Source organism: Aulonocara stuartgranti (assembly GCF_965226115.1).
Source record: "Aulonocara stuartgranti genome assembly, chromosome: 7".
Classification (NCBI taxonomy): Eukaryota; Metazoa; Chordata; class Actinopteri; order Cichliformes; family Cichlidae; genus Aulonocara; species Aulonocara stuartgranti.
In genome coordinates, this window is record NC_138945.1 from 2,568,830 (window position 1) to 2,622,920 (window position 54,091).

At 41.5% G+C, this 54,091-nt stretch overlaps 2 protein-coding genes and 3 long non-coding RNA genes across 6 annotated transcripts; all 5 read right to left on the reverse strand.

Annotated features, from left to right (window-relative positions):
- Window positions 1-1,939: 1,939 nt before the first annotated feature.
- Window positions 1,940-4,910, reverse strand: LOC309712049. The gene is made up of 3 exons (XR_014278165.1): window positions 4,698-4,910; window positions 4,549-4,604; window positions 1,940-3,823 (listed from the first exon to the last, which is right to left on the reverse strand). It is a non-coding gene; the product is annotated as an uncharacterized lncRNA (long non-coding RNA).
- Window positions 4,911-7,596: 2,686 nt separating this feature from the next.
- Window positions 7,597-11,141, reverse strand: LOC309711472 (uncharacterized protein). The gene is made up of 4 exons (XM_082541825.1): window positions 10,973-11,141; window positions 10,819-10,874; window positions 7,735-8,553; window positions 7,597-7,651 (listed from the first exon to the last, which is right to left on the reverse strand). Exons 1-3 carry the CDS (start codon window positions 10,996-10,998, stop codon window positions 7,739-7,741), a joined length of 897 nt encoding a protein of 298 aa, XP_082397951.1. The 5' UTR covers window positions 10,999-11,141; the 3' UTR covers window positions 7,597-7,651; window positions 7,735-7,738.
- A 4,265-nt stretch (window positions 11,142-15,406) lies between these two features.
- LOC309712069 lies at window positions 15,407-20,796 on the reverse strand. Its single transcript, XR_014278176.1, has 3 exons — window positions 20,539-20,796; window positions 20,374-20,429; window positions 15,407-17,263 (listed from the first exon to the last, which is right to left on the reverse strand). It is a non-coding gene; the product is annotated as an uncharacterized lncRNA (long non-coding RNA).
- Window positions 20,797-24,788: 3,992 nt separating this feature from the next.
- LOC309710852 (uncharacterized protein) lies at window positions 24,789-42,728 on the reverse strand. Of its 2 annotated transcripts, XM_082540672.1 has the most exons (4): window positions 42,570-42,728; window positions 42,416-42,471; window positions 24,934-25,779; window positions 24,789-24,850 (listed from the first exon to the last, which is right to left on the reverse strand). In XM_082540672.1, the coding sequence occupies exons 1-3, from the start codon at window positions 42,647-42,649 to the stop codon at window positions 24,938-24,940; spliced, it is 978 nt and encodes a 325-aa protein (XP_082396798.1). In that variant the 5' UTR covers window positions 42,650-42,728; the 3' UTR covers window positions 24,789-24,850; window positions 24,934-24,937. The 2 variants fall into 2 exon arrangements, 1 of the variants encoding a protein (XP_082396798.1); XR_014277814.1 differs by lacking the exons at window positions 24,789-24,850; window positions 24,934-25,779 and adding an exon at window positions 41,739-42,184 and having other exon boundaries at window positions 42,570-42,727.
- A 5,215-nt stretch (window positions 42,729-47,943) lies between these two features.
- On the reverse strand, window positions 47,944-52,049 carry LOC309711465. Its single transcript, XR_014277976.1, has 3 exons — window positions 51,967-52,049; window positions 50,707-50,841; window positions 47,944-49,423 (listed from the first exon to the last, which is right to left on the reverse strand). It is a non-coding gene; the product is annotated as an uncharacterized lncRNA (long non-coding RNA).
- Window positions 52,050-54,091: the final 2,042 nt, after the last annotated feature.

Consider the following 54,091-nt stretch of genomic DNA (forward strand, 5'->3'; position numbering starts at 1 on the left):
TTTTCTCCAATTGATATTTCTGAGTTAGCTAATTATAGGCCAATCTCCAACCTTCCTTTCATATCAAAAATCCTTGAAAGAGTAGTTGTCAAGCAGCTAACTGATCATCTGCAGAGGTTTATTTGAAGAGTTTCCGTCAGGTTTCAGAGCTCATCACAGCACAGAAACAGCTTTAGTGAAGGTTACAAATGATCTTCTTATGGCCTCTGACAGTGGACTCATCTCTGTGCTTGTCCTGCTAGACCTCAGTGCAGCGTTCGATACTGTCGACCATAATATCCTATTAGAGCGATTAGAACATGCTGTAGGTATTACAGGTACTGCACTGCAGTGGTTTGTATCATATCTATCTAATAGACTCCAGTTTGTGCATGTAAATGGAGAGTCCTCTTCACACACTGAGGTTAATTATGGAGTTCCACAGGGTTCAGTGCTAGGACCAATTCTGTTTACACTATACATGCTTCCCTTAGGCAGCATCATTAGAAGACATACCATACATTTACACTGCTATGCAGATGACACCCAGCTCTATCTGTCCATGAAGCCAGATAACACACACCAATGAGTTAAACTGCAGGAATGTCTTAAAGACATAAAGACCTGGATGGCTGCTAATTTTTTGCTTCTTAATTCAGATCAAACTGAGGTTATTGTACTCTGCCCTGAAAATCTTAGAAATATGGTATCTAACCAGATTCTTACTCTGGATGGCATTACCTTGGCCTCCAGTAACACTGAGGAACCTTGGTGTCATTTTAGAAATATCCTGTCTCAGAGTGACGCTGAAAAACTAGTTCATGCATTTATTATTTCTACACTGGACGACTGTAATTCATTATTATTATGAAGTCCTAAAAACTCCCTGAAAAGCCTTCAGCTGATCCAAAATGCTGCAGCAAGAGTCCTGACAGGGACTAGAAAGAGAGCAGATTTCTCTTTTGTTGGCTTCCCTTCATTGGCTTAAATAAATAATCAGGCCCCATCTTATCTTAATGACCTTGTAATACCATATCACCCTATTAGAGCACTTCGCTCTCACACTGCAGGCCTACTTGTTGTTCCTAGAGTATTTAAAAGTAGAATGGGAGGCAGAGCCTTCAGTTTTCAGGCCCCTCTTCTGTGGAACCAGCTTCCAGTTTGGATTCAGGAGACAGACACCATCTCTACTTTCAAGATTAGGCTTCAAACTTTCCTTTTTGCTAAAGCATATAGTTAGGGCTGGACCAGGTGACCCTGAATCCTCAGTTATGCTGCAATAGATGTAGACTGCTGGGGGATTCCCATGATGCATTGGTTGATAGTTCTTCACTCACTATGTGTTAATACACCTTGAATCATACTTGTCATTAATCTCTGTCTCTCTTCCACAGCATGTCTTTATCCTGTCATCCTTCTATTCTTATCTTACCAGTTATAAAAGTAAGTGAGGGAGTTGGAAATGAGGACCCATTCCAGCTGTAATAAGGCACTCTGGCATCCACACCCAACACCAATATAGAATCACTATTTAAACACAGAAACAGCAGGCCCTGATGTAAGATCAAACACTGCATTTCTTACTACAGAGGTGACAACATTCCCGGCAAAGCAGCCTGCTTGTGGTCAAATATCTTTGTAGAAGGCAATATACAGAAGTACGATAAAATGTTAAAGATTTCTAAAACTATTATTGGACATTTTAGAAAATATAAGTGAATACCAAGTTATTTTTGCCCTAAAGGGACTCGAGATGTATGAGTAAAAGTATAAAAATATAAATGACATCAGATGCAAGAAGGAAATTGTGTATTTATTTGCATGGTGAGTTAGTCTTGGCAGAAATGCGCTCCAAAAGTAAAATAACCTTTGTGCACAGATTGAACAGAGTTGACACTGAGTTAGTTCCTGTGTAAAGCCTGTTGCAGAGTTGGTGCCATATTTAAGGTAGGCCATTCTGATCCATCCAGGGTTGAACGTGATTGAGGCTTAAGACCATCTACCTCAAAGGTTTGTTGCCGAGTCGGTGCCAAATTGAAGACAGGCCAGTCTGATCCACCAAGGGCTGGAATTGATTGTTGCTTAAGATAACCTGATTCATGAGTCTGTTGCTGAATTGGTGCTAAGTTTAAAGCAGGCCATTCTGATCCACCAAGTGTTGAACGTGATTGAGGCTTAAGACCAGCTGCCTCAAAGGTTTGTTGCCGAGTCTGTGCCAAATTGAAGACAGGCCATTCTGATCCACCAAAGGCTGGAATTGATTGTGGTTTAAGATAACCCGACTCATGAGTCTGTTGCTGTGTTGCTGAGTTTAAGGCAGGCCATTCTGATCCAGCTATTGCTGAACTGGACTGTGGCTTAACACGACCTGGCTCAAAGGTTCGTTGCCGAGGTGGTGCCAAGTTTAAGGCAGGCCATTCTGATCCACCAAGGGTTGAGCTTGATTGTTGCTTAAGATAACCTGATTCACGAGTCTGTTGCTGAATTGGTGCTAAGTTTAAAGCAGGCCATTCTGATCCACCAAGGGTTAAACTTGATTGAGGCTTTAGACCATCTGCCTCGAAGGATTGTTGCTGGGGTGGTGCTGAATCGAAGACAGGCCATTCTGATCCAGCTATTGCTGAACTTGCTTGAGGCTTAAGATGACCTGCCTCAAAGGATTGTTGCCGGGGTGGTGCCAAGTTTAAGGCAGGCCATTCCGATCCACCAAGGGTTGAGCTTGATTGAGGCTTAAGACCATCTGCCTCAAAGGATTGTTGCCGGGGTGGTGCCGAATTGAAGACAGGCCATTCTGATCCAGCTATTGCTGAACTTGCTTGAGGCTTAAGATGACCTGCCTCAAAGGATTGTTGCCGGGGAGGTGCCAAGTTCAAGGCAGGCCATTCTGATCCACCAAGGGTTGAAATTGATTGAGGTCTAAGATAACCTGGTTCATGTGTCTGTTGCTGTGTTGCTGCAGAGTTAAAGAAAGGCCATTCTGATCCAGTTATTGGTGAACTTGACTGGGGCTTAACACGACTTGGCTCAAAAGTCTGTTGTGGTGTTGTTTCAAAGTTGAAGAAAGGCCTTTCTGTTTCATGCAGAGTGGAACTTTGTGGTTTAACATGAACTGGCTCATAAGTCTGCTCCTGTGTTTGAAAATGTAGAAAAGGTCTTTCTGATCCAGTAAGAGTTGAACTTGATTGTGTTTCGATGGAATATGGTTTATAAGCCTGTTCCTGTGTTTCTGAGTAACTACTACCAGCAGAGTTTAAGAAAGGTTTCCTTGATTGTGGCATTTCCTGCTTTATGTTACCGTAATTGACAAACTCTGTGTTCTCTGGATTTTCTTGATTTACTGAACTGTCAACATAGCTGGTCATTGGGATATTGGGATATTGAGAGACAGATGAAGAGGGAACAGATAAGTCGATTTGAAAGCCTGGTTTAGAGACAGGAGCGGTATCATTTCCACCATCATGTCCTTCACTGGCCAAATCTCCCCCTTCATGTCTGACCGAAAGATCAAAATATGGAATGCTCAGACTAAATTCGTAGCTTTTGGGTTTGGGTGACAGATATTTCTTCTGTGGTGGAGGCTGGGGTAGAACAGTCTCCTTTGGCCATTTGGTGGCAACATTAGATCGTGGCTGCAAGGGGTTTGCAGGCTTGAGGTTTGAGGCTTTTTGGTACACTATGGGATGGTTTTGTTTACAGATATGGAAAGGGGCCATCATTAAACGTCCCTGCTTTTCCAATGTTTTGTCCTGGGCACTGATGTAGTAGAAAGGATGACAGTTCTCATAGTTGTAGGCTTCTTCCTCTCCTTCACTTTGCCACACTCCCGGTTGCACAAAACGTCTGGCTATGAAAGAAAACAGGTGAAGGTTAAGTTACAAATTACATTGTAAAATTTGGACATTTAGACTATATTTTCCAAACCAACACCTCTAGAACCTCAACAACATATTTCTGCAGGAATCTATCATGAGAGCATAATTCATTTGATCTATTTAGCTTCATAATTGGTGATTAGCAGCACAGAAACAGTTTGCTAATGCACAGAGCTACATTACCGTTTTTTCAAATGAGGTTTCTCTGGGAGGAACAAGAACAAAGCAGAGATGTGCCATAAAGAATAAACCGGCCTGACAGTTGGCTTAAACAAGGTTCTTGTTTAGTTCCCTGTGCGACATTTTAAGCAGCGTAACATGAAGCACAGGACAACTCATATTTAATAGTGTGGAGCATTTAGACCCTGTAACTCCATAACATTAAAATACTGCAGATATACTCTACACAGTCCTGTTTCAAGACCATGTACATTGAAACAGGACTGTGAATAAAGCTTACTTTTAATTAATTTTTTTTTTAACTTACACTGGTATTTAACTGACAATATTTAATCATTTATTAGATTCAGATTGTAAAAATTACATTTCAGGACTGAAGAAGAGTGCCACCTCGAGTCCCCTTTATAGATACTCCATTTGCTGTATAGCAAAACAATATTGCAATAAAGGAAAGAGTAAAACAGTTACATGTGGATTTTTGTATTAGTTCCCTCAGCAGGAGGTGAGTCAGGCTTACCTCTTGGAAAAGCTGAGGAGTAGTTCACCTCACTCAACAAACAGACCAGCAATAATCTGTTAAACAGTTACAAATACACAGTCAAGGTAGACTCAAGTAAATAAAATGGACCTAATAAAACCCATTTGGTTTCATATTTAATGTGTTACCTTGTAATTAGGAAGCCAGCAGCCATGACTGCTGCAGTCGCTGTGTCCTCACAGCTGCGAGCGCTGAGCTGGACTGTGCAGCACAGCTGCCCTGTCAGCCGTGGATCCAGAAAGCCCAACTTCCAGCTCCTCCAACCAAACACCCACGAGACTCAAAGTCGAGCATCCAAGCCACGCGGCTGTCTGTGTGTGTCTTTTCTATCTTCCTAATGAAAAGTTGGGCTGAAGCAAACTCTGCCTCACACAGGTGCAAACACTTGATGTGATTGGCCCGGCTGAGACGTTAGAATGATTGAATCTATGCCCCAGAGAGGATGTGGACAATAAGAACACGTTTGATTTCAACTTCTACAGTACAGTGCTGTATTGTTTTCCTTTTACAGTTTTATGCGCTTATACACATTTTGACATGAAATAAAAGACTAATAATAAAAGTCTTGCATTGAGCTCAAGCACCAACATAAAATAAATTTGCGACGTTAAAGGCAAATTTATCAGAGGTATGAAATATATGTTTTTTATGTTAAGAAAGCAAACAAAAAAAAAAGACTTGAGATACTTTAAGATTAAATAGCTGAATTGTTCTTGGGGTGAGGCAACACTACATGACTGAATGTGCTGTTTAGCCTTCAACCACAAACTGAAGCTAATTTACCTGCCTGGTCAACGACACACTACAAGAACCTGAAAGTATCACCACAACCAGATTTGGCTGTGGAAATTCATGAACAGCTGAAGGAGGATGAGTCGGTCTGTCATCTGTGGCCAAGCCAGGAAATAAACATGTAAAGGCTCCAACATACACACAGTGAACTTGGGTGCTTTTATTTTGACGTTACTGAGAAAATCATGAGAGAAATAAATGAACACTGAACAGAAAATGGTAAAGGGACAGAACACATTTACAGTGTGCGTTAATCAGCTTGACATGTTTGAATACAGCTCTAAAAGCTTTCAAGCTATGTTCAAAAGGTTGATGAAAGATGAATAAAATTTTAATATCCGATTCAAACTCTAGAGTAGACTGTTTTTCCTCTTTTTTGTACAGAGGAGGGAGAGTGGATACACTGACAAAGGATGTCAAAAATAGAGCTGCCAGGCAATAAAGAGGAAGACCTCAAAGACGATTCATGGATGTAATTAAGGAGGACAAGCAGAGGGTGGAGTGAAAGAGAAGGATGCTGGGATAGGAGGAGGCGGCAGACGATCCACTCTGGCTAAAGAATAAGATGCACTGGGATTTAACCCAGTGAGCTCAAGTTCACACAGACTCACCAAAATGTGATAACAGAAAATGTTTTATTTATTTATTTTTAAAAAAAAGCAACTTCACCCGATCTGATGATTTCCTTTGTGTGGTTGGTGTGAAAAACAAACAAACCCCCACCATGGACACAGCTGCAGGAATGTAAAACTGACCTACAAATCAGTCAAGCATAAAACAGGCATCTAACACACATGAGCCAGTGTTTATCTACACAACAGACAACTTTAAAAATAAAAGAAACTCCAACGACAGCCATAAAATTTTATTTTTCACCAATAATGGAACTCCCAAAGAGCTGGTTGCTGAAAATGTGGCATCTCTCATGGCATCTAGTGGCGGTACATCTAGCTATGAAAAATTATCATATTTGTCCATATCCAAGGGATGACTTGAAGTAAGGCTAGGGCCACATGTACACAGGTATTTTTGAAAACGCAGATTTTTCTGTGCATTTGCACCTTTCGTCCACACGTAAAACTGAAAACAGATTTTTAAAAACTCCTGCCAGGGTGGAGAATCTCAAATACTCAGTTTTTGCGTTTACGTGTGGATGAGGAAAACTGATATTTAGCCACGGAACGTCACAGGTGTGCGCTTTGTTCGACGCGACGCTGTGCGCCATGTTGTTTACATGAGATGAATTTCTACAATGGCAGATAGAGACAAAATACTGTTGCTGTTAATCTGACTATCTGCAGTTCTTACACAGTTACTGTCCGTCCGTTTAGAAAGACAGAGACATCAGAGGGAACTTCGGACGTGGCCTCTACAGTCAACACAGCTGCAAGGTTCTTGAATGATATGCTAGTAGTGGTGTGGCAGGCGTTAAAAGCTTGGGAGCCTGCAGCATTAGGTTTCAAATCAGGCACACTCAAACTTAACAGCCTCAATTTTAGGGGCTCGTCTAGAGGCAACATGTTGGTGAATACTATAATCTGAGAATTACATATTTTGCTTAAAGGGATTTAGCCAAGGCCAGCCAATCTGGACTGGGTGCAGCAGAACGTCTTCTTTCAGCAACTGCCAAACCTCAGTGCTCCACTGCATTTGATAAAGGCTCAGGAGGGGACAGGTCTCATTTAACCCTTAGAAGAATCATCTTACCTAAATCTTTGTCATTATTCACCAGGGAGAAAACGTTAAACATTCAAGTCATCCTCTGCAGCCAAGAACTGTATTGGAGAACAAGTTTAAGATGTGAGAAACTATTCAATAGTCTGCCAAAACTGACAGTTCGGGTGGCTAATCTCGTGTCTTGGCAGGCAGCGATCCCAGCTTGAGACTCCTCAGAGCAGGAATTCGACTGAAGTGTCATTCGATGGCCGAATGGAGTTTCTACATAAATTGGAGTGCTTGTAAACTTGTACAAGAGCAGGTTGTGAAAGACGGGACACTTGATTTGGTGTCAAGCCTGCGATAATTGTGAAATACTGGGCTCAGTTACATCTCTAGATGCAGTTCAAAATGTACATCACCCAAATATTTAATGAGCTGCAGAGTCAGTGGCTTTTAACATTCGGGCATAGACTTGTTGCTTGCAAACACATGAATGTCATTAGCTCTAAAGAGCAACCTCAACCCAAGTGTTCAGCTATTCTTTCAACCTGACAGAAGACGAGAGAAACTGCAGGAGAGCTTTCACACTTTATTTTAGATAAATACAGGAGATCCTTGTTGCACTGTAGAGCTGTGAAGGAGGAAGAAATATGAGGAACAGGTTTTAACCATCAAGAAATGCCATGTTGTAATAGCCAAAAACCAGTGACCCACCATGTCAGTCTGAAGCTGACCGATGGAAATTTGGCCAAGGGTCAGAAGATGGATGCTTTACATGACCCCAGTGAGGTCCATGGTAATACCACCAGTAGTCGTTCCACGTAGGATTCATGTGGGAGTTGTAGTAGCCACTGTAAGGGTCGACATATCTCTGAGGATGGCGCGGCCTTGATGGGCGTTCCAGTCCATCTGGCTCCGGAAATGCAGAGACCCGACCAGGGCGGCCTTCGTCACGATGATGATACTCACGATGATGATGCTCGTTGGGGTGCGGCCTTGTATGAACCGGCACATAAACTTGCGGTCTTTGGTGACCCAAATCAGCTTCCTCAGGCCTGTGTCGATGTCCGCTGTGATGTTCCTGGCGGCGTGGAGAACCTCGTGAAAAGGGAACAGATAAGCTGAACTGGTAGCCCAGCTTGGAAGAGTCATGGCCATGGCATCTGCTGGGATTATTAAAACTGTTGTCAATAATAAAGCTGCTTGGTCTGTACCGAGGAGGATTAGCACCATCACGAGACTGAGCAAAAGGAATCCTCAGGCTCAAGTCAAAGCTCCTGGGCTTGGCCACAAGGTGGTTTCTGTGTGCTTGAGGCTGGAGCGGATACGTTTCCATGGGTCTGTGGGCGGGAATATTGGAGCGTGGCTGATACAATCTTGGGGATTGGACTTTGACCTGATCGTGCACATTAAGGTTGATCTTTGGATCTGTCGGCCGCAGAGCCCTCATGTACTGGAAAGGACGAGGACTTCCATACACATTGTGTTCCTCTCTTCCACCCTGCCACGCTCTAGGCTGCACAGGACTTGTGGCTGAGAGAGAACATGGGTAAGAATACAGATTATACCAAGCTTAAAAAAAAAAAAAAAAACCCTACAGTTTTTCAGTATACTGATGCAGATTCATCTTAACAGGAGGAAAGTGACTTAAATTTGAGAGGTCTTCTCTGAGTGGACCAAAATTTGTGTTTCCTAATCTGTAAGGCGGCAAGAAATGCAGATGATTGCAGCTAAAGAAACTTTTGCACAGACCTACAATTACTCTTTTAGGAGCCTCTCTGGGGAATGTTGGGGTTCAGAAACTTCTTTTACACGTTTAACTACAGTCTGCTTTTAACGTCACTTTAATTGGACAAAGTATCAGAATTCGAAGAGCGAGCCCAAGCCTCCTAACACACGCTTTCTGGTCCTTATCCACATGTTCTCCCAGTTACAAGCTGTTCATTCCCTTACACATGCCCCACCCTGCCTCCCCCTTTTTAAATTCTTTATCTTCTTCACATCTATTTAGTACACAGGGGATCTGCCAGGCCTGGGAGCCGCTGCCAGTACCCTTTGAGGCCTTCCCCAAACCGCAGCTCAACTGGCCAAGCCATTCACCTTTACCTACTAAAACACTGTCAACCCTAAAATGATGACGTGGGCCCAGCAAGTGAAATTTTATTCTAGAATCAGTCATTTCAGTTTCTTCCCGAAAGTATTTACATAAACAGATATTTCCCTGTGTTTAAAACTTTACAAAGGGTTAGTTTTCAGTGCCATGAAGAGCATTTAGCCATTTGTTACCATCTTTTCATTCAGTTGCAGTTTGGACTAGTGCGATTCTCTCCACTTTTTGGTTTGGACCAGTCCTCAATTTACCATTTTCAGGTGGGCCAACATGCAGCCGTTTCTCTGCTGACAGGTATGAAACTGATGGCGCATAACCCCAGTGCTAGCCTCCCTACACTGGCTTCCTTACAGGATTCAAGTTGTGTTTTTACATCATGAAAACGACCAAACCCCTCCTTACCCATATGAGCTTCTATTCAGGCTCCTGAAAGTATGAGGTTAAGTTAAAAACCAGTGTTAATTATTCCATGGTCTAACTTAAATTTTGTTGTGACAGAGCCTTCTGTGGCAGGCCCCCCTCCCTCTAAATCAGGCGTGGGGAACTCCAGGCCTCGAGGGCTGGTGTCCTGCAGGTTCTAGATGTGTCCTTGATCCAACACAGCTGATTCAAACGGTTAAATTACCTCCTCAGCATGCCTTGAAGTTCTCCAGAGGCCTGGTAATGAACTAATCACTTGATTCAGATGTGTTGACCCAGGGTGAAATCTAAAACCTGCAGGACACTGTCCCCCCCCCCGAGGCCTGGAGTTGGACACCCCTGCCTCCAAATACTGGATCTGCACAAACAGTGGAACATCTTACGTTTCTAAAAGACACAGCTTTAATGGCCTCACTTCCAGCACATGTTGACCCAAACAATTTTTACAGCTTTGGTCACTGTTGCTGCAGATGTTTGTGTTATTGTATTTTTGTATTTATTTTATTATTCTAAAAAATTATTTTATTATTGTTGTGCATTTTACACTTTAGTCTGTAAAGCACTTTGTTGGAAATGTGCTGCATACAAAACACCAAGAACCTTAACACCAGTCACCTTCAACTGGCGTTTTAGATGTTGTCAAGCCAGTTTAGATGAAGAAAACCTGGCTTTTTGGTTTGGTCTGGAATACTTTGTCCCACCACTGGATCTAATCAGCATTTCCAGTTTAACGTTGCTCTAGCATCAGAAACATTCAATTCTTTAGAGTCTTCTGGTGACATTTCTCAGTGTCTGATACATTTTATCCACTTCAATTCTCTGCTTCCAAAGCAAACCAAATTTAACCTGCTGATTTGGACATGACAGAACTTTAGCCCATTGGCTGCGTTGTCCTTACAAAGGTAGACTGCAGACCCATTTAGTGGCACACAGTGGCATTAACAGTCAGCTTTCAAAGACTTCTAATGTATTAATTATGTGCTCTAGAATATTAGCTGTTTCCAAGGTTGTTTTGTCTCCTGTTTAGTACCCACTGAAGGACTTCATACTTTCCCCAAGAATCTTGAATCTAAAGAATGATTAAGTGTTTTCTAAAGAGATGCTCCAGGTTCTGCGTGCAGGCATGACTTTGCTGGACTCTTCAGGTAAGGCAGTAAGTTGTTATAGTTTTTTAACTGTGGAGCAGGATGTTTCAGCACAGGCTGAAAATGTTATTTGCTACAGGCTTTGGACAAAATTCATAACAACAAGATGCAAGTAAGGCTCACCTCCTGGAAAAGCTGAGGAGTAGTCCACATCACTCAAAACATAAAGCAGTAAAAACCTGTCAAACAGCACAAATACAGTAAAGATAAAACCAGACAAAGGTCCACATTTGAGTACAGGAAGTGTAGATCATGAAAGCACATTTAAACGTGGTACCTTGCAATGAGGAACCGAGCAGCCATGCCTGCTGCAGCTGCACTCGCTGTGTCCTCACAAACCCTCCAACCAGACTGTGCATGCAGTGGTGCCCTGTCAGCTACTCCAGCCAAACACCAGTGTGCTTCTGAGTCAAGTGTTCAGGACATGCTGCTGTCTTTATAGGTCCTTCCTACTGCAGGTGTTTCCAATTAGCCTGTTTTAATGAGAAGTTGAACTGAGGTACCCAACAGGTCAACTTCCCTCCCCCATACACGTGTGAGGGAGAGAGAAGAAATTAGTGGCTATATTTAGCAACCTGAGGAATTCGTTTAGGACAGCAACACAGAATTACAAAATCTTTCATTTGAATATCTTCCCATTACAGGATTGAAGGAGACAACATAGTTATTTTTTCCTGCTATTTTCCCATCCACGCTCCAGTAGGTGGCAGTAATGTGGCTTTAAGTTGGTTTACCAGCTGCCATTAGGCTTTAAAGAAGAAGAGCCTTCACGCTATGGATTTTATTATTTCTTATCCCAGTACAGTACCTTTATTTATCCAGGTAAAAACATCTAATTAAGATTAAAAATCCAATTTCAAACAGTGACGTGGCATCGTGGCAGAAAGAGTATTTATATTATATTTCTTTGTATTTATAGCATTTTCAAAAATGTTACCCCACGAGTTCAGATGGTACGAATCATTGACACTGAATCTCCCACATGGTTTTGTTTGGTCAGCATTACAAACGCCGAGCGTTCCCTCTGCACCGGGTCACAGGGTCGACCTCCTGATGCTCTCGTCCACTCAGTGCTGCTTGATGTTGTGACATAAACATAAAAAAATCACAAAGAAAGAACAATACAGTATCCTCAACTGCACCAAAGAGTAAAACAGTGAAATGTGGATTATTAAACATTAGGTCTCTCTCTTCCAAGTCCCTGTTAGTACATGAGTTAATAATTGATCAACAAATCGATTTACTCTGCCTGACAGAAACCTGGTTGCAGCAGGATGATTATGTTAGTTTAAATGAATCAACACCCCCGAGTCATTCTAACTACCAGAAACCTCGAAGCACAGGCCGAGGGGGAGGTGTGGCAGCAAATTTCCACACCAGCTTATTAATCAACCAAAGACCCAGACAGACTTTTAATTCATTTGAAAGCCTGATGCTTAGCCTCGTCCACCCCAGCTGTAAAACTCAGAAACCAATCTTACTTGTTATCATCTATCGTCCACCTGGGCCTTACACAGAGTTTTCTGTGTAGTTTCTGTGTAGCCTAAAGCAGATAACTTGTAAGTTGGAGAGGAAATGGCGCAGCACAAATTTAGAAGATCATCATTTAGCCTGGAGAAACTGTTTGTTGCTTTATGAGAAAGCCCTCTGTAAAGCCAGAACATCTTACTATTCATCACTGGTTGAAGAAAATAAGAACAACCCCAGGTTTCTCTTCAGCACTGTAGCCAGGCTGACAAAAAGTCAGAGCTCTTTTGAGCAGTGTTGGTCAAGTTTCTTGAAAAAGTAATCAGTAACTAATTACTGATTACTTCCCCCCAAAAGTAATCCCGTTACTTTACGGATTACTTATTTTCAAAAGTAATTAATTACTTAGTTACTTTTTAAAAACACGAATTACAACCTGAATAGGTGATAAAGCGAGAGAATTTTCAGCCCAATTCTACTTTTTCTGCACAATCCATCATACAAAATGTAAACAAATAGAAAAGTCTGTTTTTAAAACTTGTTTTATCAATTTTAATCTTTTAACTTTATGCATCAAGCAAAAATGAAATTATATGCTACATTCTCTGACTGGAAGAAATTTGTTTAACATTTAAACCTATTTTCTGCACATTCCAGTATTTATTTATTGTCATTGTCAAGAACAATCAATTTCATTGTTCTTGACAATGACAATAAATAAATACTACTATAAAATAAAATATTTTTTTGTGTTTACACACAAATAGATGCAAGTGAAACACAGCAGAAAATATATAAAATCAAAGACTAGCGGTCCTGTTGCTCTAGGAGTGGGTCAGGCGGAGATTTGCCCTGGTGCAGGTGTGCCGCAGCGGTCAGTTGAAGAATCCGCGAGTTTCTCTGTGAATTTCCCATTACGTCGTTGCGCACTTGGTGCTTGCTCGTAAGTTTAGGGTTTTTTTCGCTGTAGAAAGAAGTTTTCTTCCCACTCCGGACGAACGCTAATGTTTTTGTCAGTTTTTATGGAATCAAACTCAAAATAAGGTCAGTACTTCCACGCTTTAAATGCACACAGCTGTTGTCACGAACGTCACATTCGCTTACGTCACTGTCATGAGACATTCTCGCAAAAAACTCACGGTTTTAGTAATGCAGGAAAGTAACTGTAATCTAATTACCGTTTTTGCAATAGTAATCCCTTACTTTACTCGTTACTTGAAAAAAGTAATCGGATTACAGTAACGCGTTTGTTGAGCCAACTATCCCTTTAACGTTAACAAGTAATGACTTCATTAACATCTTCACAAATAAAATTTTAAGAATTAGAGAAAAAATTACCCATAATCATCTCACAGATGCAACATTTAGAGTCTTTTTCTCCAATTGATATTTCTGAGTTAGCTAATTATAGGCCAATCTCCAACCTTCCTTTCATATCAAACATCCTTGAAAGAGTAGTTGTCAAACAGCTAACAGATCATCTGCAGAGGAATGGTTTATTTGAAGAGTTTCAGTCAGGTTTCAGAGCCCATCACAGCACAGAAACAGCTTTAGTGAAGGTTACAAATGATCTTCTTATGGCCTCTGACAGTGGACTCATCTCTGTGCTTGTCCTGCTAGACCTCAGTGCAGCATTCGATACTGTCGACCATAATATCCTATTAGAGCGATTAGAACATGCTGTAGGTATTACAGGTACTGCACTGCAGTGGTTTGTATCATATCTATCTAATAGACTCCAGTTTGTTCATGTAAATGGAGAGTCCTCTTCACACACTGAGGTTAATTATGGAGTTCCACAGGGTTCAGTGCTAGGACCAATTCTGTTTACACTATACATGCTTCCCTTAGACAGTATCATTAGAAGACATAGCATACATTTACACTGCTATGCAGATGACACCCAGCTCTATCTGTCCATGAAGCCAGATAACACACACCAATGAGTTAAACTGCAGGAATGTGTTAAAGACATAAAGACCTGGATGGCTGCTAACTTTCTGCTTCTTAATTCAGATCAAACTGAGGTTATTGTACTCGGCCCTGAAAAGCTTAGAAATATGGTATCTAACCAGATTCCTACTCTGGATGGCATTACCTTGGCCTCCAGTAACACTGAGTAACCTTGGAGTCATTTTTGACCAGGACATGTCCTTCAATGCACATATTAAACAAATATGTAGGACTGCCTTCATTCATTTGTGCAACATCTCTAAAATTAGAAATATCCTGTCTCAGAGTGACGCTGAAAAACTAGTTCATGCATTTATTACTTCCAGGCTGGACTACTGTAATTCATTATTATCAGGATGTACAAAAAACTCCCTGAAAAGCCTTCAGCTGATCCAAAATGCTGCAGCAAGAGTCCTGACAGGGACTAGAAAGAGAGCAGATTTCTCCTGTTTTGGCTTCCCTTCATTGGCTTAAATAATCAGGCCCCATCTTATCTTAATGACCTTGTAGTACCATATCACCCTACTAGAGCACTTTGCTCTCACACTGCAGGCCTACTTGTTGTTCCTAGAGTATTTAAAAGTAGAATGGGAGGCAGAGCCTTCAGTTTTCAGGCCCCTCTTCTATGGAACCAGCTTCCAGTTTGGATTCAGGAGACAGACACCATCTCTACTTTCAAGATTAGGCTTCAAACTTTCTTTTGCTAAAGCATATAGTTAGGGCTGGACCAGGTGACCCTGAATCCTCAGTTATGCTGCAATAGATGTAGACTGCTGGGGGATTCCCATGATGCATTGGTTGATAGTTCTTCACTCACTATGTGTTAACACACCTCCTTGAATCATACTTGTCATTAATCTCTGTCTCTCTTCCACAGCATGTCTTTATCCTGTCATCCTTCTATTCTTATCTTACCAGTTATAAAAGTAAGTGAGGGAGTTGGACCCATTCTAGCTGTAATAAGGCAAGACTACTCACTCTGGCATCCACACCCAACACCAATATAGAATCACTATTTAAACACAGAAACAGCAGGCCCTGATGTAAGATCAAACACAGCATTTCTTACTACACAGGTAACAACATTTCTGGCAAAGCAACCTGCTGGTGGTCAAATATCTTTGTAGAAGGCAACTACAGAAGTCCTATCAAATGTTAAAGATTTCTAAAACTATTATTGGACATTTTAGAAAATATAAGTGAATACCAAGTTATTTTTGCCCTAAAGGGACTAGAGATGTATGAGTAAACGTATAAAAATATAAATGACATCAGATGCAAGAAGGAAATTGTGTATTTATTTGCATGGTGAGTTAGTCTTGGCAGAAATGCGCTCCAAAAGTAAAATAACCTTTGTGCACAGATTGAACAGAGTTGACACTGAGTTAGTTCCTGTGTAAAGAAGCCTGTTGCAGAGTTGGTGCCATATTTAAGGTAGGCCATTCTGATCCATCCAGGGTTGAACGTGATTGAGGCTTAAGACCATCTGCCTCAAAGGTTTGTTGCCGAGTCGGTGCCAAATTGAAGACAGACCAGTCTGATCCACCAAGGGCTGGAATTGATTGTTGCTTAAGATAACCTGATTCATGAGTCTGTTGCTGAATTGGTGCTAAGTTTAAAGCAGGCCATTCTGATCCACCAAGGGTTGAACGTGATTGAGGCTTAAGACCAGCTGCCTCGAAGGATTGTTGCCGGGGTGGTGCCGAATTGAAGACAGGCCATTCTGATCCACCAAGGGCTGGAATTGATTGTGGTTTAAGATAACCCGACTCATGAGTCTGTTGCTGTGTTGCTGCTGAGTTTAAGGCAGGCCATTCTGATCCAGCTATTGCTGAACTGGACTGTGGCTTAACACGACCTGGCTCAAAGGTTCGTTGCCGAGGTGGTGCCGAATTGAAGGCAGGCCATTCTGATCCAGCTATTGCTGAACTTGCTTGAGGCTTAAGATGACCTGCCTCAAAGGATTGTTGCCGGGGTGGTGCCAAGTTTAAGGAAGGCGATTCTGATCCACCAAGGGTTGAGCTTGATTGAGGCTTAAGACCATCTGCCTCAAAGGATTGTTGCCAGGGTGGTGCCGAATTGAAGACCGGCCATTCTGATCCAGCTATTGCTGAACTTGCTTGAGGCTTAAGATGACCTGCCTCAAAGGATTGTTGCCAGGGAGGTGCCAAGTTTAAGGCAGGCCATTCTGATCCACCAAGGGTTGAACTTGATTGAGGTCTAAGATAACCTGGTTCATGTGTCTGTTGCTGTGTTGCTGCAGAGTTAAAGAAAGGCCATTCTGATCCAGTTATTGGTGAACTTGACTGGGGTTTAACACGACTTGGCTCAAAAGTCTGTTGTGGTGTTGTTTCAAAGTTGAAGAAAGGCCTTTCTGTTTCATGCAGAGTGGAACTTTGTGGTTTAACATGAACTGGCTCATAAGTCTGCTCCTGTGTTTGAAAATGTAGAAAAGGTCTTTCTGATCCAGTAAGAGTTGAACTTGATTGTGTTTCGATGGAATATGGTTTATAAGCCGGTTCCTGTGTTTCTGAGTAACTACTACCAGCAGAGTTTAAGAAAGGTTGCCTTGATTGTGGCATTTCCTGCTTTATGTTACCGTAATTGACAAACTCTGTGTTCTCTGGATTTTCTTGATTTACTGAACTGTCAACATAGCTGGTCATTGGGATATTGGGATATTGAGAGACAGATGAAGAGGGAACAGATAAGTCGATTTGAAAGCCTGGTTTAGAGACAGGAGCGGTATCATTTCCACCATCATGTCCTTCATTGGCCAAATCTCCCCCTTCATGTCTGACCGAAAGATCAAAATATGGAATGCTCAGACTAAATTCGTAGCTTTTGGGTTTGGGTGACAGATATTTCTTCTGTGGTGGAGGCTGGGGTAGAACAGTCTCTTTTGGCCATTTGGTGGCAACATTAGATCGTGGCTGCAAGGGGTTTGCAGGCTTGAGGTTTGAGGCTTTTTGGTACACTATGGGATGGTTTTGTTTACAGATATGGAAAGGGGCCATCATTAAACGTCCCTGCTTTTCCAATGTTTTGTCCTGGGCACTGATGTAGTAGAAAGGATGACAGTTCTCATAGTTGTAGGCTTCTTCCTCTCCTTCACTTTGCCACACTCTCGGTTGCACAAAACTTCTGGCTATGAAAGAAAACAGGTGAAGGTTAATGTAAATATTACATTGTAATTTGTAATTTCTGCAAGATTACATGGCAAGACCACTGACCAAGATGGCTGACCAAGATGGCAGCAGCATGTCTCCTTGTTGAATGTCTGCTTTGAATTTGTTGGGTATTTTTCTGTTTTTACTATTTTAAATGGATTCTAGTGTTTTTCCAACAAGGTATTTTAAGGGTATTTTAAACTATTCTGTTAGTTCTTGGAAAGTGGCCCATTTTGGGAGCCTCTGCTACTACCAGAAACTGTCTGCACCACACCGGGGCCTGTGCTGCTGGCTGGACCTATCGACAGCACACTAAGCCATCTGCTAGCAAGCAGAAGCCAAGCAGATGCCAGAAGCCATCTGCTAGCAAGCCACCAGGACATGAGCTTCTGGCTGGAGCCTTACTTGCCATCCTAGGTCTTTGCAGCCTGATGATACATTTAATTCAGTATCAACAATAGTCGTGTGTTTTGGATAATTACTTTTTAAAATAACTTTGCTTATTGGCTGTGGGGGACTTTGGGACACTGAATTTTTCTAAGTCAAGCACATTTAACATGATCCCAGATCTATATCATCACTGCTGCTGTACATCCTGTACGATCTCCAATGTATTTGGAATAGGACACGGATTTTTCATTTGATCTACACAAAGATTTACCTCATCTTCAAAACCTTCTTGTTTTGTATGATTACAAAGTTAAGAAAAATTCTGCTTAGTTTCAACATTTCACAAGTCAAACTCAAAGTCTCAAAGCAGAGACTTCTGATTGTCTTAATACTGCTCTTATCTGGTGATGTTCAAGCTAGACCAGGCCCTGAGCTGCAATGCAGTCAAACACCATCTGAATTTAAATCCTCACCTCGGCTGAAGATTATTCATCTTAATGTGTGCAGTTTGATACCCAGGATGGATATGATCACAATTTGGGATAAATTAAGTTTCTTCCTGTTAAAAGGGAGTTTTTCTTTCCTATATGAATAAAGTTGAATTGAATCAAATTCCCTCAGTATGAAAATCAACTTTTGTTATCCCTCTACTAAAAGTGGGCGACCCAGCAGTTTTTACTAATTATAGACCAATATCTAATCTGTCCTGTGCCACAGTTCTTGAAGCTCGTGTGTGCGAGCAGTTAGTTTCTACACACCAATGCCATTTTATCTGATCAATCAGGCTTTAGAGGAAGAAAATAAATAAATCACAGTACCATCACAGCTGCAGTGAAAGTGGCAAATAATATTACTGTTGCACTTGATAAGAAACAACACTGTGCGTCCCTTTCTATTAATTTGTCAAACGTATTAGACACTGTTGATCATTGTATTTTAAAACTTAGACTCCTCCAGTCAGGACTCAGAGCAGTGGCATGGTTCTCAAACTGTCTCAGTGATATGTCTCAGTGCATTAAATCTGATGGTCTGAATTTGTTACAGTGCACAACGGAGTGCCACAGCGCTCACCTTCAAACCACATGTAGAGAATCTCGTGAAAAATCTGAAGTTAAAACAGATTTTATTTTCAAAATAAGTTTTTTTTCTTACAATATAAAGAATCTGCTTTTAAATGCAACATTTTTGCCTGTGCTGGGTTATGGAGATATCCTATACATGAATGCTTCTGCTCAATGTCTTCGAATGGTTGATAGTGAAGCATACTTCACTGAGGTTCATCACTAACCGTAAATCTCAGACTCAACACTGAGTTATACTCTCGGGTAGGATGGCCTGCTTCGGCAAGTCGGAGGAACTCTCATTTATACAGTTTTATATAACAGACATTTAACACCCTTGGCTTGGAACAAACTGCAGAACGACTGGAAAAACACTGAATTATTTCATAAAGCACTTAAGTGCTAACTAAGAATCCCTGAGGCCAAGTCCATAACATGCAATTGCTTCAATTAGATTGTCATTTTAACTGAATTTTTGTATTTTCCTTTGATTTTTAAATTTTTTTTTTCTATCTTAATTTTATTCTTTTCATTTAATTTTGCATTTGTGTTGTTGCCGTCTGTGTTTAACAGTAATTTCTGTAACTGTGACTTGTAACTTGCTGCTGCCCATCCATGGAAAAGGTTTTTAATCTCAATGGGATCTTCCTGGTTAAATAAAGGTTAGAAAGAAGTAGTAAAATTTAGACATTAAAAATCTATTTTCAACACGTCTCTAGAATCTCAACAATCTAATTTGAATTAATGGACTTCATAATTCATGATTAGCAGCACAGAAACAGTTCCCGACTGCACCCAAGTGTTGTTACGGTGTTTTGCAAATGACAACAAAGGAGCGTCGTGACGAATAAACCGGCCTGACAGTTGGCTTAAAGAAGGCTCGTCTAGTTCCCTGTGAAACAATTTAAGCAGCATAAGATGAAGCACAGGACAACTCATTTTATACCAACTGCATTTCATATAGTGTGGAGACAGCATCTAGATCCAGTACACAAGAACTCCATAGCGTGAGAATGCTGCAAACATACCCTGAACACTGTCCTGTTTTAAGACCACATACATTTGAAAAGTTAATAGCATATATTTCTTATTAGACTCAGATTGTAAAAATTACATTTCAGGACTGAAGAAGAGTGCCACCTCGAGACCCCTTTATAGACATTCCCCTGCATTTGCAAATTGTTATGGCTCTTTGTTGATTTGTGCAGGGTTGGAAAAAAAAAAAGAAACAGGACATAGGTCAGATTTCTTATGGAGATTTCTTACATCACTATACATATTAAAGCACACTTTAATAACCGCGGTTTGGTTGAGAGCTGCTAGAATATTCTAGAATTTTAGAGCCATCTTGTGCCTGTAAGTCTGCAGATGAAGCCAACGTGAATGAAGCAGTGCAGTTTCCCTAAAACACCACCCTGAATTGTCAGTGCTGTGTATCAGATCGTAGGCCTAGTGTTTGGTCTCACTTTAATTAGGGGAGCTGGTAAATTGTTGCTAACGAATCAAAGCTTAACAGGGTTTAATTTGCAGGACTCTTCAGTTATAGTAACACAGGTATTTTAACAAAGGCCCATTCTCTTGTTTACAAGAAGAGTTTTAGCCCCATTTCCAAACAGCAGGAGGTGAGTCAGGCTTACCTCTTGGAAAAGCTGAGGAGTAGTTCACCTCACTCAACAAACAGACCAGCAATAATCTGTTAAACAGTTACAAATACACAGTCAAGGTAGACCCAGACAAACATAGACTCAAGTAAATAAAATGGACCTAATAAAACCCATTTGGTTTCATATTTAATGTGTTACCTTGCAATTAGGAAGCCAGCAGCCATGACTGCTGCAGTCGCTGTGTCCTCACAGCTGCGAGCGCTGAGCTGGACTGTGCAGCACAGCTGCCCTGTCAGCCGTGGATCCAGAAAGCCCAACTTCCAGCTCCTCCAACCAAACACCCACGAGACTCAAAGTCGAGCATCCAAGCCACGCGGCTGTCTGTGTGTGTCTTTTCCATCTTCCTAATGAAAAGTTGGGCTGAAGCAAACTCTGCCTCACACAGGTGCAAACACTTGATGTGATTGGCCTGGCTGAGACGTTAGAATGATTGAATCTATGCCCCAGAGAGGATGTGGACAATAAGAACACATTTGATTTCAACTTCTGACCTGATTGTCTAAGTGCAGAGCTGTATTATAGTGGGGTTTTCTTTCTTTTATAATTTTATACACCTTGCACACATTTTTTTAAAGGCCTTGTATTGACATCAGGAGCCACAGTAAAAAACAATGATCCCATATTGAAGATAAATGTAGCCTCTGTGATGTCCCCCAACCCGTCTTGAACCCTTAAGTTCAGTATTTCTCACGACCAGCTCTTGGTGTTTGGAAACTGAACGTGATCAGTGAGGGTTGGATCTGGCTGATTCACTGCTCACTCACGTGGTTGAGAAACCTGAAGGGTTGGTTTCTCATAAATCTTTAAATAATGTGATTATCTTTATGACATTTACATATAAAAACTGCTAGTCATGCTTCACGCTGAAGTAGGAAAACACAAATAAAGGGAGTAAAAGTTTTTCAGTGTCAGGTAATTTCAAATGCAGCGTTTCTGTCAGCTCAACAAACATCAGCAAACACAGTGAGACTGTGACACAGCGTGCTGCAGCTGAAGGCCCAGCTGTTGTATTTCACAGGGAGACAAAAGAAAGAGAGCTAACTTCACTCACAGATGGAGAAAGATAAGAAAGACAGGACAGGAGAGGAAGAAGAGATGTTATCATTAACCTCTGCTCAGTGGGATTTGATCAACTGCAAATGTAAAGCCTCGTGGTTTTCAATGAGATACCGATCTGTACATGTGACATCGTGTTTCTTCATGCTGTGAAACGTGCGGAAAAACAAACTGTCAGTGTAGAGGATGGAATAGTACAACTCATAAAACACCTGCTGACATCTTGTTAAATTCGGTTGTGTAAATCCACAAAGAGCAGTAAACCTCAGAGCAGCAGTAGCCCAGATCAGCTGATCACAGCCTGTACACAAAGAACATCTTATTTTTCTTTCATTTTCCTTCTTTAACTCGTTTTCTACTTGGCTCAAAAGTCTATTGCAGTGTGGTTTCACAGTTGAAGAAAGGCCTTCTGTTTCATGCAGAGTGGGACTTTGTGGTTTTACATGACCTGGCTCATGAGTCTGCTCCTGTGTTTCGGAGGCACTAGTTCAAGAAGGGTTGCCTTGATCCAATCATATCTGTACTGATGAAGAGGGAACAGATAAGTCGGTTTGACCTGGTTTGGGGACAGCAGGAGCATTTCTCCAGTGCCTTCAACACCATTCTTCCCTCGGTTCTGAAGGACAAGCTGGAGAACTCTGGAGTGGACCATCACCTCACTACCTGGATCCTGGACTACCTCACCGACCGACCACAGTATGTGAGGACTCAGGGCTGTGTGTCGGACAGGGTCGTCTGCAGTACGGGGGCCCCACAGGGAACGGTTCTGGCTCCGTTCCTCTTCACCATCTACACTGCAGACTTCTCCCACAATTCCACCCAGTGCTTCCTGCAGAAGTTCTCTGATGACTCTGCAATAGTCGGCCTCATCACTGATGGGGACGACAAGGAGTACAGAGGACTGACTCAAGACTTTGTGGACTGGTGCCAGCTGAACTACCTCCAGATCAACGACAGTAAAACCAAGGAACTGGTGGTAGACTTCCGCAGGCACAAGCATTCTCCACTGCAACCACTGAACATCCAGGGTATGGACATTGAGGCTGTGGACAGCTACAGGTACCTTGGTGTTCATCTGAACAACAGACTGGACTGGACTCATAACTCAGACGCCCTCTACAGGAAAGGGCAGAGCAGGTTGTACCTGCTGCGGAGACTCAGGTCGTTTGGGGTGGAGGGCCCACTCCTGAAGACCTTCTATGACTCTGTGGTGGCTTCTGCTATCTTTTATGGTGTGGTCTGCTGGGGCGGCAGCATCTCTGCTGGGGACAGGAAGAGACTGAACAGGGTGATCCGAAGGGCCAGCTCTGTTCTAGGATGCCCTCTGGACCCAGTGGAGGTGGTGAGTGACAGGAGAACGGCGGCTAAGCTGTCATCCCTGTTGGACAACGTCTCCCACCCCATGCAGCAGACTGTGACAGCACTGAGCAGCTCCTTCAGTGGGAGACTGCGGCACCCACGGTGTGGGACGGAGAGATTTCGCAGGTCTTTCCTCCCCACTGCTGTCAGACTCCATAATAAAGACTTTAACTGATCAAGCACACACATCCATACATATGCAATAACACTAAGTGCAATAATCCTTTCTGGCATCGTTGTATTTTTACTCAGTTGTATATAGCATTCGTATTCTATTTTTATCTTATTGTATATTTTTATTCTATTTTATTCTACTGTATATAGTATTTTATTTTATTCTATTCTGTACAGTTGTGTACTGTATTTATTCTTATTGTATTCTAATTTTTGCCTCATAACTTTTGCACTGTCCACTTCCTGCTGTGACAAAACAAATTTCCCACGTGTGGGACTAATAAAGGTTATCTTATCTTATCTTATCATTTCCACCATCACGTCCTTCACTGGACAAATCCCCCTCTTCATTTCTGACCAAAAGATCAAAATAAGGAATTCTCAGACCAAATTCATAGCTTTTGGGCTTTGGGGATTGATATTTCTTCTGTGGTGGAGGCTGGAGTAGAACAGTCTCCTTTGGCCATTTGGTGGCAACATTAGATCGTGGCTGCAGTTAGAACAAAACAGTCAAGCTAAACAACTTTATTGATCTACAGTCCAAAACCAACATGAAAGAAGTGAACAGTAGTGAATGGAAGTTTTTCCTAAGTTCATTGTTAATTTGTTTGCTTTATAGCAGCTATAATCCTCTATAGCAAGAGATGAAAAATAATATTTATGGATGCTGTGGCCTTCAAGAGCAATCATGAGGGGAAATGTGTATAAAAGTCTTGCCATTCTCTTCTCTCTGCATTTAAAAGCTTCTCTGACACTGAGACACACCCACACACTGGTGGGAGGAGCCTCTTGTACCACTGAGGTTCAGATGTCATCAGCTTAATAAAATACTGTTTCAGTTGTTGGCTGAGATGTGGAAACCTTTGAAACAACCCATTGTAGACTACTGGCGTCAGTGCACCAAGCCATAAGAGCCCCACTGCTTTTTTTTTTTTGATGTTCCAGGTAGATCTCACATTCTGGAGAAACCTGCTGCTCTCTGCAAAACAGAGCACCAACATACAATTCAATTTCTGCTCACCAGTTCCTTCAAACACATGTTTTAGGCGATTGCTCTTGCAGAGCACGTACCTGTCACCTAGTGGACGTTCATTGTGCCAGTGCACTGCTGCATTTTTCTAGTCTGTTGCACATTTCCTTTATGCTGTGATGCGTCACTGCTGTGCTTCAACCTCTTTAAAGAAACTTATTTGAATAATGATGGACTTTGTGTTTTGTGCATTGCTATTGACTTTTGCAAACCTTGGAGGTTCAGCTTTTAACAAAACCCTCAAACACATCTTTACAGATGTTCTGCCACTCCCCCTACCATCAGCCCCACTGTCAGCCAGCACAGAATACTTGAAGTAGAACCATTTTACAGTTCTTCCACAATGATGCACTGGATTAAGGAGTAGCAATATTAAAATCTTATGACAGGCACTCGACTAAAGTTCCAAAACCATTTCAAGTTTGTATGCAAGCAACTACTGAAGGATGGAACGTCTGATTCACTCTCGGGGACTTTTAAATGGCAGCTCTAGTGAAAGTGAGGGCTAGAGTTGGCTCAAAGACGGGACACTTGATTTTGTGTCAAGCCTGCGATAATTGTGAAATACTGGGCTCAGTTGCATCTCTAGATGCAGTTCAAAATGTACATCACCCAAATATTTAGTGAGCTGCAGAGTCAGTGGCTTTTAATATTCGGGCATAGACTTGTTGCTTCTTGCTTGCAAACACATGAATGTCATTAGCTCTAAAGATCAACCTCAACCCAAGTGTTCAGCTATTCTTTCAACCTGACAGAAGACGAGAGAAACTGCAGGAGAGCTTTCACACTTTATTTTAGATAAATACAGGAGATCCTTGTTGCACTGTAGAGCTGTGAAGGAGGAAGAAATATGAGGAACAGGTTTTAACCATCAAGAAATGCCATGTTGTAATAGCCAAAAACCAGTGACCCACCATGTCAGTCTGAAGCTGACCGATGGAAATTTGGCCAAGGGTCAGAAGATGGATGCTTTACATGACCCCAGTGAGGTCCATGGTAATACCACCAGTAGTCGTTCCACGTAGGATTCATGTGGGAGTTGTAGTAGCCACTGTAAGGGTCGACATATCTCTGAGGATGGCGCGGCCTTGATGGGCGTTCCAGTCCATCTGGCTCCGGAAATGCAGAGACCCGACCAGGGCGGCCTTCGTCACGATGATGCTGCTCACGATGATGATGCTCACAATGATGATGATGCTGCTGCTGCTCGTTGGGGTGCGGCCTTGTATGAGGCGGCACATAAACCTGCGGTCTTTGGTGACCCAAATCAGCTTCCTCAGGCCTGTGTCGATGTCCGCCGTGATGTTCCTGGCGGCGTGGAGAACCTCGTGAAAAGGGAACGGATAAGCTGAACTGGTAGCCCAGCTTGGAAGCGTCATGGCCATGGCGTCTGCCGGGATTATTAAAACTGTTGTCAATAATAAAGCCGCTTGGTCCGTACCGAGGAGGATTAGCACCATCACGAGACTGAGCAAAAGGAATCCTCAGGCTCAAGTCAAAGCTCCTGGGCTTGGCCACAAGGTGGTTTCTGTGTGCTTGAGGCTGGAGCGGATAAGTTTCCATGGGTCTGTGGGCGGGAATATTAGAGCGTGGCTGATACGAGCTCGGGGATTGGACTTGGACCTGATCGCGCACATTAGGGTTGATCTTTGGATCTGTCGGCCGCAGAGCCCTCATGTACTGGAAAGGACGAGGACTTCCATACACATCGTGTTCCCCTCTTCCACCCTGCCACGCTCTAGGCTGCACAGGACTTGTGGCTGAGAGAGAACATGGGTAAGAATACAGATTATCAGGTTGAAAACACATGTACATCTTCAGTTTCTCAGTATTGTTTGGATACAACTTCAGTCTTGAGTTTAAACCAGTGTCGTAGACCTTTGCATTCTTATACCTTTTTAACATCAGAGAAGAAATCGCTTAATTTGCTTGATCCACTCATGCAAAGCATAATATTCATGCATTTTTATACCATCTACAGTTACAATTGTTCTTTTCCAAATTTAACAGGGAAGAACTTGACCTTTTAAAGTGATTACTGGAGTAAAAAGGTAATAAAACACCAGTGAAACAGCCAAGCTTACGATGACTGATTACAATGCGTCGTAAATGCAACCTGTAGAGTTTCCACCTCACTGAATGAAAGTCTGCTGTCACGTTAAAGCAGTGGAGCTCCAAGTGTGCAGCTGTCACATTAGAAATACAGAGCAAGGACGGCAGTGCAATTAACACATCAGTAGATTCGTTTTACTGCAATCTGTTTAAATACCTTTGACTGAATTAAGCCTGCTGATTTGGACATGAGGCATCACAACTTTACCCCAATATCGTTAAAGTCCTGAAAAAGTACACTGAGAGACGTTTAGTGACCAACAGCTTTATCATCTGAAGTGGGGAGTGAAAGAAAAGACTGCCTGGATAACATACTACACAACTTGCACCAGTGTAAATAATAAAAGGACACTCTTAAACCTCTCCTTTCACAGACTTGAATTATTGATGTGCTCTCGATCATATTACAACTTTTACCAAGGCTACTGCATCTCTCGTGTACCTCGTGTGGAACTAACAGTGTCAAAAGGTGAAATGAACTATTTCCTGAAACATTGTACAGCTTAAGCTGCTGCACATACTGATCTCACGCATGGAGGTAAAGCACAAGCAACTAGGGCTAATCTTTTAGGATAGTAAGGTACTGGCTTCATTTGTGGAAGAAGTGCTGTTAGTTATTTCACAGTCACCTGGCATTTGTGCTGTTCACAGAACCACAAGTCCATCGCTGGACCCCCTGTACACAGCTGTAATAACCCCCGCTGACTTCTTTTACTGAGGTTATATTTATCAGTGTTTTATTTCCTGATGTTCTTATGTGTCCTACGTGTTTCAGTCGCCAATTCTGAATTATAACTAACATTAAAAACATGTTTAAGGAGGAGAGAGAGCAAATAAATCTGTTTAACATCTGATCTTTGGGTTTTTGTTCAGTAATCAGCGTGACCTGTGTATAAACACATAAAAGAGATAACGTTGGTGTTTCCGTCATGTAGTAACTGCTGGCTTTAACTGTACAAAGGTTGTTCGACACTATGAAACACATACAGACTTCATGATGTTCGGCTAATATTTTTATTGTGAATATTAATCATGAGGGTAAACGGCCCTGTACACCACGGAGCGAGGTCAGCATATCCACGATATCCTCAGCTCCATGAGTTAACACAGAGTTTCCCAGCTGACTATCTAACTGCCAACTATTCCAGAGACGTGAAAATATACAGCATAAAGAAAAGTGTAAGAGACTCAGCAGCAGATTAGAATAACAGTTATACATTTAATAAATCACCAAATGAATCCAAGAAACGAGCAAACCTGTTCCGACAATTTGAGTTTGTAACTTTAACCTCAGCCAAACCGATTTGCTCAGTTGTAAATAAAACAGCGAAGTAAACGTGACCCGACAGACAGAACCTGAGTGAATGAAGTCATGCGTTTAACCACTGAGAGCTAAAACTATGGTGAGGTTTCAAAGCTGTGTGCCGGTGATTGGACATCAGCCGCTGATGAAGCTGCTTCGCCTATAAAGTGCTCTGTAAGGAAACAAGCTCCAGCAGCTCTGGGAAAACACTATATTTACTTATCTTGTGCAGAAAAATGCGCTGACATTGCGTTATATCGAGTACCGGCTGCCCAGTTACTATCACCAGGTAACGTAGGCGTGTTTCTTGAATTAGCAGCAGGTGTTAAACAGCTGACAGATGAGGAGGAGGATGCATGCAGGTAAACTGAGGGTCTGTTGAGCTGATCGCTGGTTTCGTGAGAAAAATGTCAGCTCGTTCTTTATGCTCCTGAACCTGAGGAGCTTGTTTCTCCAGTCTCAGAACCATCTACTGATGTGGTGCCGACACAGGAGAATCTTGGTCCTCAACCTGAAGAGCTTGATTCTCCTGTCTCAGAACCGCTAGTACTCATCATCAGCGGTGATGCAGTCAGCCTCTCTGACCAGATCATATAGACCAGGGGTAGGCAACTCCAGGCCTCGAGTGCTGGTGTCCTGCAGGTTTTAGATGTATCCTTGAACCAACACAGCTGATTCAAATGGCTAAATTACCTTCTCAACATGTCTTGAAGTTCTCCAGGGGGCTGGTAATGAACTAATCATTTGATTCAGGTGTGTTGACCCAGGGTGAGATCTAAAAGACACCGGCCCTCGTAGTTTTAAACCTTGTGATCCACAAAACAGCATAACAGTAAAAGAAGAATTGACTGCGTTACAGTCAGTGCGGGAGCGGCTGTTTTGCTCGTGCGCGATTCATTTGCAGTTTGGACGCACGTGAACATCTCCTGCCCTGATAGTGGCTGGAGGAGGACTATCCTCCGCCTGTGAGCGCTTTGGCACGAGCAATGTGCCCACGGCAGCACCCGCTGCTTGTTGATAGTAAGAGCAACAAGCGCTTTCATGTCAAAAGTCGTCATAAATAAGCCTCCAATAACACCAGAAAAAGTCGCCAGATTTGTCGCTAGTCGCTTTTTAGAAAAAAAAAAACGACGCTAAGGGGGGTTTGAAAACTCTCTAAATATAGCGACAAAATCGCTAAGTTGGCAACACTGTTTTCAGGGTATTTAAAAAAATTCAACACAAAACAAAACCGTGCATCTCAATGTGTATTCTCTGAGCATGCGCAGAATTACGCACAGCTGTCATGTGATCCTGTGATCCTGTGATCGAACAAAGGATCAAAGGCTCAAAGAGCGCTGACGTCAAATTCGCAGCCACGAAAGTCCTTAAATAGGGATCAGAAGCAGCAATTTTAAAATCAGTTTGTTCACAGCCTTCAAACGTTCGACCAGAGATACATTTGGAAATATTTCTAAGCCTTTTCAGAGTCACTGTGCACAGGCTCCAACATGCCTCCACGAAAACGCCAACAAACACAAAAAGATTATGCTCCCTGTCCTTTGTTTTCTGGCCGGCCAATCTCTCCAGGAGAAATGACCACGGATGGTGTCTTATCAGTCCAAAGAGCATTACATGAAAGTCAGAAGGAAAAATCTGACCTACATTACAAAATTAAACAAATTGAAGAAGAGAAGCTTCAACTAGAGGAAAAGTGCAGACAACTGGAAGCACGAAATAAAGACCTGGAAGAAAAACAGCAACGCCAGCCTGATATAAAAATGATCAACGAGGGCTCGGGAGTGAAGTTTGATGAAGGACGAGAGAAGATCTTTTCTCGTTTTCTTTCATCAGGAACACAGAGTGCTGAATTAAAAGAAACATCTGCCCAGCTTCAACGAAAGAAAGCTAATATTGAGGAGATACAGTGGGATCTCCAAAACATTGAGAAACAGAATCAGGTGCTTCGAGGAAAGCTCAATGAAGCGGAGAAAACAATTGAAAAAATCCACCAACAGAAGACTGAACAGGAAATACAAATGCAGGACGAACTCAAAGCCATGCAGAAATTGTACAACAATCTGAAAGTCAAGTGTGGTGAAACAAAGTGCAAAAATGAAGAGCTTCTTGAAGAAAAAAAGCAACAGGAAGAAGAAAAACGTATTATCCAGGACTTTGAGAGAAGGCATCTAGAATTGCAAGAATTTTATAATAAAGAATATGAGGAAACACTTCAACTGAAAAGAGAAAAGGAAATACAAATGAAGGACAAACTCAAAGCCACACGGAAATTGTACAACGATCTGATAGTCAGGTTTGGTCAAATAAAGCGCAAAAATAAAAAGCTTCTTGAAGAAAAAAAGCAACAGGAAGAAGAAGAACGTATTCTCCGGGACTTTGAGAGAAGGCATCTAGAATTTTGTAATGAAACACCTGAACTGCAAAGAGAAAAGGAAATACTGGAAAAACGATGTTCAAAGATGCAGCGTAGGATTGATGGAATGAAGAGGAAACACTCAGCGGTCATTAAGGAGATGTTGTTGAAGTCCAATGACTTGAAGAGCCAAATAATTGAAATGCAGGCACAAAAGCAACAACAAGAGAAAATGCATGAAGACCTGCAGCGTACGAGTCAAGAAATCCAGAGAAAAAATGAGCTGTTAGAAGAGATGCACAACAAAAAGCAAGAGAGAAATACAGACATGTGCAAGGCAAATCTAATGGAGGAGGCAGCATACAAAGACCTGACAGAAAAGCTTAGAAAAAAACAAGAAACTTTAAAAGAAATGGAGCAAAGATGCCAGCAACTCGAGCAGCAGAATGCAGAAACAAACGATCAGCTGAGAACCCTTATCCTGGAGAACGAGCTCATGGAAAAATACCTGAAAAAGAAGAAAAAAGGCTGGTTCTGCCGCTTATTCAGATGATTTAGCCTCGTCCTCCTCCACCTGTGATCCATCTTACTTTTCACCTCTCCTGTCCCCCCTAACACATATTCTCCACCTTCTTCATCTTTTTTCTTTTTTCACCCTCCCCCCCAACCAGTCCCAGCAGTTGACTGTCCCCTCCTGAGCCTGGTTCTGCTGGAGGTTTCCCTGCCTCGGAACCACCTCCTGATGTGGTGCCGACACAGGAGAATCTTGGTCTTCAACCTGAAGAGCTTGATTGTCCTGTCTCAGAACCATCTCCTGACGTGGCTCCGACTAGTGGTTCATGGCGTCATGGTGCCAAACGCCTACTTAAAATAGGTTTAGGTGTTGCCGCAGTAGGCCTTATTATACCTGCAGCTTACTGGGGCTTTTCAATGCTTAACAGCGATTGCCTATTTAACTCTGTCTATGGCCTCCTTGAGCCATATTGCCACCTTGGTGATGGATTAGTTCCCTTTTAAAGACTAGTAATGATGGACTGCTTTTCATCCACAGTCCAGAAAACCATACGTTGTTCATGTTAGACAACGTGCGCAACATTTAGCTAACTTGCGCTCTCATTTTTCTTTTCTTTTGCCTCTCACCCCCCAACCAGTCGCGACAGATGGCTGCCCCTTCCTGAGCCTGGTTCTGTCAAAGGTTTCTTCCTGTTTAAAGGGAGTTTTTCCTTTCCACTGTGCCTAGTGCTTGCTCACAGGGGATCATTTGATTGTTGGGGTTTAATTTGTTAAAAAACATAACAAATTAGGTGAGGGGTTCACATAATAGAGAGCACGACAAAAACTACAAATTTTTAAAAATTTTGTTAGTTGCAAATCAAAATAAAGACAACAATTTCTGAAAAACATCTCTTACGGCTCTGTTTATTTGCTTAAATGAACACTTGTATTTTTTGTCATAGAAGAATATATACATTGTCTTAAATATCTAATAATTTTAAATTTAGCCCTGCACTCCATGAGATAAACTGAGATGAGATAAACTGTGGCACAGACGGCTGTCGGCCTGGCGAGGGAGAGTTCCTCTTCAACCTCCAGACGGAACCCAGTTTGTTATTCGCAGCATCGCAAAATTAGACACAGCAATTTCTTAGAGTCTGGTTTAAGTCCTGAAATGACATCTCCTTACCTGTCACGGTTCTGGGTCAGTTTGAGCCAGTATTTTGAGTTGTTATGTTTTGGTGTGTTTTTGCATTATGGATTGTTTTCTTATTCTCTTGTGGTGCTTTTGTTGGTTATGATGATGATGATTATTAATCTATGTTTTAGTTATTCTTGTTTAGGGATTAGTTCTTAGGTTTTGTGTTCTCATGTTTTTTGCTGGTTTAGTTCAGTGTCTAGTCTGTCTCTCTCTGTCCAGTCCGTGTCTTAGTTTAGTGTTAGTTTAGTGTGTATTGTTTTCCTGTTTCCTGTTTTCCATTCCCTGATTACTTCCCTGTGTATATTAGCCCTGTGTTTGCCCTTGCTCAGTGCCGCATCGTACCATCGGATGTGTGTTTTATACTGTGGTCAATATTTTCGTGTTCACTACCCTTGTTCAGTTCATGTTTTAATTTCTCCAGCAATAAAGCTGAGGTTTTGAGTTACAATTCTGTGTTTGAGTCCTGCATTTGGATCCTCATCTCCGCCTGCCCGCACACAGAACCCTCTATTTAAAATCCAACTCTTACCTGAACTCTCCTGCCTTTCTGTCTCTCTTGCTGCCTTGTAACGCACCATCCCCCTTTTGACATTAGATAATGGTAAATCAAACCTGCACTGCAGAGAGGTTGGCATGACAGGAAGTCGAGATGATAACGATAGACCAGCCTTCAAACTAAGACGCGTGATGTATAAAAGTCTTTCTACTGAGTAAAGGACAGTTTGAGTGTCCTGCTGGCACCATGCACTGTCTTCACAAGTTTCTTCTTTGTTTTCTACCATGTCTACAAGGCATCAGTGTGAACATCAAATATACCTGATTTATCTTACGGCTGTAAACGGCACACTAACTTTATCATCTTCTTTTTTTTTAATTTACCAGAGTTTTCAACAGGAATTTTTCATGGAACAAAAGCTCCGGACAACTCGATACCCTACATGGGATCAGTTCAGAATAACAAGGGTCAACATGTCTGTGGAGAATTCCTCATCACTGAAGACTTTGTGCTCACTGCTGCACACTGTGACCGGTTGTGAGTTAGATTTCCTGTTCATGAAGTTCATCCAAAAACAAACTTTTTCAAACTTGTGTTTATTGATCAGATCACTCTAAGTTATTGATAAGGCAGATGTTATTTCGAGGGAAAATAAAACACAATTAAGTGCAATAGCATCAAATAAAAATGACCTTTGACTTCTGACAGCCGTTGGTTACAGCAATGCTGACATTAACCTGCTTGTGACGATTGCCTAATGAGAAATAAAGATATCAGTTTAAAATTGTTGACATTTTTAATTCCCTCTCAATGATTACTCACACAGTGACCGCACACACTGATCATCCCAAAGTAAAGATTGAGAGAAAATGAAATCCATGAAGGATACGAAAACACTGAACATGCTAATGACATCATTGAAAGCAGCATCAGTTTCATGTGATGTATTTGTAGAATAATTATATTTTTAAAAGAGTTTTTACATGAAAATGTGTTTCTATTTTTTACTTCATGTTGTGTCTCCAGTTGTGTGTGAACGTTCGATTAGTTCACAGAGTACAAACAATTCAGCCTCCACGTGCTGAAATAAACCTAAAAGAAAATCAAGTGTGTCAGGTGGCTGGATGGGGAAAAACTGAAACTGATGGCGAACCTGTTGATGAGCCGACGGTGGTGGACGTGTCTGCCATTGAACCAAAGGTCTGTAAGAAACACTGGCCTGGTCTTCCTGCCGGTGTTTCCTGTGCAGGTGGATATGGAACAACCAAAGGATTCTGTCAGGTATGTTTTCTGTGATTTCAGTGGAAACTTGTGTTCTGTTGACAAATGTATATATAAAAAAAAAAGAATATAATCTGACATATTAAAATCCTCACAGGGTGAGGTAATACCAAGATGCTCTGTAGAATCCTGACCACTTTGTCATGGGAATTGATCCGCTGCTGACCGCAAGGCACTGCAGTGGAGACGTTTGACTTCAGATGTTTGGTGTAAAACCAAAGCTCTCAGGAGAATTCTCGAATAATGTAACTCTACATGAGTACAGTAATGGAGTATTTTTACTTTGTCGCATCATTGATTAACATAATTCAACGTTTTAACATAATTTATTTTAAAAGAATTTTGTCTGTGTGCGTGATGCTGTGCGAAGCGTCCTGCATTAGAAACAATGGAAAACTATCCACATCTCTCATTTTCAGCGTCTCGTTTGATTTTTGATGCAGTACGCTCATTTGGCCACACAGCGGCGCTGCTGACTTGTTAAATAGCTCAGCAGAAACATTTCAAATTTTATTCAGCATTCGTTTCGTGTCTTATTATGAAAACGCCTCATGCGTGACCTCATCAGAAGCTCAAATGCTATTACGGCAGCCATAAGTGACGCCCATATCAGGAGCGACCAGTTTCTGGTCAGGCTCTGGTGTGCTGGATTCAAAAGCCAGCCAGCCCTCATAGAACCCCATGTTAAAAAGTTCAGTTTCTCAGCATCAAGCTAAAGTAAGGGTTTTGTTCTGAATCAACATTAACGTTTAAGAGATGGATGGACTAAAAAATATGGACCATGGAAGAAAATTGAGAACAGTTAAAACATTTATTTTATCTTAAAATATCTGAATAACTGGAGCTGCTTTTATTTGCACTCATTTATCAAAAAAGAGGAAACACATTAGCAGAGGAAAAGTCATTTTCAAAGCATTTTAAACAATGAAAAGTCCTTGTGAAATCTGAGGTAACATACAACTAAACCATCGGAAAATTAAATTGATGACTGCTCACTATACGGCTGAATGTATCAAATGCTTCAATGATAAATAAAAAAAAAAGACAGAATTTATGAACTCAAGGATAATCATACATATAACAATTACAGCTGTAACCATTAGTACACACATCAAGTTCAAATGATGTCCATTTCAAAGTAATTGCTGGAAAGGACATTGTCGAACCCGGTACAAAATTCAGGATAAGAACTGTAAGTAAATGGCACTTCAAGGGTAGCTCCACAGGTATGAGCAACAGGCCTTCTGTTGAGCCCAGTTTCAGCATTAAAGCACACACAAATTTTGTCAACACAGATCACAGAAGATCCTGTGCAGAAGTGCAGGATTTTTTCAGCTTTGGTTCATCAGTGTTTTTGACATAACGCTGAAGATGGTTAAAGGTTGTCTGTTCTCCCTGAGACAGTATCAATTTTGTTGTTTCAAATAGCTGCACTACTCTTTTGCCTGTGGCCTTCTTTGTCTCATACAGAGACAACACACTTTCCTTGTCTGACAGTTTCAGCTGCAGACGTGCCATGGGTGTGGAGAAGCAATCCATTATATACTTTGGCTCTTGGAGAATGGCCTTATGAGCCATTGTTTCAATGGCAGGATGCATGTTGTTCTTAGGTGATGGGAAGTGGGAACCCATCCTTGTAGAAAAGGTGAAGCAGGTCCTCTTCATCATTTTCATCCAATGTGCCTTTTAGAACTTTCTCAACAGCTGATCTCTCAACAGGAGGGAGATAGTTGAGAAACGATGTACGGTAATCAGAATGTCTACATCAACTGATGCCTTTTGACAGCCTCACAGGAAAGACACCATGATCTAGTAAGCCTTTTCACCCATATCTGCCCAACTGCTTGCCTTTTAGCCTCACAAAAGTCTGGCCTCAGCCTTGGAACTCGTTCAGTTTCACCTTCACACTGTTCCAAAAATTGCTCCCAAAATGCAGTGTAAACCTCCCTTGACACCCCAGCGTCATCAACAGCATTTTCATTTACAAAGTTCAACTTTAAAGTCACATTCATTATGCTACTGTCCATAAATACAGTCAAAAGATCATCAACAACCTTTATCCTGCCAATTGATACACGTAGGGGGCTCTGTGGATCTCCTGAATTTGATGGGGAAAGTTGGTTGCTTGAATCTAAAGGCAAACCTTGTGCGATGATATTCAGTCCATGGTCCTGGGTACAAGAAAAAACATGCACTTTCCATAAGAAATGTAAATGAATTATACAGATTCTAAAATATCAATGTTCTGAATATGTTTGAAATTTATTTGTGCAAGCACTGCAATAATTGACAGCAGACACATTAACCCTTCAAGTTCATGAGACTCTTCTTCAATCTTTTACCTTAGCCTATTAAAAATCATGAATGTTCTTAAAAAGTCTACAAAATATGTCAATAGATTTTAAGACATTGAAAAAAGATACACCTCTTTATTTTCAGCCTACATGTCTCACTTACAAGAGTAAAAGGATGTATTACAGTGGCGTCCACGTTACCATGGTAACGGCACAGCCAGATAACTTTATGAAATTTCAAAACATATGTGCACTTAACCAGTTATGTTAATTAACCTGAACATATTTACAAGAGTTAACATTAAAGGCTTGCATATACAACAAGTGTTTTTCAACAAGTTACTCGCCTTCTCAACCCCGGTGTTTTATGCTGTCTTGTTCTTTGACTTACGGAATTTTATACGTACTTTGTCTTGATGCATGTGTATGATGTCCTCTTGTGGGACCTCTCTTGACCGCAGGAAATGTTCTAAATCCTCCTCCATTTCTGCTCCGTACCGTACCGCACCCTTCAACAGAACCGCCATCAAAAAGTAGCAGGATCTTTTGCGGACGCTCGCAAAACTTTTGCAAGATCCCGAGTAACTTTTGCGAGCGCTCGCAAAAGTTCTTCTCATTTTTTTCTCCCATGTCCCTTGCGGGGCTCCGTACTGTACCATACGAATAATATGACCGACCATACAGCAAACATTTGCTTGGCCTGCTAATGTGACGCCTCGACCAAAAATCCTGGCCACGCCCCCTGCTGTGACATCACGTTCCAAAGAATCAAAGGATCAAAGGCTCAAAGAGCGCTGACGTCAAATTCGCAGCCACAAAAGTCTATAAATACCCCCTCTTCACCGTTGCAAACACAGTTTTACTTGGAACATTTTCAGAAACAGCGAGTTGTGTTTAGCAAACCAGAAACCTTTCAGAAAGGGACTATTTTAAAGTTAAATAATTAAGCACACGTATTTTTCTTTCGACACGTTGCATTAAGCTTTTAAAGAAATGTCACGAGAAATAGTCAATAATTCACAGTCTGACAGAGCGATTCCAGCGGAATCAATCGAACTATGTGGGTTAGTGGAGAGAGAAATATCGGAGCCTAGGGACCTTCAAATGAAAATACAAGAACTCCAGTTGGAGTTAAGCACCCTAAAGCGCGAAAAGAAATATTACAAAAAGAATTACTATCGCTTTAAAAATGAGCGTGAACAAATGAGTACAGATGTGCATGACAGGAATGTCCACTTTAGGGAAAGCATGGTTGAGCTTGAAGAAGTGACTCAACAGTCAGATAACATCCAAGCTCTAATTGTTGCAGAGAATAAAAATTTGCAAGCAGAGGTTAGAACCTTTCGGATGATGCTCCATGAATTTCAGGAAAAGGAAGCATCTCTGCTTGAGCAGAACAGCAACATTGTTGCTGAGTTGTCTCAGATTGAAAGGGAGAGAAATGAACAGAAGAAAGAGAACGCACATCTCAAGGAAGCGTTAGTGAGACTTGAGCACCAAGTGGGAGAAGCTCACCATAAAATATCAAAAAAAGAAGAGATAATAGAAAAACAGAATAGAGAAATAGATCACAAGACTGAACAGATAGTTGAGCTGAAAAAAGAAATCTGTACTCTTCAGCGTCGGGTGAGACAGGCTCTGGATGACAAACAGTCACAGGTGGAATCTCTGGAGGCTAAATTGCAGGAACAGGTTAAAACCGTTCAAATGATGCACTGTGACTTTCAGGAAAAGGAAGAATATCTCCTTAAGGAGAACAGCAGCATTGCTGCTGAGATAAACAAATTAAAAACAGCGAACACAAATCTCAAGAAACGTTTACAAAATCTTGAGTATCAAGAAAAGACAACAGAAAGTCTGACACTGCAAATATTTTGGCTGAAAGAAAAAGTCAAAGAGCAAAATTTCAAGATTGTTCATAACGAAGATCTCATAGATGAACTTTATGAACATCTTAAAATGAAAAGAGAAATAATTAATAATCTTAAGGATGAGCTGAGAAGGGAGGAGGAAGAAGAAATATTAGCTGCTGTTCACAACATCACTGGTGAACCTCTGCAGCTGGAGAATCTTGCTCCTGAACCCGAGGAGCTTTTTTTTCCTGCCTTGGAACCACCTCCTGATGTGGTGCCGACACAGGAGAATCTTGGTCTTCAACCTGAAGAGCTTGATTGTCCTGTCTCAGAACCATCTCCTGACGTGGCTCCGACTAGTGGTTCGTGGCGTCATGGTGCCAAACGCCTACTTAAAATAGGTTTAGGTGTTGCCGCAGTAGGCCTTATTATACCTGCAGCTTACTGGGGCTTTTCAATGCTTAACAGTGATTGCCTATTTAACTCTGTCTATGGCCTCCTTGAGCCATATTGCCACCTTGGTGATGGATTAGTTCCCTTTTAAAGACTAGTAATGATGGACTGCTTTTCATCCACAGTCCAGAAAACCATACGTTGTTCATGTTAGACAACGTGCGCAACATTTAGCTAACTTGTGCTCTCATTTTTCTTTTCTTTTGCCTCTCACCCCCCAACCAGTCGCGACAGATGGCTGCCCCTTCCTGAGCCTGGTTCTGTCAAAGGTTTCTTCCTGTTTAAAGGGAGTTTTTCCTTTCCACTGTGCCTAGTGCTTGCTCACAGGGGATCATTTGATTGTTGGGGTTTAATTTGTTAAAAAACATAACAAATTAGGTGAGGGGTTCACATAATAGAGAGCACGACAAAAACTACAAATTTTTAAAAATTTTGTTAGTTGCAAATCAAAATAAAGACAACAATTTCTGAAAAACATCTCTTACGGCTCTGTTTATTTGCTTAAATGAACACTTGTATTTTTTGTCATAGAAGAATATATACATTGTCTTAAATATCTAATAATTTTAAATTTAGCCCTGCACTCCATGAGATAAACTGAGATGAGATAAACTGTGGCACAGACGGCTGTCGGCCTGGCGAGGGAGAGTTCCTCTTCAACCTCCAGACGGAACCCAGTTTGATACTCGCAGCATCGCAAAATTAGACACAGCAATTTCTTAGAGTCTGGTTTAAGTCCTGAAATGACATCTCCTTACCTGTCACGGTTCTGGGTCAGTTTGAGCCAGTATTTTGAGTTGTTATGTTTTGGTGTGTTTTTGCATTATGGATTGTTTTCTTATTCTCTTGTGGTGCTTTTGTTGGTCTCTCAATATTGCGCTCCCTGAGAACCCTGTGCAGCCCACAGCTAGGTTTAAGGTGTTCCCAGGTATTAGAATACTACATATTTAAGTATAGTGACATAGGTAAGTTGATTAGGGTGACCAACCGTCCTCTTTTCCCCGGACATGTCCACTTTTCACATTCCATCCGGAGCGTCTGGGGTGATTTTTGAGATTGATAAAAATGTCCGGGTTTTCCTATCCGGTCTTTAAGTCTGACGTCATTGCCCATGTCTGGGCCCAAACTCCGCTGCAAGTCCCTTAGTCAAATGATCACTGCAGCATTACTGAGAGTTAGAAACTGTCTAAATTCTCTCATCTGTAATAAAATGATCAGTGTGGCTGTTCTACCAGGTGTAACAATTAAGTTTAACATCCAGACATCCATGAAAACACAATTTATGATATTTAACGGAGTTAGAAGTTAGCAGGGAGTTAGCTCGCTAGCGGCCATCTAAATATAATATACCATGTTCTGACTGAGCAATTTATGAAACAAATTAAAACGTACAGCTCTGCTATCACTTCCATCATAAATGAAGACAGAAAACTAAACAGCAGCAACATTTGTAGGGCTACTGAGGTTGGGCTAGCTGGTATATAATGATGTGCTACGTTATCGCTAGCGCAACAAAGCTATATTAACATAACATAAACAGTAAAGCTGGAGGAGGAACGCTAACGAACGGAAACCTTTTTTCCCACTCGATAAAAGTTAATGTGAGGGTTCCCAATGATTAGGGGCAAATGCAATCCCATGGCAGGATGCTGTAAATGGACCAAACAGGAAAACCACTGAGATAATCCATCCACAATACGAAGTTAGTCATTAATATACTGCTGCATGGGCTGGGCTGTAGTTACATCTTAAGGGTTTAAAAACTGAGCTTTAAAATGATTAGTAGTAGCCTAATAAAAACTGAGAGAAGCCAACAGTGATCACTGACTGTTTTAGAGGCTTGTTGAGATTAAATAGAACAAGATAGAAAGCATTAAAACATGATAAAAACACATCAGCTTTATTAAATGCAGACCACTTTGGGCCCAGAAACAGGATTCATCACGTCATCACTCAAAGACTGGATAGTCCGACAGCAATTGCATTTATCTGCATCCCCTCATTTCAGTACACAGAAAAGGCAACAGCCAATGTACTAGACCACCTTGTGGCCTTGGGAATGTTGATCAGTTGAGAGAAGAGCTTCTTACATCCAGCGTAGCAGGCCAAGTACAACCCTCCAAAGTCAAAGGTTGTAATTTGTCACTATATAAAAAAAATGGAATTGAAAATTTCATCAAAGCAGTTCATTAAAGAAAACAGGAGAGCGATAGAGAGATAGAGTAAATATGAAGTTAGGTGAAATAAGATCTGGATTAGGCAGCTGGTTCAGAAATAACTCCAATAAGGAAGAAAGAAAACATTGTAAAGGTGTGCAGGCTGTTCGCTTACAGAGAGTTGCAGAGTGAAGGGGAACGTGCTGTCCCAGTTTGTCATTTCTGACATATTGTTTTTTCTAGTGTTCAATTTGGAGACCGTGCATAAACATGCACCCAGTGCAAATAGTTTTCCATGATTTATGAATAAAAACAAACTTGCTGTTTATTTGTTTGTTTTCCCTTTTTAACTGGAAAAATGGAAGTTGTTGCCCTCCTGAAGGTAACAGAACACACCAGCCCTTACACACTCTGATAAATTTTAATGCTTCTTGATTAAAATGTGTTTCAAGTATGGGAGAAACGAATGGGTATACAGTAACGGTGTGCTGAACTCACTGTCATGTTTAACCCTAGAACACTGTCACTATAAAGAGTAACACCATCACTAACATCAGAAATATATCAAATTATGACAAAAAATTAGAGTGGTCTTCTTTTGTTTTCAACTGTGGTATTTTCAACATGTCTAACAAAACAAATGTCATGGGGGGACCCTAAAGAAATGCTCCAAAGTTACTGAAAAATTAGGAATATGAGAATAAAAAATTCCTAAACAAAAAATAATGACACTGGAAAGTTGGGGTTTGACCTGCCCTTCCAGGGACATTTGAGACTTCCCTGGTGAAGGCACAGCTGTTCTACATGCGAACAGCTGCAGGAGAGAGAAACAAGAAATGGCATTTTTGAGTGGGTGAAAATGATCAGTTGACTAAAATATTTTCTTCACCCTATGAATTCCCCTGGTAATCACCACTTTGTGATATTTATCCATAAGCACTGCCCTAAATAAGGATAACATGCAAATTCTAGGACCACTCTTACTTAGCCATTCCTTACATGCTGTCAGTACACGCAGGGTAATAATGGCATGGACACACTTCCTGTCCAAGCCTGCGGGGCAGTCAGCACACCTCACTAAGGGAATACTACTTTCTTCTACTGCTGGTCCTGCCTTACCTGCAAGAGTGACAAGGGTAGGGATGTCGAGGATGCTACAGATCAGGACTGTGAGTTGACGTGTCAGATTTGAAGAGGGAAGCCTCTGCCAATGGTTTGATAAGTGTCGGTGCCAAAGCCTGCATATAATGCCTCCTCTGCATTTGGTTGTCACCTCTCTTCACTGCATTCTTATTGTGAATGGTCCACGAGTTCACACCAACAATGATCATGCCATAGAAGACGCAAAGGGGCCATTTCTTGTTTTTTCTTCCACAGCCATATGAGTGCACATCTGGTCAAAAGTATCAACACCACCTTTGCTTGGTTTTAAAATCCAATAATTTCAGGTTTTCAGTGGGTCCTATGCTTGGTTGTATGTGCATGGATGACAGGAGCAGGACAACCTTCTTTTTTGAAGCCTCATCAGGGAGGAAGGACACATGATTTTCTTTACTTTTCATCACTTGCGGGATCTCGCTTTTGTTCGCTTTTACTGTCCCCACAAGGGTCATGCCACAGTTCTATGTTCTATATATATTACATTGAATAAATGTAAATGCCTAGAAAGACTTGTTTTCTAAAAAAAAAAAAAAAAAAAAAAACCTGTGCAAAATAAAAATGTTGAACTCCAAAGTAACATTTTATTGAAAGCTACTGAGGTCACAGTGATCTTGAAATACATGTAAATGTCCTTTGCAGTACATTAGGCAGGTCAGTTCCTTATCAATGAGGCCACGTATTGCTGAACAAAGATTAGTTTTTATCAGAAGTGAATAAAATGATGGATCACATCAGTGCGCGTGCTGCCTGACATGTCTGCCGTTGCTGCTGAGCAGTTTGGGGTACGCCGTCCCGAGTGAGCGCCCGTGTCTGATCACCACCAGCTCCATCTGACACTGGTCAATGTTGACCACAACTGTGGTGCTTCTCTCCGTGTTCATGAGGAAGACGATGGTGAAGATGGCCATCTCAAACTCGGGGCTGGTGCCGATGAAAGCACTGCCAACGGGCTTCACCACACCGTGCCAGCTGAACTGGAGGTTGAGAACGTGGTCATCTTGATCAGGCTGTGACAAAAGCATGAACATTAATGGTTATGTTACCAGCGAAGGAAATGAGAAAGTCTGACAGTCAGACTTTCTCCCTAAATCTCCAACATAAGTCTGTAGAATAATGAATAAAGTATTTTCTAAAGGGATGCTGCAGACTGTGGGTGCAGGCATGACTTCACTGGAGTCTTCACGTCAGACAGCAAGTTATCATTTCATAAATCATTGGCACGGGTTCAGCATGCTCACCTCCTGGAAAGGCTGAGGAGTAGTTCACATCACTCAAAACATAAAGCAGTAAAAACCTGTCAAACAGCACAAATACAGTAAAGATAAAACCAGACAAAGGTCCACATCTGAGTACAGGAAGTGTAGATCATGAAAGCACATTTAAACGTGGTACCTTGCAATGAGGAACCGAGCAGCCATGACTGCTGCAGCTGCACTCGCTGTGTCCTCAAACCCTCCAACCGGACTGTGCATGCAGTCGTGCCCTGTCAGCTACTCCAGCCAAACACCAGTGTGCTTCTGAGTCAAGTGTTCAGGACATGCTGCTGTCTTTATAGGTCCTTCCTACTGCAGGTGTTTCCAATTAGCCTGTTTTAATGAGAAGTTGAACTGAGGTACCCAACAGGTCAACCTCCCTCCCCCATACAAGTGTGAGGGAGACACACACAGGCAGCCTCACGCAGGTGTGACCACTAGATGTGATTGCTCCAGCAGAGAGCACTTGCCTGTCTTCTGCAGAGGATATGATGCATTACAGCAGAGGGTTTTCTGCTCAGCTGCTCTCTCCTTTTACTTATACATGTTCATTTTGTTCGTCGCTCAAACATAAACTGTTGCTCCAGGGCCTCGCAGGTTTAATCCAGAGAAGACCAAAAAATTCTGTCTAGATTCTGACTTTATGACCCTGATGAAGACCACAAGCCGAAGCACATTGGTCACCCAATACAGCAGATCCCTAATACTTTAAATGTCACCGAAGTCATCAGATCTTTGTCTTCTCCTCACCCGTGTTGCTAAATTCAGACTTTACAAAGGAAAAGTGAAATAAAAATTTCTGTCATAAACTTATTTTATTTATTTATGATGCACTGTATTTCAAACGTCCTAAGTATATATTTAGGAGTTGAGTTTTTATCCATTAAAATCATAAAAAAACTGCAGTAAACTTTCTGAATTGATAATGTTAACTGCTTTAAGAAGCCATGCATCTGATCGCACAGCTATGACTGTGACTTTGCATGCATGCACAGTACTCCAACAGTCTGTTTGGTACTCCAGTCACAACAAAGCAAGCTGGCTGTCGGAGCCATGAAGATTGAACCTCGGCTGTGCAGTCACCGTTGCAGCTTAATAATGATGGATCTGCACAAGGTGTCGACTTGTTTATTTTGACTTATTCATTTCCTCGCCGGTTTATTTCCTCCCAAGGCCCACAGCAGCAGCAGCAGCAGCAGTGACTTTTTGCTTGATGAACTGGTTTGAATTTAACAAACACAGCATTATCTACTTCCTGTAGCTGCAGGTGAAACCTAAATCCAGTCCCCCATAATAATAATACTGACAAACATACCGGGACCCATCAGTGCCTCGCTGTAACTCCCTTCACCAATCACATTTTCTTATATAAATCTGCTGTAAAAATGAAAGCAGTCAAGATATGAAACCACTTTCAGAATAAAGGAGAACTACATTAAAAACTTAACATTTTTATTTACCAATTACAATTTATGAGACACACAGTGATATTATTAATGTGCTTCAGACTTCTGTTTTCTGGATGGATTTCTGTCTCTCCAGCTCAGGTTGGAGTCTTCCACAGTGCAAATGCATATTTTAAATTAAATTTAGCTTTGCAGGCTCAGTGTTAAAGTTAAAAGGAAAAGATGACTCTATTTATTACTTCTAGTCAGTAAATATCATTCAGTAATATTTACGCTGTCAGACATCGGCTGAAGTTGAACGAGGATCGGGCTGCACTTTTGTGTAATACTAATTCATACCACAAGATGGCACAGCAAGTCAATGTAGCACTTCCATCCATCCGTTTATAGACGTAGGTCACAGAGTGAGGGGGTTGGACAGGAGAGGGCCTCTCCCAGCTGTAGAATCACTGTTTAAGCACGGACACATGCAAACACAGGTTAGACAAAATACGGCATGTCCTATTACGCTAAGCCTTTCTGGTGAACGTTGCACTCTGGTGTCTGAAGGTTCTCAGTCATCCAGGGCATGGTAGTCTAAGGAAGACGAGAAGCTTCTTTAGTTCTAAGAGTCAAATGGTACTGGGACTCTCCACCATTTGACTCTTAGAACTAAAGAAGCTTCTCGGAGGTGAAACATCTTCAACAAGTCAAAGAAGTCCAGACGCTTTTCTTTCCAAGCTCCTTAGACCCCTGGTGGTCAAACATCTTTATAGCAGGTAACTACAGAAGTCCCATAAAACATTTCTAAAATGATAAGTAAGGGGGCTCAAAGTAGATATGTTAAGTCATTATTTGCGAATCAAACGTTTAAAACTCTAAATGATGAAGTCAGATGTTCAAAAGGAAAATGTGTGTTGCTGTGCAGCTCAGTCTAAACCTTTTGACCATCAGCCGTAGCGTTGTTTACTGCCGGCCTGCTGTCGTTTGTTTGGCCTTTGCTCTTCGTCTATGTATTCCCCTCTCGTTCTCCTCTGGATTGATTCCTTTGTGCTCCGTGTCATCCCGCGGGGGATAAATGATGTTGTTTGCCCCTCCGACAGCCAATCAATACCTCATTTTGTTTCATTTTCAGATGCTGCGTGTGCAAACGTGCACCTCTGTTTATGTTTGCTTATGTATTTGCCAGAAAGCTCTCATTGAGTCGGTGGCTAATTGCTCTGCTGATTAGGACTTCATCCTCATACCGGCTGTGTTGATTTAAACAATCCAATATGCGTGTGCTTGTATGGGCGTCTTGAGCGCCCGTGCCTTTTTTTCTGTGGGAACAGTTGGCACAAGCCGCAGCACAGCACAGTGAGCAGGGCTGAGCGGGTGTTACACTGGAATAATGATAACAAAGAGCCACCTGTCAGAGCCGGGGCTCTTTCAAAATGTCATTTCACACTGAATGGGTAATCAGGTCGGCGGCGTGTGAATTGGAAGGCTGCGGAATTACAGGCTTCTCAAACTTTTTAATGTCAAGTATACTCTCAGAGAGGCAAGGCGGGCACGCGTGGGGGAAATAATATGGTGTGGGACACCTGTCTGAGGGAGGGGGACTTTAGAGTTATTAGATTTAGTGAGGCACAGAGGTGTGTGTGTGTGTGTGTGTGTGTGTGTGTGTGTGTGTGTGTGTGTGTGTTGGTGAATAATGAGGTGGAAACAACCGAGAAAAAATGGTTCTATTCTTTGTGGATAAATCATAGGGCTGCTATCAGGTGGCTGAAGCAGTGCTATCTATCTGGAGCTAATTGTGCATGAATTATGAGTGAATTCCAAGTGGTTTCAAGTGAACGATGCAGCCCAAATGCCAACCAATCAACCATAGTTGGGCTCAATAAAAAATCACTTTGAAAGTGATGTTGTTTGCTTTCTCCCCGAGCTTTTTATCAATCTGTCATTATTAGTAAGAGGCTCCTGGAGCAGGAGTTGGAAAGTGTGCTGACATATTGCATCGGTGTGTGGTTCTCCAGCTGCACCACAGCACACAGAAAGGCACTCCAGAGGGTCATCAACACGGCCCAAAAAATCATTGGACATCCTCTTCCCTCCCTGAAGGACCTGTACAGCACTCGCTGTCTCAAGAGGGCACGCAGCATCCTACGGGACTGCACACACCCAGGACACCGGGTGTTTAAGCTGCTGCCGTCTGGCAGGAGGTTCAGGCTGCTGAGGTCCCGAACAAATAGACTCAAGGACAGCTTTTACAACAGGGCAATAGCCCTGATCAATGTAAATAGCTGACCTGACTGGATACCTCCCTGGACTTTTTAGGGGGAGGTAACAATGTTTAAAACGATAACAATAATATTTATATTTATAACAAGGTGCAATAATAATTAATGTGCAATAATAACAGTGTGCAATACAAATACACTTATTCTTCTTTTTTATACTAAGTTAATATACTGTGTTGTGTTGTTTGTTACGTTGTGATGTGTCATATCGTGTCGTGTTGTGTTATATGTAGTGCCGACGTAGGACAGTTTTTCCAATTTCATTGTACTACTGTACTATGTATGACTGTGCAATGACAATAAAGAGTTATCTTATCTTATCTTATCTTATCTTATCTTTACTTATCTTTACTTAACGAGAGCCATTACCGAGCAACATTCGACCACAAACATCTGAATGGAGCTGCAAAACATTTGAGCTTTCTAATAAGGTGACACAGTAAACAGAAAGTTTCTGTGTGTAAATAAGGTTTTATATATCAGACAATAATTAAAGTAATCTGGTCCTCAGCAGTGTTGGTCAAGTTACTTGAAAAAAGTAATCAGTAACTAATTACTGATTACTTCCCCAAAAAAGTAATCCCGTTACTTTACTGATTATTTATTTTCAAAAGTAATTAATTACTTAGTTACTTAGTTACTTTTTAAAAACACGATTTACAACCTGAAAATTATCTGTAACATTCTCTGACTGGAAGAAATTAGTTTAACATTTAAACCTATTTTCTGCACATTCCAGCACATAAAATAAAATTTTTTTTGTGTTTACACTCAGTCTTTCAAATAGATGCAAGTAAAACACAGCAGAAAATAAATAAAGTCAAAGACTCAGCGGTCCTGTTGCTCTATTTTCACCTGTAAAGCAGGAGTGGGGCAGGCGGAGGTTTACCCTGGTGCAGGTGTGCCGCGGTCAGTGGAAGAATCCGCGAGTTTCTCTGTGTTTCCCATTACGTCGTAGCTACTCGGTGCTTGCTCGCAAGTTTAGGGGTTTTTTTCGCTGTAAAAAGAAGTTTTCTTCCCACGCACAACAGACACTAATGTTTTTGTCACTTTTTATGGAATCAAACTCAAAGTAAGGTCAGTACTTCCACGCTTTAAACGCTGCACGCTCATACTCTCTGCACTCGATATATGATCCATTGTTGATCTGCACACAGCTGTTGTCACGAACGTCGCACTCGCTTACGTCACTGTCATGAGACATTCTCTTTTTTTTTTTTTTTTTTCTGCCTGTCCCATTTGGTTCTTTAGCCATCAGAATTGTTGTCTGAAGACCAACAAGGATACCCAATGGATTTACTTTGCCAAATGGATCATCGTGGCATTGCCGTATTGGTCCATTTGGTCGATCTTTGTTTTTATTATTTATTATATTTTATTTTCAGATGTTACAGACGGGACAGACATGAGTGAGGGATAGGAAAGGGAGAAAGAAAGAGGAAGGAAAGGAAAAACAGAAGGGGGGAGGGACAGTGAGAAAGGGGGGAGAAAAAAAATAAAAATCTCCTGGATCACCTGTTGAGAGAAGAATAGAAAACAAGCAAAAAAGACAAAAAAACAAACAAAGCATAATACTAAACACAACACCATCGCATTAATCTAGCTAAGTGTACACTGTAAAAAAATATTCCGTAGAAAACAGAAAATGTCCTGGTAATTTTCTGCCAGTACATTTTCTGTTTTTTTACGGAGGTTTGACGGACCTTTCTGTAAATGATAAAACGGAAAATTCTGTAGATTTACAGTATACTCTCTGTACTATTTACGGACATTTCCTTCAGCTATAAAACAGAAAATTCCGTTTATTCACACTATATTTTCTGTATCATTAACTGATATTTTCCGTTAATAGAAAAATTGAAATTTCTGTTTATATTACTATTTCCAAGCACTTCTTTTCACTGTAACTCATTAAATATAGTTCTTTATATCCTTAAACGTACATTTCTATGCAATTACAACCTAGTACACCATGTACTCAAAAATTCATAAATTAAAACTTAAATTAATTTGTGCTTCGTACACAACAACATTGGTACAATTAATGTTAAATATTCTTTTATTCTCCTTAACTCAAACACTATACTTAAATATAATGACAGCATCCATCTTGTCATAAAACTACTAAACAGCTGATACATGAACAAAATAACTCACAAGCTTTCAAATTTGAGCATTTTTATTTCCTTGAAATCAGGTTGCCCTCATGTAAATGTGTTTATTTACATTCATTCAAGTGGCTACCAAGTGTTTTCTTCAAACAGGACACCTGACAAACAAAAAATGTCATATTTAACGACATGTTCACATTTAATAATATCCAGAGTACCTTTTAGTTAGAATCACTGCCTTGTGGTAGTTTTGCCTCAGCCAAATGGTTAAGGTGTGGTTTACATCCATCTCTGTCCACTTATGATACAGTATACACATGTAGTCAGTTATAGCCAAACACCTTTGATTACTGAATTACATTCACTTCATTAATGAAGTGAATGTAATTCACATTTGTGTGAACATTTGTCTGAGATTAACTCTTTGGGCTCTTTACCTTACAATATAACATACTTGAGTCAAAATTTGTTGACTGTTTAAGTGGTGCCACATGAATACAACTGAACAGATCTAAAGAAGATGTTCCTGAACCTTGGGTTTATTCGAACAGGACTGATGGATAACCACAGGACTTTTCCCCATATGATAACTAAAACACAAAATAAATGAAGACAGATTACTGTCCCAAACTTAAAGATAAAAGTGTATTTACGGGACTTGTTTTGTCAGTGAGGAGCAAAGTATAATTAGAAGTGCTTGTTCTGATGAAAAGTTAAACTGTAAACAGCAGCATAGTGAATAAGGATCTGTGTCCACGAATCCTCAGCAGTGACAACACTTAAACATCATAGTTCAAAATCCTTAATGCACACCTTTTTCTCCACGGTGTTCAAATTCTCTAAGCTGGTTAAGTAGAGGAAAAAGTCTGACATATTTCATGACCATTAAATGTTAGACAAGGCTCTGAAAACGAGGTTACAGTTACAAACAAAAACCTCTGCTTGTGCGCACAGACCCTAAATCACAACAAATAAGACAATAGTAAGACAAATTACTACAAAGTCTTGTTACCGCTCTTCATATAACAGTGTGACAAAGTCCTGAATGCAGCCTGCATGTTAGTACATCAAGGTCCATCTGAGCTTTAAGTAAAATACACACAGCTTTTCCTTGGATTTTAAGAGTTGCTCAGTTCATACAGGAACTGCAGCAGTCGGAGTTAACGTGTCGCTGTGTTGCTCCTCCGTGTCAGCCATTGAGACTAGTCGCAATTTATTCTGAGGAAAAAAAGAGAAACAACAAGACATTTTTAAAAAGTTTGTATTTTTATAATTTTTTTTTACCTAGAGCATAAACAACATAAACAAAAAAAGGATTAGGGCTGTGCGATATGACGATATATATCAGATTACGATATAAAAATGTCTATCGTTTCATATTATACACTATTCTTTGTTTTGTGGTGTTGCAAAATAAACTGTTTACGGCAATATTTTTTTCATGGTTTTGATGGTCACTGTAGTTGCTATATTATTTCTTAAAGTTCTCTCCTTCTCTTATACTTAAAATAACCACACTATGGACGGACAAGTGACTGTTTTTACGCGTACTTTCGTTACCAACAGTGAGGATAAAACCATCGTGTGGCTCCGCCGTCCGCTTGTTTATTTTCCACATAAACCTTTCACAATAAAGCTCAAGTTTCTGTTGAGACTTTTCAAACTAAACTGAAATGATATACATTATTCTCAAACATAAAATTTCAGAATATGCATCAAACAAATGACCTCAAATAAAAACATCAAGTAACTATAAATGGCGCTTACAGTCACCACGCAGATGAAGGCACAGAGAATACCAGCATGGCCAGCAAGGATGAGGCAGAACCAGAAGGACCAGTCAAAAGAAATCGAGGACCTTATTGTTAAATGAGGGGCTACCTCTGTAGCATGGACATGGTTTGGTTATGAAAAGTCTTACACGCCCCAGAAAACTGTACTATGCAAATTATGCCACAAACTGGTCCCCACCACCACTCGAACACGACAAACCTCTTTAACCACCTACACAAGAATCACATGAAAGAGTTTCGAGAGAGTTTACGAATGAAAAGCAAAAGAGAGTCGTCAGGTGCTCAAAATAATCCTTAGACTCAAACGTTAGAACAGGCTTTTCCTTGCAGCACGCCGTCTAATAAATACTCAGAAAGAAAATGGCGGCCATTTAAACTCATGTCTAAAAATGTATAGTTTCATGCATCGGTCAAAACACTCGACTCCAGGTACACGACGCCCAACTGAAAACATTTCACATAAGTCGAGTTGCCCGAGAATCACAGAATTTACAGAAAATGCACTATTTTGTGATATATATCGTTATCAGGAGAGATACGTCTTATATTGGGATATGAGACTTTGGTCATATCACGCAGCCCTACAAAGGATTATAATTCACGTAGAGTTGCATACACATAACACCATTCTGTTGCAACAAAAGCAGTTTATAATTAAAGTAACATACATACCTTGAAAAACTAAATCAACCACAACATTAAACTCACCTTGTGTTTGTAGAGAAGGTGATCAGGGTTTTTCTTCATTTCCTGAGACCAGCTGCTCTGGATCATCACCAGCTTGTATCTTCATCTTTTTTTTCACTCGGGGAAGTCTTTCCTTTTCTTGGCCATTGCTCTGCACTGGAAAACCAAAGTGTGTGATCAAAGGTGAAATAAGGGATATTTTTCCACTGCAGGACTTAAAGTGCTTCAAGTAGTGATAGCTGTTGATCCATTTCTCAAATAATCTGTAAGGATCTGGATTTTTAAGAAAGATACAAATATCTCTGCTTATATTTGGCTAAAAGCTTGATATAGACAAGGCATATAGAGCCCCTGCACACTAGCACTGCGCTTACATTATAGTTCAATCAAGAAATAGTTATTATTGATTTATTATTGAATTTTTTTAGTAATAATTTTTAGTATTTAATCACATTAGCACAGTGGGGTGACAAAAATATTCCACATACAAGAAATGCTGCTCAGCATTTCATAAATTACATTTTCAACAAATTTTGGAGTAAAAACACAGTTACAGGGAAAATGTGTCTGTCTGTAAATATTAACTAAACATTTCTATGTGCTACAAAATAGACATACTGTAATTGTAAATGTGCTGAGGTGAAACTATACTTTCAATAATTTTACCACTACAGTCTGTTAACCACCGAAATAATCTATGCTGGTCAGCTAGCTAAAAGTATTTACTTTAGCAGCCCAAATCAGAGGCTAACATTAGCATTTGCTAGCGTCAGCCAGGAAGGTCTGAGGCTTAAACTAGGGTTAGTGTAACTTTGCCTGAAACCCTTTAAAGTGTACAGTAGAGCCAACTGTAAAACACAGGTATTGATACAGTACTTATTAGAGTCCTAGAATAATTTCTAGAACCATGAAGTTCTCACTTTCCCAGTTATCCACATCGCTGACTTTCGCTAATTAGCTAGTTAGCAGTCACAGCTGTGTAATACCCAGAGAGACACAGACAGCTAACTATAATATTTATGAAAACTGGTTCAGCCACTGAAGGGCAAAACTGGTGGTATCACAGTAAAAATTATTTTAACATTAATTAAAATAAAGCTTAAGTCATGTTAAACCTAAATAGCAATTATTTTAAAAAATGAGTCAGCAAAATATTCCTGACTTGTCTGGAGACAGCCGAAACCAGTTAACAAATAAATTAACAATTCTTTCTAAATAAAAACACGGAGTCTTTTGAAAAACATTATTTTAATAAAACGAAACATGAGTTTTAATACTTACCACAGAAATTTGAAGGCAGTTTCTCCAACTTCAGAATCCAAAATCCAGATGAAGCCTGAAAGAAGCCTAATGGCTGCTTTTGCGCTTACTTTTCCCTCCTTTTCAGGTTCTTTTTCCCACAATGCATTGCAGTAGTTGAGAAATACAGAAAAATACCTGTAAATTACTAATACGGAAAATTCCTTCACGTTTATACAGTAGATTGTACTGTATTTTTACGGATTTTTTTTACAGTGTAAACAGCAGTAAATACTAAATATTCAATGTTGTTGTGCAGCACGCAGGACAGATGTGCTTCGAGGTAGCAGCCAAGAAAGGTGTAATTTGGGTCTACGAGCAGTGAACACCTGTGTGCATACCTGTGTGGCTCAGCGCGCTTGTATTCCAAAGGTTTCTCCAGGTAACGATCTGCTAGGGAGTGTGGGGGGGGCCACAGCCCCGTCCTCCGGGGTGTGAAGCAGGTATGGAGGAGATCAAAACTCCAGACATCCAGAGGCCCCCAGAACACAAGAGACCAAGGAAGACCAACAGAGGGGCAGCCGCACCACTGTCCCAGAAAGAGCTGAGGAGAGTCCCAGATGAGGGTTCACTCAGCAGCCGCGGAGCAGAAGCCAGGGGGAGTTGCAATGACGCACCCGTGAGCTCCGCCGGCAGCCAGCTGTGCCTGAGTGACCGAGCCCCAGGCCGAGAGGCCGGGGGCACCCCACCTCCAAAGGGGCCCGAGCGAGCCCCAGGCTCCAGGCCCCGATAAGCGGCCGCCAAGGAGTGAGCCGGTGTGTACCTGGACGCCCATCCCCAGACACAAAGAACCACCAACGCACCGACACCTGAGGGAGTCCGCCACTGGCAGGGGAAGTGGTGGTGGGTGGAGATAGGCCTCCAAACCTTGGAGGGCCTGAGGTGTCCCCACAGAGGTGGCGTCTGATACCCAACCTGACATATAGACACAGACATACAGGCACACACAGACACAAACATCCATTCCCACCCTCATGCTCTATGCACTTACTCCACACTCAACCAACGTGGAGACAGACATAAAGAGACGCTGTACACACGATCACACTCCCCAAGCATACTCTACAAACCGGGTCTAGGTACCCTTGCCCCTGGAGGGGGGAACTGCACCCAGACCCAGGTGGTGTTACCCTTTTCCCTGCGGTGGGGAGAGGCAGACCACCCCGACTCCGTAGCAGCAGGGAGGCCCCACACTCCAGACCGCAGTCGGACGGCCAACTCCTCCTAGCCCTCCCACTCCAGCAGGTCGCAGAGAACGGGGGTGAGAGAAGACTCCAAACCTCCCTCCACCCGCTCATTGTAGTGTTGATGCATGTGTGTTCTAAGGTGCAATTAAAACCCAGGAGGGCATGGAGCTACCTGCCAAGGAGCAGCAGGTAAGCGCATAGTCCCTCCTGATAGCCCTCAATGTCTAAGTGTGTTTAAAATTGAGAGGTGGGCAACGACGCCAGGGGTGAGGTGTACACCCTGATGGTAATTTGGACTCCGTGATTGTGCCCACCCCCGAGATCCTATATGTATGTGTAATGAGAGTGTGAATAATGTGAATGTCTAAGTTGTGGGATAAAATTGAGGCAGAGGCAGCCAGAAGGGGACAGAGGGGGGGTAGCCTCCTCTGCACCCTGGTGACATACCCCTACTCCAAGGCCCTGCATGTGTGGGTGGTTGTGGTGGAGCGGGAAGAGGGAGGCAGCTGGAGATGGGGAGGGAAGGAAGGGAGGGGCAGTTGACCTTAACTCCCACCATGCTGTCAGAGAAAAGCTGATGTTGATACTTTTAAAGCATTCATGTCTTTTGATGTTTGAGCTAATAAATGGTAGGTCTGAAATCTCTAGATCCTTGCATAGTGCCTGTTCAACATCTAGCCAGGGCTCAACTAAGAAGGTATGTTTTAACCATTCTGAGATGAACTGAAGCCTGTTGGCTAAGAAGTATTGGTGAAAATTAGGCAGATCTAATCCTCCTCTATCCTTGGTTCTTTGTAGCGTTTTTAAGCTGATACGCGGGGGTTCATCTTTCCAAAGGAATTTGGAAATATATGAATCCAGAGATCTGAACCAAGCTTGTGATGGTTTGTTAGGGATCATCAAAAATAAGTAATTTATTT

What these genes read in the sequence shown, in the direction of transcription:
- LOC309710852 (XM_082540672.1), bottom strand. Translation starts at nt 42,649, where the DNA reads ATGCACAGTCCGGTTGGAGGGTTTGAGGACACAGCGAGTGCAGCTGCA. An exon ending in GCTCGGTTCCTCATTGCAAG is followed by an intron (nt 42,472 to 42,569) that starts GTACCACGTTTA and finishes GCTGTTTGACAG; the next exon opens with GTTTTTACTGCTTTATGTTT. An exon ending in CTCCTCAGCCTTTCCAGGAG is followed by an intron (nt 25,780 to 42,415) that starts GTGAGCATGCTG and finishes GTTCTCTCTCAG; the next exon opens with CCACAAGTCCTGTGCAGCCT.
- LOC309711472 (XM_082541825.1), bottom strand. Translation starts at nt 10,998, where the DNA reads ATGGCTGCTCGGTTCCTCATTGCAAG. An exon ending in GCTCGGTTCCTCATTGCAAG is followed by an intron (nt 10,875 to 10,972) that starts GTACCACGTTTA and finishes GCTGTTTGACAG; the next exon opens with GTTTTTACTGCTTTATGTTT. An exon ending in CTCCTCAGCTTTTCCAGGAG is followed by an intron (nt 8,554 to 10,818) that starts GTGAGCCTTACT and finishes GTTCTCTCTCAG; the next exon opens with CCACAAGTCCTGTGCAGCCT.